At 46.0% G+C, this 72,089-nt stretch overlaps 2 protein-coding genes and 1 pseudogene across 2 annotated transcripts in view; all 3 read right to left on the reverse strand.

The window, feature by feature from the left end:
* Positions 1–14,064: 14,064 nt before the first annotated feature.
* Positions 14,065–14,870, reverse strand: LOC142663092 (uncharacterized; annotated as a pseudogene).
* On the reverse strand, positions 14,626–29,387 carry LOC142663508 (uncharacterized). The gene is made up of 7 exons (XM_075842223.1): positions 29,290–29,387; positions 27,752–27,907; positions 26,616–26,783; positions 24,161–24,266; positions 19,211–19,308; positions 18,058–18,169; positions 14,626–15,999 (listed from the first exon to the last, which is right to left on the reverse strand). The coding sequence occupies exons 2-7, from the start codon at positions 27,857–27,859 to the stop codon at positions 14,990–14,992; spliced, it is 1,602 nt and encodes a 533-aa protein (XP_075698338.1). The 5' UTR covers positions 27,860–27,907; positions 29,290–29,387; the 3' UTR covers positions 14,626–14,989.
* Positions 29,388–68,303: 38,916 nt separating this feature from the next.
* The window catches only part of LOC142663093 (uncharacterized), an 81,950-nt gene continuing 78,164 nt past the window's right edge, over positions 68,304–72,089 (reverse strand). The window contains exons 11-14 of the mRNA XM_075841396.1: positions 71,422–71,539; positions 70,273–70,370; positions 70,009–70,120; positions 68,304–69,383 (exon numbers count right to left, since the gene is read on the reverse strand). Coding sequence (XP_075697511.1) covers positions 68,494–69,383; positions 70,009–70,120; positions 70,273–70,370; positions 71,422–71,539 — 1,218 coding nt within the window. The 3' untranslated portion in view covers positions 68,304–68,493. The remainder of the gene's footprint in view (positions 69,384–70,008; positions 70,121–70,272; positions 70,371–71,421; positions 71,540–72,089) is intronic.

The raw sequence follows: 72,089 nt of genomic DNA on the forward strand, positions 1-72,089 counted from the left end.
TGGTAAAGAAAATAGGTAGGTTGTAATAAAGTATTTAATGAGGTAACGCGTTTCAACGCCGGAATGGCACCTTCATCAGACCTAAAGTCTGATGAAGGTGCCAGTCCGGTGTTGAAACGCGTTACCTCATTAAATATTTTATTATAACCTACTGTAAACTACTATACAGTGTGGAGAAGAACAAATAATAAATGAAAGTGATGGGGGAGGGGGAAATATATGCAATTTAACCCCTTTCCGCCATCCGCCATATATATATATACGGTGCACGACGGGTGGGGGAGTATAGAGCAGGCTCAGGGTAACGAACGCGACCCCGCTTGTTTTACCCGTTAAATGCTGCGGTCAAATAGCGACCGTGGCATTTAAATTACTAGAAACAGTGGGGGCAGACTCCTGTAATGTTCCAACGGCCACCCGTGACACAATTGGGGGGGCGTCATTGGTTGGAATGGGGGCCTGATGAAGGTCCCCAGGTCTGCCATCTTTGTACTCCTATGAAGCGCTGCCTCAGGCAGGGTTTCTTAGGAGACTGTCAGTATCACGATATAGTGCAATACATACATCCAACGTTCGCTGGTTCAAGTCCCCTAGCGGGTCAAGTGAAAAACCGTAAAATAAAGTTGTTGTTTTTTAATAAATTAAAAAAAAGAATAATTACAAGTAAAAAAAAAAAAAAGTTAGTAAAAGTCTGAACTGAATTGCAGGACACATATAGAGCTGGTGCTTTTTTGGCCAAAAAAATAAAAGCGTCCTCGCCACGGTCCCGCATCATGTACCTTCTGGATAGAAAGGGTAATAAAGTTATAGATCCTATGCTGATAGCCGAACAGTTCCAATCTTATTATAGTGCCCTTTACAATATACATATGGACGACAACACTTACCAGCCCTCGCAGTCTGAAATTGCTGATTTTCTGCACTCAGTCCCATTGCCACTGGTTTCCCAGTCCCAACTTGCAGATCTATCAGCCCCCTTTACTGAACCCGAGATACTTAAAGCTATAGCATCGCTTAAACTTTTTAAAGCCCCGGGTCCGGATGGCTACACGAATAACTATTATAAGGACTATGCACAGATTCTAGCCCCTCATTTAGTGCAGATATTTAATCAAGCAGCACAGGATGGTGCTTTTCCTACGGAAATGCTCCTGGCCACGGTAGTCACCCTCCCTAAACCAGATAAGGATCCCACGTCCCCAGCTAATTTTCGTCCTATTTCTCTTTTAAACTCATATTAAAATATATGCAAAAATCCTCTCGACTAGGTTGTATCATATTATTCCTCAACTGGTTAAATCAGATCAAGTTGGGTTTGTGGCGGGATGTCAGGCCCCGGATGGAACTAGGCGGTTTATGGACTTGGTTCATTGTGCAGAGACCTCTCGGACGCCTTCTCTGCTTCTTGCTTTGGACGCAGAGAAGGCGTTCGATAGAGTACATTGGGGCTATCTGTCTCAGCTTCTGGAACATTTTGGATTTAAGGGTCGTATAAAATCCTCCATTCTTGCATTATACGCATTTCCCTCGGCTAGAGTTCTCTCTTCGGGGTTTTTGTCTGACCCTTTTATAATAAAGAACGGTACGCGTCAGGGCTGCCCACTCTCTCACATTGTGTTTCCTTTAGCGATGGAACCCCTTGCAGAATTAATACGACTTAATCCAAGAGTTCAGGGCATTAAAGTAGGATCTAAGGCTCATAAAATTGGTCTTTATGCTGATGATGTGCTCCTGGCAGTCTGTGACCCCTTTAATTCTCTATCCGCCATCCAAGATAACCTTTCTCAGTTTATTATGATTTCTTATTATAAAATTAATCTGACTAAGTCCCAGGTGTTAGGTGTGGGAATAGAACAGGGGATGAAGGCCTCCTTGATGTTACTATTTCCTTTTGAGTGGAGAGAGGAAAGCATTACCTATTTAGGTATCTCCAATACAAGCCCTAGCTCGGCACTATTTGCAAAGAACGACCTCCCGCTTCTATCCAAAGTATCAAAACTAGTGGAAATTTTTTCTAAACCAATGATCTCTTGGGCTGGTAAAATCGCTATTGTAAAGATTATGATCCTGCCAATAATATACGTATTTCGAAAAGTAATCATCCCGGCCTCCAATAATTACCTTTCTAAACTTCAAAAATGACTCACTGACTTTATATGGGCTGGCAGGAAACCAAGGATACGGCTCTCTACCATGGCTCGCCCTTGGGTGTCAGGGGGGATGGGGAGTTCCACTGTACTTTCCCATATTTACCACTGGTGGGGCAGATATACTGAACTTAAATGGGTGGAAATTGAGAGGGTTTCAGTGGGGGCTCCTCTTATTTCTCTTTTATCAATTGATAGCTTTAAACGCCCTCAAAAGAGGCAAGTACATGCTTTCTATTGCTGCCTCTACAGCCTCCTGGCAATACCTAGTTACTCACACTCCAAAGTGTGAATGTCAATCCCTTCAGCAATTACCCCTCCGTTATCTCTCCTCCTTTTTACCGGAGTTAAACGTGTCTAAGTGGGAAGCAGCAGGGATTGAAAGTGTCGGCAATCTTTATGAATTTAAGACAATGTTACCCTTTAATAGTTTGGTACAAAAATATGATATACCTTCCCAGGACATGTATAAATATTTTCAGATGCGTCATATTTTGAGTTCTAGGCATCAAGAGGGGCCGATATTTCCGATTAGCGCATTTGTGACCTTCAACTCTGCAAAGCCTAAGCCAAAGAGCATCTCTGTTTTATACTACTATTTCCAGTCCACAAACTTTAATTAAACCAGGGTATTTACTTAAATGGGAGAAAGAACTAAAGTTGGTTATCACTATATGGAATTGTACTTGGCAATGAATTGGACCTCCAGGATCTCTAAAGGTGACAGTCACAGGGAAATAGCGCATAAAATTCTGCTCAGATCGTACAGAACTCCAGCGTTGATAGCTAAATTGAACTCTTCTTACTTCCCCTTGGAGAAATTGTGGTATGCCAGGTAATTACATGCATGTTTGGTGGAATTGTCCATTGGTATTCAACTTTTGGAAAGCTACTTTTGCATTTCTGCCTCTATTTTAAATTATTTAATATCCCCTTCCCCTGCATTGGCGTTGTGTTTCATTGGTTTTGCTAATGTTCCTAGGGACTTCAGGTGTATAACGGGGCATGTTATTAAAGCTGCCAGATTGCTGATAGCTAGGTCCTGGAAATCTCTAGACCCTCTCACTATTTCCGAGTTAAAGTGGCTCTGTCACCAGATTTTGCAACCCCTATCTCCTATTGCAGCAGATAGGCGCTGCAATGTAGATTACAGTAACGTTTTTATTTTTAAAAAACGAGCATTTTTGGCCAAGTTATGACCATTTTTGTATTTATGCAAATGAGGTTTGCAAAAGTACAACTGGGCGTGTTTAAAAGTAAAAGTACAACTGGGCGTGTATTATGTGCGTACATCGGGGGGTTTTTACTACTTTTACTAGCTGGGCGTTCTGACGAGAAGTATCATCCACTTCTCTTCAGAACGCCCAGCTTCTGGCAGTGCAGACACAGCCGTGTTCTCGAGAGATCACGCTGTGTCGTCACTCACAGGTCCTGCATCGTGTCAGACGAGCGAGGACACATCGGCACCAGAGGCTACAGTTGATTCTGCAGCAGCTTCGGCGTTTGCAGGTAAGTAGCTACATCGACTTACCTGCTAACGCCGATGCTGCTGCAGAATCATCTGTAGCCTCTGGTGCCGATGTGTCCTCGCTCGTCTGACACGATGCAGGACCTGTGAGTGACGTCACAGCGTGATCTCTCGAGAACACGCTGTGTGTCTGCACTGCCAGAAGCTGGGCGTTCTGAAGAGAAGTGGATGATACTTCTCGTCAGAACGCCCAGCTAGTAAAAGTAGTAAACACGCCCCGATGTACGCACATAATACACACCCACTTGGACTTTTACTTTTAAACACGCCCAGTTGGACTTTTGCAAGCCTCATTTGCATAAATACAAAAATGGTCATAACTTGGCCAAAAATGCTCGTTTTTTAAAAATAAAAACGTTACTGTAATCTACATTGCAGCGCCGATCTGCTGCAATAGGAGATAGGGGTTGCAAAATCTGGTGACAGAGCCTCTTTAAGTAATCTTGTTCAATTAGAATTTCTTCCATAATATAGTCAATCGGTACACTCTAACACTTATGGTAAATTCTTAGATAATTGGGTATTATGGTCAGATTATAAAACTTCTAGAACATCTCCTGCCTAGTGCTATAAACATTGGGAGCTATTGTTAATCTGCTAGTGCCCGGGAACTAGGGTATGGTATTAATAATGTCTTAATAGGAGCTAATTGGGGTGTCGATGTTAACGACATTTGATAAACTTTGGACAGCCCTTTCCGTAGTATCATGCAGCCAAATTTAGAATTTTTGTCCTGTTTTTGTATGTTTGTTTGTTTTCTTTTATAATGAATTCTTCGCAACTTGTGTACTATTGCATAAAATATACGTTTGTCATGGCTACTGTGTTGATGTGTCCACTTCTGACTAAATATATGTAATGTCTTGAAAAAATAATAAAAAAATAAATAAAAAAAAAGTCTGAATTATTACAATATATCATTATTTAGTCCGCACGGTGAACGGCATAAATTTTTTTTTAAAACGGAGGGTATGGCCGGATGCCAAGGACAGGGGCGTGTGAGGACGGAGCTCCGGAGCCCATATCTAGTTAGTGATGCTTAAAGCTGCCGTTTGAGACGCTAACACGATTCATCCGTGTTAGTATTGCTATTTGGAACGCTGAACAACCTCCACATCATGACTAGGAGTAGGAAGAAACATCCTAGTCCGCCTAAACTAATGACGTTTTTCACGCCCTCCTCCTCCCAAAATGGCGCCGGAACATGCCGAAGGCCAGATCAGCAGCATACTTTCCCAAAAGGTAAGCACATCTTCATATACTGACCCTGCAAGTCTCATGCCACTTGTGGACCTTCCTAAAACTTCTCAGGCTTCCCCCACTTTATCCTCCCCTATGTGCCTCTCCATCACCCTCTCCTTCACTCTCCCTGCCATGCGGTTCCAATGGCAGCACTGCAGCTTTTTACAAAATTGCATCAGAAACACATATCTTCTGCAGAAATTAAAATAACGTTGCAAGACCTTAGAGAGTTATTTCATAACGACAGACGTTCTACTATTTAATCTTTGAGAGCGGATATAACCAATATGGGTGGCTGCACTGCACATCTAGAGGAAAAAAAATGGAGGAATTTGTGGGGGCACATAATTATTTGGTGGACACGCATGAGATAGAGGATGACTTCTCTATTCTAAAGCTAGCAGACGTAGCGGACCGCTCCAGGGGGAACAACATCAGATTACGTAATATTCTGGAATCCGTCACCGACGCTCAACTTTTTGAATTTCTTACTGATTTGTTTCTGACGCTAATTTCTGGAGCTGCTGAAAGAGTCTAATTAATTGATAGAGCGCACAGGATCCCAAAACCCAAATCTATACCAGCGAGCGCTCCGAGGGAGGTTTTGCCGTGCCTACACTTCTACCGTTTTATAGAAGCACTGATGAAAGCAGCCGTGTGTAGAAAAGATCTTCCTGAATGCTTGGACAATATCTCACTGTTCTCTGATCTATCGCAACGGAGAGAGTCTATACCTTATACTAGATTAAGAGAGAACAACATCTCCTACAAATGGGGTCATCCCGTAAAGCTGATTATAACAAGGAATGGGTTTACACGTGCTATTTCTAACCCTAAAGATGCAGATATTCTTCACAAGAAATTATCCACAAGATGGCCACAGATCTCCAGTCAGAAAAAAACCCTCCAACTATTCCTCAAGAATGGACCACAATCGGTCAGAAAGCTCTTCCATTGGAGGACAGTTGATCTTTCTGGTCTTCTGAGTTCGGGTACTTTATATAACGTAAAAGGTTTAAATAGCCCTCTCAAACGCTCCCTCTTATGCAAAGAAGCCCGGAAGTAAAAGTATGATGCGTTTCCTGGACACCGAATATGAGGGAGATGCGAATAGAGTTTACAATCGTAACTTTCCGAATATATTCTTTTCTCATGCTGTCAATAAGAGGTGTAATGATGGTGTTTAGAAATAATATTGCCTTCCAATTGATTTCGTCAATATCAGACCCTGAAGGCAGATATCTTATTGTGCTTTGTAATATCAACAATATTCCATATACTCTAGTATGTTTGTTTATATGCTCCTAATTCCCACCAAACCAAATTTCTTAATGACAAAATTGAAAATTAAACTTGCCCACTATTGGCAGGGAAACAAAGCATCCAAATTTCTAGCAAATAAAATGAAATATAAAGAGGCGAAGATTCCATATATTCTTGACACAGTGATAAGATCCTTGACCTGCAGAAGATTACTGAGTCTTTTGCAGATTACTACAGTAGTTTGTACAACCCGAGAGATCAAATAGATACCCCAACAACCCAATTCAGATATAATAGATGATTTCCTGAAAGATATCTCCTTACCTAAAATTTAATCGGCCCAAAAAATAAAGAAATATCCTTAGGAGAAATTATTGACACAACATCCTCTTTGAAACCGAATAAATCCCTGGGCCCCGATGGACAAACAAACCAATATTATAAACAATTTTCACATGTTCTATCACCTTTTCTACTCAAAACTTTCAACCAATTCATGTCTTCAGGTAGTTGTCCATGTGAATTCTTCATGCGTTAACAATCACACTTCCTAAACCAAGTAAATCTCCAGATTCCCCTCGAAATTTCTGCCCCATTTCTCTCCTTAATACCGATCTGACGATCTATGCCAAGATCGTAGCAAACCGCCTGGTTAATATTTTTCCCCATCTGGTCAAAATATGACCAAGTGGGTTTTGTAAAAGGACGTCAAACCCCTGATGGTACAAGACACTTCTTAGATCTTGTGGAAATAGCGGACAATAGTGGAGCGCCTTCCCTTCTCCTTTCGTTGGATGCAGAGATGGCGTTCGACAAAGTCAATTGGAAATATTTAGAATCAGTTCTGAGTAAGTTTGGCTTCGAAGGACCCTTCCTCTCAGCTCTTATGGCACTTTATTCTGACCCTAATCTATCTGTTTATTCCTCGGGAATTCATTCTAGGTCCTTTCATATCATAAATGGAACTAGACCGGGTTGCCTGATGTCACCTTTAATTTTTGCATTGTTGATGTAAACCAAAGCAGAACAAATTAGATCAACAAATACTATCACAGGAATAAAGATAAGGGACTGTGAGCATCGAATCGGCCTATTTGCCGATGACGTTCTCATAGCTCTGACAAATCCGATAGTGTCAGATATTATTAAAGAATTCAGTTCTGCCTCCTATTATAAGATTAACGTTTCATTCATCTTTGGTGGAAATGTCCTCTAATTTCCAACATCTGGTCCACATTTTATCAAGATTTTTTAAAGTACAGATTCTTCCCAACCCAGCTATGACTTTGTTGGATTTTGACCCGTCCGACCAGAGAAATATAATGTTACGTACATTTATTGCAACAAGATTTATAATTGCCCAGTTCTGGAAGAAGGACATTGCCCCCGACATTGAAGTTAATTATTCAGGGTATTAATGATAACCGCTGGTTTGAACTAATGTATGAATCTGCTCATAACCGGAAACAAGCGTTCAGTTCTCGCTGGAGTCCTGGGTACGACAGTTAATTTAACAACATCCCGAAGGAGTTGTATGAAGTATAGTCACTACTGTATTTCCAATCACGGAATATTATATCCCGCACTTCTATTGTTCTAGGATTTTGAAATTGTATCGATATATCATTTATATCATCTACTCATATCACGTTGTTAATGTATATTTTTGTAAAATTTTGAATAATAATCAATGTTAAAAAAAAATTGAAACGACAGAATCGCTGTTTTGTGGTCACTTCATTTCCCACAAAAAATGGAATCAATAATTATCAAAAAGTCTCATGTACCCCATAATGGTACCAGTAGAAACTACAGCTCGCCCCACAAAAAAAATAAGCCCTCCAATCGCTCAATCGACAGAAAATTAAAAAAGTTCTTGCTCTCAGAATTTGGCGACGAAACTCAAATTTTATTTTTAACAATCAGTTTTTTCCTTGTAAAAGTAGTAAAACATAATAGAAAAACGGTATAAATTTGGTATCGCTGTAATCGTATTGACCCACAGAATAAAGTTAACGTGCTGTTTTTCCCGCACGGTGAACACCGTAACAACAAAACGCCCCAATAGATTGAGGAATGACAATTTTTTTCCCAATTCCACCCCACAAATATTTTTTTCCTGTTTCCCACTACATTATATGGTAAAATAAATAATGCCGTGAAAATCTACAACTCGTCCCGCAAAAAAAAGCCCTCATATGGCTATATTGATGGAAAAATAAAAAAAGCTATGGCTTTTGAAAGATGGGGAGGAAAGAAACTAAAGTGAAAATCTGAAATATGGATGGGGTGGGAAGGGGTTAAATAAGCTTTATTGCTTGGTGTTGTGCCTAAAATTATCATCTTATGGGGGCAATAAGAATGTCTAGAGATCAACCTGGGCTGGTGGTGTGGTGCTCAAGAAGTGTCTAAACAGTGAGTGTTTTCCATGCAGACCCTGGTTCAAATCCTTGTGTGTGGCCTTGTCCAAAAGAGCACCCTGCTGGGTGGTGGTTATAGTGGTGTGGAGTATAAGTATGTTACCTATGCAGCTGTCTCTTTTTCGATAGTAGATTTCAGCAATATACTCATCACTCAAACAGGTATCATAATCCATCCCTTCATAGGTGACACTTTGGGAAACGGGGAGGCTGCCCAAGGTCACCAGGAGGACAACATGGGGATTAGAACCCACGCTGTACAGAAGTAATCCCTGTGCTCAACTCTGATCACACAAACTGTGAGCCAGCTGCTAGCCACCCCAGCACGTATTTATCACCTTGTTAAAAATAAGGGGGAGGGGGTATTCGAACTTTCAAGAAGAGAAACTTTAGAGCGCTTTGAGGCATGACAGCGTGGTGTCTTGGGGCTTAAGTTCTTAGGCCAGGTTTGTTATGGAGTGAACCTGGGTTCAAAGCATGCCGCTTGTGTGGTAGATTGCATTCTCATTACTTACAATCTTGCTGCCTGTACTTAAAGGTGACAATGTTTTTCCAACAATTTTGTCTAGCAGTTGATGCTATACAGGACAATGCATTTCTCTTTTAAAATAAGTCCTCGCCTTGTGAACCTGCACTGGTGAAAGGCTGGAGACACATGAAGGAGATCCTGGGGATAGAACCCATACACTCCTGACTCCTCTAATTTACCAGCAGAGAACATTACCAGCGCGCTACCTCTGCTTTCGAGAGCTAGCCACAAATTCTTCCTAAGATGACATCTTCTTATTCCTACTGGACGTGACATTTATATTTGGTGTTATGGGGACAATAAGAAAGTCTAGAGATCAAGCTTAAGCAGTGTGTAAAACAGTGAGTATCTTCTGTGCAGACCCTGGTTCAATTCTTGACATGTGACCTTGTCCAAAAGGTACATTGCTTAGTGGAGGCAGAGCAATGAGTACATTGCTGGCTGGTGTTCAAAGTGGTAAGAAAGTTACTTATATGAAGAATGTTAGTGGTACAGCTGTTGCTTTTTTGAGAAAGCTGTACTTAGTGAAAATTTTCCAACATTCTTCTCATCACTCTCACAGGTATCATAACCCAATACTCCTTAGGTGGCACCTTGGGAAAGGGGGGGAAGCACCCCAAGGTCACCAGGAGGACAACATGGGGATTAGAACCCACATTGTATAGCAGTGGTCCCTGCACCCAACTCAGATCACACAAGCTGTGAGCCAGCTGGACAGCAGATACACAATAACACATTTATCAGCTCTTAAAAAAAAAACAAAAAAAAAAACAAAAAAAAAAACAAAAAAAAAAAAAAAAAAAAACGGGCAATCAGACTTTCAACAAGAGAAACTTTAGATCACATTGGGGCATGACAGCACTGTGACTGGAGTGGCTTGGGGCTTAAGTTCTGAGTTCAAGAACACTAGAGTGTTATCCTGTGTGCCTGGGATCAAAGCTTGCTGCTTGCGTGGCAGATGTCATTCTTCTTACTTATACACGCTTGCTGCCTGTGCTTAAAGGTGACAATATTTTGACCATCGGCTGACGCTCAACAGGACAATCCATTACTCTTTTAAAATTATTTCTCGCCTTGTGAACCTGCACTGATGAAACGCTGGAGACACGAGGAGGAGAACCTGGGGATAGAACCCACATGTTTCTGAATCCTCTAATTTATCAGCAGAGAACTTTACCAGTGCGCTACCTCTGATGTCATGAGCCAGCTGCAAATTCTTCCAAAGATGAAATATTCTTATTCCTGGTGAAAGTGACGATTACATTTGGTTTTATGGGGACAATAAGAAAGCTCAGAGATCAGTTAGAACTGGTGTTCTGGTACTTAGGTAATGTCCAAACAATGAGTTGTTGTCTCTGCGGATTGTGGCTCAAGTCCTGATGTGTGTTTATAGTGAGGTGGAGGCAGCGCAATGAGATTGTTGCTGCGTATGAAAGTTACTTATAAGAAGATTGTTACTTATTCAGCTGTCTCTTTTTCTAGACAGCTGTATTTATATAGTAGATTATTGCAGATTTCAGCAATATACTCATCACTTAAACAGGTATCATAATCCATCACTCCATAGGTGGTACTTTGGGCAGCTCCCCTCTTTCCCAAAGTCACCAGAACAGCAAGGGGATTAGAACCCACATTGCCGCTTGCAGCTTGTGTGGAAGATGGCATTCTCCTTACTTATACGAGCTTGCAGCCTGTACTTAAAGGTGACAATGCTTTTGCAACAATTTAGGCAAATAGCTAATGCTATACAGGACAATGCATTTCTCTTTTAAAAGAATCCCTCGCCTTGTGAACCCTCACTGGTGAAAGGGAGGAGACACAAGGAGGAGGAGATCCTGGGGATAGAACCCATATGTTCCAGACTATAATTTATCAGCAGAGAACTTTACCAGTGCGCTACCTCTGCTGTCAAGAGCCAGATGCAAATTCTTCCAAAGATGACCTGTTGTTCCTGCCGGAAATGACGATTACATTTGGTCTTATGGGGGACAATAAGAAAGCTCAGAGGTCAACTAGAGCTGGTGGTCTGGTGCGTAAAGGAACAGTGTCACCAAAAAAAAAAAGTTTACATCAGTTTGATTTTAGTGTTTTATTAAAAACTTTTATATTTATTTGTGTGTTTGTGTTTTACTTTTTTTTATTTTGTAACTTTTTCTTCCCTATGGGGGCTGCCATTTTTTTTTTCCATTTCTGTATGTGTCGATTAACGACACATACAGAAATGGAATATGGCACATACAGTCCCATAGTGAATGCGAACGGGGCCCGTTCCATCCACTATGGTGTACGCCGTCTGTGTGGGAACGGCGCATGCGCCGCTCCCACACAGTCCAAGTTGAACTGTGCGCCGTCCGGCGCCATTTTCCTGTGGACCGGAAGTCGCGGCCGGACAGTAAGATTACTACTTCCGGTCGCGGCTTCCGGACTTGTGCACTTGGAGCAGCGGCAGCAGACGGAGCGGATCAACCGGAGGGAGCGGCGGCGGCAGGAGCAGGTAAGTTATTTCTATGTATGTTCGTGTTTCAGTGTGTGTTTACTACTGTATGTAAACCTACTACACTGTGTGTTAGCTCAAAAAATGGCGACACACAGTGTAGGACGTTTGACCGTTCAATCCCCTCATTTCTCCCGGCACTAGCCAGGATAAAGGAGGGGGGGATTCTGAGAGCTCACTAGAGCGAGTGAGTTTTTTCCAATTTTGCAGCATAAAGCAATGTGGTTGCTTTACCACATGCAATGCTGCAATTTTGGGAATTGCTCCCTCTAGTGACCAGCACTGGGAAATATTATAAATCTAGAATCTAATTTATAATATTTCCTGACTCGTGAAAAAAATAAAAAAAATTAGAACAATGTTTAATCACCTACACACTAATTGTTTAACTAAAAAAAAAAAGTACATTTTTTTCCAGCAACACATTCCCTTTAAGTAGTATCCAAACAGTGAGTTACCATAATATGTTTGCAGACCATTATTTACGGTCAGAGAAGGAGTTTAGGAGAGGGGATAGCGGCAATGAACTTTTGACAGCAGTGGCAGGCGAAGGGTGAGTAGAGTTCTATAGGTGAAATGCTGGCGACAGGTTCCCTTTAACCCCTTAGTGACCACCAATACGCCTTTTCACGTCGGTCACTAAGGGGCCTTAGGCTAGGCTGACGCCTTTTCACGTTCGCCTAGTCTAAGTCCTGCACGGGTCTCCCGTGCAGGCTGGAGTCGGGGCTCTGCTGTCTGATGACAGCTGAGCTCCTGCTCCAATGCCCGCGATCGAAGTTTACTTCGATCGCGGCCGTTTAACCCGTTAAATGCCGCCGTCAATAGCGACCGCGGCATTTAACTTTGTTTACAAAGGGAGTGAGCTCCCTCTGTCACCCATCGGCGGCCCGCAAATGCAATCGCGGGTCTCCGATGGGGTGTCATGGCAGCCGGGGGCTTGATAAAAGCCCCCATGTCTGCCCTGGACATATGCCTGTTAAGACGCGCCGGAGGCACGTCCTAACAGATTGCCTGTCAGATTTACACTGACAGGCAATAATGCTCTGATATACGAAGTATACCAGAGCATTATATCAGCGATCTGAAGATCGCACAGTAAAGTCCCCTAGTGGGACTAGTGAAATAAATAATAAATGTGAAATAAAGATTAATAATAAAAATTACAGTAAAAAAATAAATCCATTTTTTTTCATAAAAAGTGGTTTTATTTAGTAAAAGTGTAAAAAATAAATAAAAGTACACATATATGGTATCGCCGCGACCGTAATGACTCCATTAATAAAGTTAATATGTAATTTAAACCGCAAAGTGAACACCGTAAAAAAAAAACGCAAAAAACTATGGCGAAATTGCTATTTTTTTCCATTGCCCCCCAAAAAAGTCATAATAATAATGAATCAATAAGTCCCATGCACCCCAAAACAGTACCAATCAAAACTACGTCTCGTCCCGCAGAAAACAAGCCCAAAAAATCACTACATTGATGGAAAGATAAGAAAGTTACGGCTCTTGGAAAGCGACGATGCAAAAACAAATAATTTTAGTTCAAAAGTGTTTTTATTGTGCAAAAGTCGTAAAACATAAAAAACCTCTACATATGTGGTATCGCCGTAATCGTACCGACCCATAGAATAAAGGTAACATGTTATTTACGTCGCATAGTGAATGGCGTCAATTTAAAAACGCATAGAACAATGGCGGAATTTCAGTTTTTTTTTATAATCCCCCCCAAAAAGGTTAATAAAAAAATTATATGTACCCAAAAATGGTGCCATTAAAAAGTACAACTAATCCCGCAAAAAACAAGTCCTCATACAGCTGTGTAGACGAAAAAATAAAAAAGTTATAGCTCTTTGAATGCGACTATAGAAAAACGAATAAAATAGCTTGGTCATTAGGGCCTAAAATGGGCTGGTCACTAAGGGGTTAAACAGTGAAATGGTATAGTTATTCCATATCCCATAATTTAGTTGTTCTTCTCAACTTTCTTCAGTTCCTGTAAATTTTTGTAAAGTGAGACGGCATATTCAAGATGTGGCCACATCAGTACTCTTTAAAGATGTAAAACTTGTTAGCTTTAGCTCCAACAGATTGACATTGGGTGTTATAATTTAGATCAGGTCTCTAATGTTTTTAGTGCCAGATCGCACTGAGGACAGAGATCCTAATAAATGAAATATTGCCATTTTGATTTAAAATGATTTTGATGAAATTCAAAAGGATCATAATGTAAGTTAGGAGAAAATAAGTTCTTTATTACATCACTCTTAATAATAAAATATGCAGATAAAGCATTTTACTGACAGCTGTTCCATAAGAGAATTCTCTCCAGAGTAAATTGTGATGTAGAATACAACCAGTTGGTGGTAAAAAAAAAAAAAAAATTACCACATTATCATCATTAAAATGGCCTTTTGTTTTTTTTTTTATTGAGCACATGATTATGTCTTCTCCTTTGTGTGAATCATATAATGGTCAACAAGATCTGATATCTGCGTAAAACATTCCCCACATTCTGAACATGAAAACGACTCCTCCCATGTATGAATTTTATGGTGGTCAACAAGATCTGATATCTGTTTGAAACATTCCCCACATACCGAGCATCCAAATGGCTTCTTAAATCTGTGAGTTCTCTGATGTCTCTCAAGATAATCTTTGGATTGTGGTAAATGTTTTGCACGCAAACATGTATATGGCTTCTCCCCTGTTTGAGTCACTTGATGTTTAACAAGATCTGAATTCTGGGTAAAACTTTTCCCGCATTCCAAACAGGAAAACGGCTTCTGCCCCGTGTGACAACTTTAATGTTTAACGAGAAATCATTTCTGAGTAAAACATTTCCCACAATCCAAACATGAAAACGGCTTCTGCCCCGTGTGAATTCTCTGATGTTCGACAAGGGATGATTTCTGGGTAAAACATTTCCCGCATTCTGAACAGGAGTATGGCTTCTCCTCCGTGTGAATTCTCTGATGTTCAACAAGAAATGATTTGTGGCTGAATCAATTCCCACGTTCTGAACATGAGTATGGCCGCTCATCTTTGTAAATTCTCTTGTGCAGATATAAACTTGAGTGGTGCTTAAAATGTCTTCCGCATTCAGATCATATGTATTTTTTTTTACCTGCGCTGTGACCTGCACTTTCCATAACAATCGGTGATGGGTGAGAAGGCTCAGGTGAGAAGGTTCCAAGAGGTTTAGGGGAGGTTGGTATTGGACTTTGAAGGTTAGGTGGTTTGACATGTAGGCAAATTATTATGGTAACGGGTAGAGGTCAGGTGGAGCCAGCCGTTATCCTCGGAGACGGTGTAGAAAATTCTTGATAAGAAACTGTATTGTTTTTGCTCTATAAGAGCAGGAACTCACAAAAATGCATCCACACCAAGTGTTCTGCCCTCAGAAGTCCCCACAGTGTGAATTTTCTCATGTCGAACGAGATCGGATTTCTGGGTAAAACAATTCCCGCACTCCAAACATGAAAATGGCTTTTCTCTTGTGTGTATTTTTTGATGTCTGACTAGCGCTCTTTTGTGGGTAAAACTTTTTCCGCAATCTGAACATGAAAACGGCCTCTCTCCTGTGTGAATTTTATCATGTAGGAGAAGACATGATTTCCGTGAAAAACATTTCCCACATACGGAGCATAAATATGGCTTCTCCCCCGTGTGAATTCTTCGATGTTTGACAAATACTGATCTCTGGGTAAAACTTTTTCCACATTCCAGACATAAAAACGGTTTCTCCCCTGTGTGAATTTTCTGATGATCATTAAGAATTGATTTCCGGTTAAAACATTTCCCACATTCCAGGCATAAATATGGCCTCTCGTCTGAGTGAGTTTTCTGATGGTCAAAAAGAGCCGATCTATAAATAAAACATTTCCCACATTCCATGCACAAAAATGGCCTCTCCCCCGTGTGAATTCTCTGATGTTCAACAAGAACTGATATGTGGTTAAAACCTTTCCCACATTCAGAACAGGAAAACGGTCTCTCGTCTTGGTGAAGACTCCGATGTCTCTTCAGATGATCTTTACGTGTAAAACATTTTCCACATTCTGAACATGAATATGGCCGCTCATCACTCTCAAATCTCTTGGAAAGATTGAAGCTTTTTTTAGGTTTCCCACATTCAGAACTTGGAAATATGTTCCCTCCACAATGACCCGCACTTTCATTAACAATCCTTGACAGATAAGGAGAAGGTTCCTTGTGAGCGCAAGGATCAGATAATCGCCAACTGCTCTGGAGGACCGGGGATATATAGGAGTTATCCGGAGCTTCTCCACATTTATCTTGAGCAATAATGTTATCTTCTGATCCACAATATGGCGCTAGAAGGAGATTATGTTCTGTGTCTCTTCTGCAGTCATCTGATAAGAGAATAAAATTATGGTGTTTTGCTAAAACACGGATTGTTTTTTTTTCTTAAATGACATTTCTACTAGAAAGCTTAAAATCAATGTGTTTTTAATACATTTTCTAATTGCCACGCATTAAAATTTAGTTTAACTTTTTACGATACAGCTTCTACGTATACAGAGTCTATGTATCGTTTCCTCTCAGCCAATTCCGCTAAACTGACGGCTCAGCTGAGAGCGGGTCCTGCGTGTCTGACACACTGGATCCAGCTACTATCAATCACATCTAAGTTCATAAATTAGATGTGATTGGTATTAGCTACATCCTGTGTGGCAGAGACAAGCAGTCGAGCCGTCAGTTGAGCTGAACTGAACTGACGGAATCGGCTGAGAGAGAACGATACAGCTCCGACTCCTATAAAAATATATTTATAGTCTTTAAAGGCTATGTACGCTATAATAATAAATAAATAATAATTACATTCAAAATAATTCCATTTAAATATATTTATACGAGTCAGAGCTGTATTGTTCTCCCTCAGCCGACTCCGTCAGTTCAGCTGGATTGACGGCTCAGCTGAGAGCGGGTCCTGCCTGTCTGACAAACTGGATCCAGCTACTATCAATCACATCTACATTATGAAGTTAGAGGTGATCGCTGTTAGCTGGATTCAGTGCGTCAGAGACATGCAGGACCCGCTCTCAGCTGAGCCGTAAAAAGCAAAACAAAAATGTTATCATTTTTTTTAATTTTTTTTACAGGGCTCCAAATACTCCACTTTCCTTTCACACCTCTATAGTGTTACAGGGGTACGGCCCATTGTTTAATTCTTTATTTATGCAAAAATAGTTACAATGGTCACTTCAGAGATAATCAACATACAATATGCCTTTATCCTGGAGAATATCCCTTAGACTGGACTAGCCCCATCCCCTCGCTCCTACCCCCTCCATCGTGAGCATTTATGGCATGTCAACAGGATATGCCAGGGATCTGCACCTATCTGGAGAATGGGGTCCGGTGATCCCCATTCACAGATTGCTGGCTGCTGCAGACTCTTAAAAGTTAAATGGAGAGGCCAACCGGCCACCGGCCCACTGTTCTCAAAACTGGTAAGTGTCCTAAAGGTGGGACCATGACCTATCAGGCATTATGGTATATCCTGTGGACAACCCCAAAAAAATAAATCGCTTAACATGGAACTACAGTTACTTACTTGCAGCTACCAAGAGAGGGCGCTAAATGAAGACAAATTCATACAGCTCCCATTGAACCAAATAATCAAACATTGTGCAGAAAACTTCTCACAGTCCTTGAATCCACTGTGAAACTCCCGACGCTCATGGTTTTGGAATGGGATGTCCAGAAAGCTGATATAGGTGTGATGATCAGGTGTCCACATACTTTTGCCCGTATACTGGATTACGGGGCTACCTTCCTCGCATTTTGTATTATGTATAAAGTTAATGACATGGTTTTGTTTTACTTTGTGTTTGAGATTCTTTCACATTATATGTAACTTTTGCATATTTTTTACACCAAAATTAGGAAATTCCTTTAAAAATTACTTAACAGACAGACAACTAAAAGGGGCACACAATCAAGAAACAAAAACGCCTCTCCACGAACTTCAAAATGACGGCAGACGGGCACAGCACAACCTACCTTATACTGCTCATTATTTACCGCTCACCACTCCAATGCCACCCAGTCTCTCCATTGGCTGCCAGTTACACCGTATTGTAATGCGAAGCTTTGCCTCACTAGATTATCCCCGATGCCATCCTTCACTCGACCTCTATTCCGCCCATTACCACCTCCTCTCAGACCCAATACCGGACTTCTCTTCTCTGGAATTCCCTTCCTCATGCCATATTCAAGTCTCCAAATCTTAAAATGCAGCGTTCTTCCATCAAACTTATTAAATCACTTAGAGACGCCCTCCCAACCGCCTCTGGTACCCTACAATGATATGGGGTCACGGTCTCGGATTTTTTTTACTCAATTTGTACTAATGGAGAGGGGCGTCCAATAAAAGATTGTTGTACTACCTAAACATCGAGACTCACCTGGGCCGGTATCTAAAAGAATTTCCTTTTCCTTACAATGCGGAACAAACCCGACATACGTCTCTTCTTTTACCGACGTTGCTTCAACTTTAACTACCGACACATCTTCATTCTGGAATATTGACCAAAAAATATACTGTTCACAAAGCAACTGGAGGCCTTCTTAACCCCTTCCCACATTATCATAACAAGAAGGGTCCCCTGCTTGCCTTCCGATGTGCAAATACGTGCCCACGTCATAAACACGGGTGCCCGACTGTAAGTCAGTCACCAGCCAGGATATGAGAGACCTCTGACCCCGGCCATTTAATCCCTTAAATATCAACAGCGTCATCGGCATTTAAATGGTTTGACAGAGGGAGGGGCAATCGCAGGCTGCCGATGGGTTGCCGTGACAGCCGGAGCCCTTACGAGGGGCCCCTAAGGACTGACATTTTTATCTAGTAAAAGTGTAAAAATATAATATGTGTATATATAAAAATTATGCGAACATAACCACCCGAACAATAGAGTGAACACATTAGTTAAACCACATGGTGAACGCCGTACAAAAGAAACGCAAAAAAAACAACAGGAATTGCTCTTTTATCCATTTCCCTCACAAAAAAACACATTTTATATATATTTAAAAAAAAGTTAAATAATAAGTACCATGCACCCCAAAACTGGTACCAAAGAAAACGACACCTTGTCCCCCGCCCACATGTGGCAACACGGATGGAAAAATACGAAACTTAAAACTTGAAGAGCGGCGATGCAAAAACTTTTTTGTTTAAAGGGGTTTTTATTGTGCAAAAGTAGTAAAACATAAAAAACCTCTACATATTTGGTATTGCCGTAATTGTAGCGACCCACAGAATGAACATATTTTATACGCGTATAATGAATGGCGTAAATGTAAAAAACAATGCTAGAATACAAAAAAAGTTAATAAAAGTTAAACAATATATTATATGCACCCAAAAATGGCGCCATCGAAAAACTCAACTTGTTCCGCAAGAACAAAAAAAAAACCCCCTCAAATTATGACTCTTGAAATGCAACAATAAAAAAATATTTTTGTTTCTTAAAATACTGACCAAAAAATGTATACATTTTAAAAAAAAAAATCATAATTAGTCTCCTCTAAACAAAAGCGTTTTGCTCTATCTACCTGATGATTCTGCAAGATACTGTAATATTCGACCGGCCAATCCTTCGAATACGCAGGACTGGGACATTTCCGGGGGGCATTTTTCTTACTGGGCCCGTCTGTAGGAAAAACACACACACACACACACACAGTGATTGAATACATTGTATATATGATGATCAGACGATGGTTGTGTTGAAGTCACCCTCAAAACTGCTCCTTACTTTACAATCCAGTGATGTGAGATTCCCAGTTGCAGGTCTCATGGGGACTGCAGCAGGTTTTCATTCAGGATTTGCCTGTTTTTTGATGCATTCGATTTCCCCGCCTCATGAGGCTGCTACCATAAACCTGTACGGTGGTTGGGACGTTTTTGGTGGTAAGAAGTGTTTAGCTCATGCCAAACACAGCAATAACTTTTAGGCCGGCCGGTCACCGCAGTGGAGCGCTGCTATCTGCTCTCTTCGCTATAGCCATAACATTTTTTTTTTTTGAGCGGTACGAGGGCTTATGTTTTGCAGGGCGAGCTGTACTTTCTATTGATTCCATTTTGGGCGACATGAAACTTTTTGATCACTTTTGATTTAATTTTTGTGAGATATGAAGTGACCGAAAAAAAAGAGATTGACTTTCTTTTATATTTTACACCATTTACCGTGCGAGTTCAATAATGGTATACTGTAATAGTTTGGACTTTTACCGAAGCGGCGGTTTGAATTTTATTTTTTACATTACTTTCGAAGAAAAATGGGAAAAGCTTTTTCTTTTCTTTTTTTTACAGTTTATTAGTCCCCCTAGGGGGCTTGAACCAGCGATCGTTCGATCACTGGTACAATATACTGCAATACTAAGTCAGGGCTTAACAGGAGATGAAGAAAGGCAGTCCTGGATAAGGCCCCTGGCTGCCATGACAACCATTGACACCCCGCGATCGCGTCGTAAGTGGGCTGATGAGCTGTCGGAGGGGGCGCCCCCTCTTTCTAACGTAAATGCTTTAGCCTTGATTGATCACAGAATTTAAGGGGTTAAATGGCCAGGAACAGTGTGATCGCTGTTCCTGGCTTTTAGTCCCAGGTGTCAGCTGTAATACACAGCTGACACCTGCAGCGTACAGAGCAGGTTCAGCAGATAAGCCCGCTCCATAGATCACCCCCCCCCTGCACCACGACGTGCTATTACGTCGTGGTGCGGGAACAGGTTAAAGAGAACCTGTCAGATTATTTATGCTGCCCTATCAGAGTCTACAAACTCAGTCCCACCACTTGTATCCTCTTGTACCCGGAGCGGGGTAACACTGGTCAGCCAAAATGAATCAATGCAGTAGAGACATTAGGTGGACCTTCTGAGAGGAAGTCAAAGGAACACTAGGGGGCGCAAAAACCAAGTGTGTAATGGCAACGGCCTGGAGTAAGCTGAAGATATGGTCCATGGTGTCATCCTTTCGGAACTATTCACATCGGTAGTATTGAAGTCCCATGAAGCGAAAAATTAAGGTGGGAAGGGAAGAATTTTTTTTTTTTAAAAAGGAGAACAACGAAAGTGAAGCCTGAGGATGCCGTCGAACATAGCTCCAGAGAGAAGTAGGAACAGTTAATCCGGGGTTTTTGTTGGATCCCCCTAATAGATTGTTCTAAATACCACGTCTTATTTTGGAAGCAAGTATCAATACGGTTCTTATTATGTCTTGTCAGTATGTGTATAATAGGCTACCAAGTAGAATTGTAGCATTCTGCGGAATATGTCGGCGCTACGTCAATAAAGATTATTATTGTTGTAAATACGCTGGGATAAAGACAGCGTAAAACATCTAAACTTTATAGAAATGGGTTTGGGTTACTGGTATTTTTTTTTAGACAAATACCCAGTTCTTGGGGATCAGTGGGGGTTGGACTACAACCAATCATAGGGGAGTAAAACTAGGAGTCGCTAGAACAAAAGGATCTGGGTGTAACTGTAGATCATAGACTAAATAATGGTGTGTAATGTCAATCAGCTGCTGATAAAGCCATTAGGATAAGGTCATTTATTAAAAGAGGCATGGACATAAAAAGGTACAAAAAAAGAGCAACAAAACTGATAAGGGGCTTCGAGGACCTCATTATGGAGAAGAGATGTTTTTTGGGGGGGGGGGGGTTACTTTCTACAAATATATAAATGGCCCATACAAATATACTGTAAAAAGTTCAATTTCGAAGGTGACAAATCTTTTTTACTGTAAGGACTGTGAAGCTGTGAAATAATATACCCTCGGAGCAGGTTTTAACAGAAACCGTGTAATATTTTTTTTAAAAAGGCTCGGACAATACACAAAACATTTGTATGAATGTTAATTCAGTCTGTTTGCCAGTGGAATTTTTTGTTCCCAAATCACGCAGATTAGCTCATGCCTTTCGAACACTCTAACATCTCTCCTAAATCTCTTTATAACCAGGAGTAGACTCTCCGTCATTCCCCAGTCCATAGCGCAGTCCACAGGAGACAACTTCTCACATAAAGCTACCGCTACTCCTTCCTTTGAATCGGTATCGGCACCGAGGGTGGGTAGAACAATTTCCGAACTGACGTACTAATTTTCTGGAAGTAGAAACGTTGGCTGTATTTTACAATTTATTAGAAGGGTTTTTAATCCTTTCACATCGCTGATCTGTAGACCTCCTTCGGGTAAGTGTCTTTAAAGATGGCTCCTTCCATAGCCACCGGGTCTCTGCTGTGTTGCACAGAAAGGACCCAATGGCAATAAATGTGATCTGAAAAATTTGTGATCGCAATGATTTAATGATGTGACCACCGGCACCTGAGGGGTTTTTACTGCCCCTTTTGCTTCGGGGCCAGTCACCAGCTCCTGCGCGGCGAGATCGCGGGAGCCGGAGTATTCGAATAGCAGCTGGGAGCCTTGTGAACGCTATAGGAAGATTGATATTGAGTAGCACTGATTTTGCCATATTGTGATATTGCAGTCTATGGCCTAAGCGATCTAATGATTGCAGGTTTAAGCCCCCTAGGGGGCTAAATAAAAGATATTTAAAAAATAAAAAAAAGAATGTAAGTAAAGTTTAAAAAATAAAATAAAACATAAATAAAATATATGATATATATAAAAATCAAATAACCCCCCTTTCTCTAGATCAAATATAAAAAGAAACAATAAACAAACACATTAGGTATCCCTGTGTGTGAAAATGGCCGAACTAAAAAAATATTTATTCAATAAGGTGAACATCGTAGCGGGAAAAAAGTCAGAATCGCAGTTGTTTTGCCACTTCAACACCCCAAAAATGTTTAATAAAAAATGATCGAAATGCCGGACATTCCCCAAAATAGTTTTAATAAAAACGACATCTTTCCACGTACATAAAGACGCCTTACACGGCTCTGTACACAGAAACACATAAAGTTACGGGGGTCACAATATGGGCATGCAAAAAAAATGTTCAAAACTTTTATACATTTTTTAAAGGTACTAAAACATAACAAAAATAATATAAATTTGGTATGACCGAGATCGTACTGACCGGCACAACAACGTGTCATTTTCACCGTACATTGAACATCATAAAAAATAAATCCATAAGAAAATGGCGGAACTGCTGTTTTTTTCCAATTCCACCCCATTCTGATTTTTTTCCAGCTTCTCAGGTCCTTGGACAGAATATTAAATAATACCATCAGAAATTACTTGTCCCGTGAAAATGAAGCCCTCATATGGCCGTGTAAGCGAAAAAATAAAAGCGTTTTGATTTTTCAAAGACAGGGGAGGAAAAAAACAAAAGCGCAAAAACAAAATTGAATGTGGTCCTGAAGGGCGCACAGGCCCAGACTATGACTGGCATTGCATGGAGTAAGATGCGACAAATATAGAACGCCTCCTAATAAACGTGGCACATCTCGGCTGTTTGTGCGCCATAAACTAAAATTTATGCCAGTAGATTTTCGTTCAAATTTACTCAAATTTTTGGCGTAAATTATAATAAATTTGTTGGGTTGCCGGAGGCTGCGGCTCTTCTGCTCAATCCCACCCACCGTGGCAAGAGCAGCGTAAAGGCTACAAAGTGTATACACGTTCCCAACATTTGAAACTATTCACTAAAGTGGCGTAAACCCCTGTATTGCCCCCACAGCGTTTGCTTGGAACGGAGGTTTTGTGTATTTTTTGCGGAGCATGTTGTCGTTTTTCGTGGCACCGTTTATTGTACTGGGAAACTGAAAAAAAATTCTTTATAGGGTGGAATGGGAAAAAAAAAAAAACTGCGATTCCTCCATTTTTTTTAGGAGGTTTTATTTTCACCGTGCGGTAAAAATGGCGTTACCTGTATTCTGCGTGTCACTGCGATTCCAGCGATACCAAACTTATATACATGTTTTATGTTTTTCTACTTTTACAAGAAAAAAAAAACTAAAATTGTTTTTCTGTCGATTGTTTTTTTATTTTTCGGTCAATTCTGGGGCTTGATTTTTGCGGGGCGAGCTGTGGTTTCCGTTGATACCATTTTGGGGTACATTAGATTTTTTAATCACTTTTTATTTCATTTTTTGTGGGTGACCAAAAAAAACGCGATTCTGGGGCTTTTATTTTTTATTTTTTACCACGTTCGCCATGCGGGTTAAATAACGTGATGTTTCGGACATTTTACGGACGCAGCGATCCCAGTTGTGTTAATTTTTTGCTTTTGGGGGGGAAATAGAAAAAGGGGGGGGGGGGTTATGAACTTTTAATGTTTTTTTTTATAAAAAAAAGGTCTGCTAGGTTAATGGTCCCCACTACAGAGAAGTCTGGCTTACAGGTTAAGGTGGGGGGAACTGTAGGAGAACAGATGGGGGGCTAAGGGCTAGTCCTTCCTCCCCGAGGACTGTGGTCCCAACAGCAAAAAAAAAAAAAAGCATATTAAAAATGCAACAAATGGCACAGTGTGAACTCAGCCTAATAGACTATTGTGTTGACGGAACGTGGAGAATTTAGCGGTTCCGACTCACCTGGGCTGAAATCGACAGGAATTTCCTGGTCCTTACTCTGCTGACCGCTGCTCACGCACATTTCTCCGGTTATCACCTCAACTTTCACATTGGTCACATCTTCACCCTAATAAATCGGAGAAGACGACATTAAGAAACCGCAGAAAGATGACCTTAGTAAATACCGAAGCCCTCTCACCACTTGTATGTGGCTGAAGAATTACGCCTTACACCTTAAATGTACAATTACTTAAACCTGCGCATTAAAGGGTTTGTCCAGTCCCATAAAACTGATTGGCCATCAATATGTGATCGGTCGGGGTCCGACTCCCGGCACCCCCGCCGATCAGCTGTTCTGAAGGGGTCGTACGAGCGTGACCTCACTTCATTTCCTTTACTGCTCACACTTCATCGTCTACGGACTTGTAGCGGCGGTTCACAGTAACCTTGTGCCATTGAAGTGAATACTGTGAACGAGTAGAGGAAATGAAGGGGAAGCAGCGCTCAAACGACCCCTTCAAAACAGCCGATCGTAGGAGGTACCTGGAGTCAGATCCCGACCGATCACATGTTGAAGGTCTATCCTGAGGATAGCCTATCAGTTTAAGGGTATGTTCACATGGGCTATTTTCAGCCGTAAACGCCCCGAAAAGCGACTAAAAATGCGGGGGCTGAACGCCTCCAAACATCTGGCCACTGATTTCAATGGAAAAAACTGCGTTACGTTCCCACGGGGCGTTTTTTACGCTGCCTTTTTTTTAAACGGCCAGGTAAAAAAAACGCCTTGTAAAAAGAAGTGTAGGTCAGTTCTTCAGCTGATTTTGGAGCCATTTTTCATTGACTCAATAAACGCAAAAAACGCAATAAAACGCAAAAAACGCAAGTTGCTTAAAAAACGGCTGAAACTCAGGAGCTGTTTTTTTCGGACTATAAGACGGACTATATAGCCTTACGGGACTGGACGCCCCTTCAAAACACATATTGCGAGGCATCAGATATTTGGAGAATACTATAGGTACGAATATATTAACCGCACCAATTCTTACATCTCAATTATAATATATGAAGTTATTCGTTTTCTCCTAATTCTGCAGCTTATCATTCGGAATGATTCACATACTCACAAGCGTTCACTCAACAACCCTACAAATCACAGGGATCATCGCAGCGATGCTCCACGCATTCAACCAAAGCGGCCGCACGTGCTCACTTCATTCACCGCCGTTGTTTCGTACTTTGCCTATTGTGTGTGTGAGATCAGCCGGCGGCATCGCGCTTCCGTAAGAAGCGAGCAGCATATCTGAACTCATTGAAATGGATTTTAGCTCAGCTCCCAATACGGCGGTGGCGTCACGGTTGGGGGCTCAGCTCGAGTAACTCGGGATGTCATCGGAAAGAGGTCGATGGTTGCGGAGATTTTGGACTAATAGAAATTAGGGTTGGCCATTCTTTATCGACAGCGAGGAGGTCATCCTGGAGGTTGCACAGCGGAGTTGTTGGGGTCCGGCTTTCTTTAACATAAAGATACCATTCTAATAAAATATGCCGATGACATGGCGCCGATTGTCCTAAATACAGGTGGGGATGAGATAGGGCTGGGCAATTAGTACAAAAAAAAAAAAACGAAAATGAAATTCAGCGCAATTAACCGACGTGATCTTGTGCATATTGTTTGGTTTTTTTCACCGGTTTAAACTGTATCTGCAGCTTCAGGACAGAGATACAGTTAAATCCAATTGTAGAGCAGGGAGCCGTAAGCTTCCTGCTCTACCATTCACTATGTATCACCAGACGCGAGGTAGTGACGTCACCGCGCCTGTCTGTGCCGTGCCACACAGACCAGAGGAGCAGTTGGGATGGGGTTAGGTGAGTATGTATATTATTTTTGTAGCTGTGTGGGGGCATCTACAAGGGCATTATACTGTGAGTGGGGGCAGTTATGGCGGCATTATACTGTATGGGGACAGATAAAGGGGAATTAAACTGTGTTGGGAGCACTATGAGGTCATTATACTGTGTGGGGGGTACTATGGGGGAATTATACTGTGTGGGGGGTACTATGGGGTCATTATACTGTGTGGGGGGTACTATGGGGTCATTATACTGTGTGGGGGCAGTGTCTGGGTATATTATATACAGCAAGCTCAGGGGATAAATATTAATTCAATGGCGTGGCATGAAAAAAGGGGTGTGGCCTAAATAATCGTTCATTAATCGTAATGTAGAATACACGTTCAATTAATTGTGGTTTTGTTGTAGGTCATAATGGCCGCAGCCCTAGGACGAGACCTCTTACAGTTCAGAGATTGTATTCCTAGGAGACGCTCATAGTGGAAGAGACTTCCGGTCCACACGGCAGACGCTGTAGGAATCGGCCGGTCACGTGACATAACATTCCTTTGAACTAGTTTTAGTGACTCTCCCTCATCATCCCTTGTGTTATTATATAATGTCCCAGCATTCCCGGCAGTGTCACCTCCCCCGTCAGCAGCTCGATGATCTTGTGGGTGAGGTCCAGGATCCGCTCGTTGTTCCTCTCATGTGTCAGTGACTGAGGTGGAGGCTCCGTGATGGGGGTCGGGGTCCTGCTCCATCCTCCGGGGGTTACACTCTCTCCAGATTTCTTCTTCACGACTATACATTCCTGTGTATGGAGAGAGACTGACAAATATCATGATATACATCTCCAGAATCCCACGTATTCCAGTTATTAACCCCTTCCCAACATCCGGGAGGGAAACTATGGAGTAGGTGAACAGGCTGAGCCCGCTCCATAAGATACACGTGTCGGCCGTACGTTACCGCCAACACTTCACTGCAATGGGTGGGATCGTAGATAACTGATGCCACTTGTTTAACCCCTTAGATGCATCTAAGCCATTAGAAAGAGGGGGTGGCCCTCTCCGACAGGCCATTGGTGGTTGTCATGGAAGCCTGAGGGCCTAATGAAGGGTCCCCAGATCTGCCATCCTTGCGCTCCTATTAAGCCGTGCCAGAGGCAGGGCGTGATAGGAGCCGGTAAAAACTATTGGGCAAGCGATCCGACGATCACGGGTTCGGGAACTAATAAAGAAAAAAAACTAAAAAGCAGTTTAATAAAGTTTTTTTTTTTTCATAGAAAAAAAATATATATCAAAAGTAAAAAGAATAAAAAGTGAAAGTCTCATGTACCCCGAAAATGGTACTAAGAAAAACTAACGCTCGCCCCTCAAAAATCAAGCCCTCATATCGCTCCATTGACGGAAAAATAAAAAAGTCACGACTCTCAGAAAATGGCGACATTAATTTTTTTCGTAAAAGTGGTAAACATAAAAATTTTACCGCACGGAGAACGCTGTAAAAACGAAACCCCAAAAACAATGGAGGAATGACTATTTTTCTTCCCATTCCACCCAACAAAGAAATGTTTTCTTCCCGCTACATCATAGGGTACAATAAATGGCGCTGTGAAAAACCTACAAAAAGTAAGCCCTCATAGGGCGATGTCTATGGAAAACAAAAAAAGTTACGGCTTTCGGAAAGTAGGAAGGAAAAAAACAAAAATAAAAAACGGCTGCGCGCTGGAAAAGGTTAATAGAAAGGAGCGATGTCACGTGACACCGAATCCCTCACCTCTCCGGTCAGCAGGTAGATGACCTCCAGGGTCAGGCTTAATATCCTGTCGGTCGTCTCTTTTCGGTCCGCGGCCATCTCTGGTGGATCGGTCAGTAAAAGGACCATCGTCTTCGGGAGGAGACGTCAACTGGACGACTTCTTTACTGAAGAAATCTACGAGGAAGAACATGATATAGGAATTATATTCAGAGATCATATATATATATATATATATATATATATATATATACACATATAGTAATGTGCTCTACATAGGGGATCTGGTTTAAGTTTCGGGGTGATCACGGCATATGCACTGAATGGTCCCTTTATTAGAGACGCTGGCCCTTTAAAGAGTGCAGCTTCCCTGTATGGAAATCAGGCACGTGACCCCGACGTTTTCTGTGGGTCAATTTCAGCGTGAACCCACATTAGAATGGGAAAATCTTAGGTCCCTTTTACAGGGGCCAATGATCGGGCAAACGAGGGATCATACGATCGCTTGTTCCCGATCATCGCTCTGTTTACAGGACAACGATCAGCAGATGGAGGAGCAGAGACTTGTTCACCGGCTGATCGTATCGATTATGCAGTAGAAAATATGATCGTTGCCGGCAGCGCATCTCCCGGCGAAAACAACGATGTGCTGCCGACATGATGGAAATGTATGGGGACGAGCAATTAATGATCGATCGTCAACATCCTAAACCAGCGCCGATCAACGGCGATGTGAAGAATTATTCGGATGAACAGGCTGTGCACATACAGACAAACCGCCGCCGTATACAACGCTGGTGCTTTAACCAATGTGTCCGAATGCACAACTCGCCGTTCCTTAACCGCGGACGAGCAGTTCCAGTGTCATTGCGGACAACGGGAAACCGAATGTAAAAACATCGCCTGGTCAATGGATCCAGATTTCGGTGGCACCGCGCTGATGGGAGGGTCAATATTTGGCGCAAGCGGCATGAATCGGTGAACCCTTCCCGTCAGGTGTATAATAATCATGCAGAACGATTTTATCACCTAAAGGAATCTATGCCGCGACAAATTGCTGCGGTTCTGAAGGCCAAAGGAGGTCCAACGTGCGACTAGATGTGGGAGGGGGGGGGGGGTCTATAATAAAGTGGCCATTTACAATGTATAGTGAACAGCAGGATAGGTCCCTCTATACAGCAGAGGATTTCTATAAATGGCGGTTACAGGAGACGTCCCGTATACAGTTGAGGACTTCTTTACATAGAGAAGACAACAGGAGATTTATCAAAACAGGAGCAAAGGCAAAGTGGAGTAGTTGCCTATAGCAACGAATCAGGGCGCTGCTTTCATTTTTCAAACTGCCTCTGAAAAATGAAAGGTGGCATCTGATTGGTTGCTATAGGAACTGACACGCTGGGGCTATGATAAGCATATAATTCCGGGCATATCCCGTTCTCAGCCTCCGCCATAAAAGCTGCAGCAGATACTGTACAACGCAGGAAGAGACAAGATGTAATGGAGGACTTATAATGACAAATCTCTCTCAGGGGACACAAGTGATATTCACACTGACTCACCCCGGAAGTAACTCGTCCATCCATTCAATTACCTCCGCTCCGCAAGCCAGCTCTCTGCGCTTTAAAACCCATGTGACCTGCTGCGTGCCCGTGATTCGCTGCCTCCTCCGAGCATGCGCATTGTAACACTGCTGAAGAAATGGGTCGCAGCCATGTTCTTGTAGCTCTGTGCTATGCGCGTCAGCGTCCATTTTGCTGGGGCCGAGCTAGCAGTCTCTTCTGTAGGTGCCCAAAGAAGTGACGTCATCAATGTCTTAGGTGACGTTTTACGGACACAATCTGGTGGGTTATTAATGTGTTCCCTTTTCAATTTTCTTAATTCAGTTTTGCTCTACTTATCACAGACAGTAGGGATATAAAATGGCTTTTATAGCCGACCCCCTGGCATACACAATTTTAACCAATACCACCGTACGCTATACATTAAAGAGCCCACAATACAGCACATAAAATAACAGTCGTACCCGGTACCAATACAACTCATAAATTCTACCACCATACAGTGCCCAACTAAAATCACCTTTTGGTACCCAAATAATAGCTCACAACTTTCAAGTATCACAAACAGGGACCATTTTTTGTATTTTAAGCCACGCCTCTAATCCCACCCAATTCCCTCCCATACACACCCGATTCAGCTCACACAGTATCGCTCTCCCATAGTGCCCCCCACACAGTATCACTCTCCCATAGTGCCCCCCACACAGTATCACTCTCCCATAGTGCCCCCCACACAGTATCACTCTCCCATAGTGCCCCCCACACAGTATCACTCTCCCATAGTGCCCCCCACACAGTATCGCTCTCCCATAGTGCCCCCCACACAGTATAATACCAAATAGCTGCCCCTACACAGTATAATACCCCATAGCTGCCACAATACAGTATAATGTCCCCATAGCTGCCCCTACACAGTATAATACCAAATAGCTGCCCCCATACAGTATACTGCCCTCTAGCTGCCCCCATACAGTATACTGCCCTCTAGCTGCCACCATACAGTATACTGCCCTCTAGCTGCCACCACACAGTATAATGCCCCATAGCTGCCACCACAGTATAATGCCCCATAGATTCCCCCATACAGTATAATGCCTCATAGCTGCCCCTACACAGTATAATGCCCCATAGATGCCCCCACACAGTATAATGCCCCATAGCTGCCACCACACAGTATAATGCCCCATAGATTCCCCCATACAGTATAATGCCTCATAGCTGCCCCTACACAGTATAATGCCCCATAGATGCCCCCATACAGTATAATGCCCCATAGCTGCCACCATACAGTATAATGCCCCCATAACTGCCCTCCACACAGTATAATGCCCCCATAGATGCCCCCATACAGTATAATGCCCCATAGCTGCCACCATACAGTATAATGCCCCCATAACTGCCCTCCACACAGTATAATGCCCCCATAACTGCCTCCACACAGTATAATGCCCCCATAACTGCCCCCACACAGTATAATGCCCCATAACTGTCCTCCACACAGTATAATGCCCCATAACTGCCTCCACACAGTATAATGCCCCATAACTGCCCTCCACACAGTATAATGCCCCATAACTGTCCTCCACACAGTATAATGCCCCATAACTGCCTCCACACAGTATAATGCCCCATAACTGCCCTCCACACAGTATAATGCCCCATAACTGCCTCCACACAGTATAATGCCCCCATAACTGCCCTCCACACAGTATAATGCCCCATAACTGTCCTCCACACAGTATAATGCCCCCATAACTGCCCTCCACACAGTATAATGCCCCCATAACTGCCCTCCACACAGTATTATGCCCCCATAACTGCCCCCACACAGTATAATCCCCCCATAACTGCCCTCCACACAGTATAATGCCCCCATAACTGCCCCCACACAGTATAATGCCCCCATAACTGCCCCTACACAGTATAATCCCCCCATAACTGCCCTCCACACAGTATAATGCCCCCATAACTGCCTCCACACAGTATAATCCCCCCATAACTGCCACCACACAGTATAATGTCCTCATAACTGCCCCCACACTGCATAATGACCCCATAACTGCCTCCACACAGTATAATGCCCCCATAACTGTCCCCACACAGTATAATGCCCCCATAACTGCCTCCACACAGTATAATGTCCCCATAACTGCCTCCACACAGTATAATGCCCCCATAACTGCCCTCCACACAGTATAATGTCCCCATAACTGCCCCTACACAGTATAATGCCCCCATAACTGCCCCTCACACAGTATAATGCCCCCATAACTGCCCCTACACAGTATAATGCCCCCATAACTGCCCCCACACAGTATAGTGCCCCATAATACCCCCCACACAGTATAATGTCCCCATAACTGCCTCCACACAGTATAGTGCCCCCATAACTGTCCCCACACAGTATAATGCCCCCATAACTGCCCTCCACACAGTATAATGCCCGCTAGCTGCCTCCATACAGTATAATGCCCCCATAACTGCCCTCCACACAGTATAATGCCCCCATAACTGCCCTCCACACAGTATAATGCCCCCATAACTGCCCTCCACACAGTATAATGCCCTCTAGCTGCCTCCATACAGTATAATGCCCCCATAACTGCCCTCCACACAGTATAATGCCCCCATAACTGCCCTCCACACAGTATAATGCCCCCATAGCTGCCTCCACACAGTATAATGCCCCCATAACTGCCTCCACACAGTATAATGTCCCCATAACTGTCCCCACACAGTATAATGCCCCCATAACTGCCTCCACACAGTATAATGCCCTCATAACTGCCTCCACACAGTATAATGCCCCCATATCTGCCTCCACACAGTATAATGCCCCATAACTGCCCTCCACACAGTATAATGCTCCCATAACTGCCCTCCACACAGTATAATGACCCCATAACTGCCCTCCACACAGTATAATGCCCCCATAACTGCCCTCCACACAGTATAATGCCCCCATAACTGCCCTCCACACAGTATAATGCCTTCTAGCTGCCTCCACACAGTATAATGCCCCCATAACTGCCTCCACACAGTATAATGTCCCCATAACTGTCCCCACACAGTATAATGCCCCCATAACTGCCTCCACACAGTATAATGCCCTCATAACTGCCTCCACACAGTATAATGCCCCCATAACTGCCCCCACACAGTATAATGCCCCCATATCTGCCTCCACACAGTATAATGCCACATAACTGCCTCCACACAGTATAATGCCCCATAACTGCCTCCACACAGTATAATGCCCCCATAACTGCCCCCACACAGTATAATACCCCATAGCTGCCACCATAAAGTATAATACCAAATAGCTGCCCCTACACAGTATAATACCAAATAGCTGCCCCCATACAGTATACTGCCCTCTAGCTGCCACCATACAGTATACTGCCCTCTAGCTGCCACCATACAGTATACTGCCCTCTAGCTGCCACCATACAGTATGCCTCATAGCTGCCCCCATACAGTATAATGCCCCCATAACTGCCCTCCACACAGTATAATGCCCTCTAGCTGCCACCATACAGTATAATGCCTCATAGCTGCCCCTACACTGTATAATGCCCCATAGATGCCCCCATACAGTATAATGCCCCCATAACTGCCCTCCACACAGTATAATGCCCTCTAGCTGCCACCATACAGTATAATGCCTCATAGCTGCCCCTACACAGTATAATGCCCCATAGATGCCCCCATACAGTATAATGCCCCCATAACTGCCCTCCACACAGTATAATGCCCTCTAGCTGCCACCATACAGTATAATAGCCCATAGCTGCCTCCACACAGTATAATGCCCCCATAACTGCCTCCACACAGTAGAATGCCCCCATAACTGCCTCCACACAGTATAATGTCCCCATAACTATCCCCACACAGTATAATGCCCCCATAACTGCCCCCACACACAGTATAATACCAAATAGCTGTCCCTACACAGTATAATACCCCATAGCTGCCACCATAAAGTATAATACCAAATAGCTGCCCCTACACAGTATAATACCAAATAGCTGCCCCCATACAGTATACTGCCCTCTAGCTGCCACCACACAGTATAATGCCTCATAGCTGCCCCCATACAGTATAATGCCCCCATAACTGCCCTCCACACAGTATAATGCCCTCTAGCTGCCACCATACAGTATAATGCCTCATAGCTGCCCCTACACTGTATAATGCCCCATAGATGCCCCCATAGAGTATAATGCCCCCATAAGTGCCCTCCACACAGTATAATGCCATCTAGCTGCCACCATACAGTATAATGCCCCATAGCTGCCTCCACACAGTATAATGCCCCTATAACAGCCTCCACACAGTATAATGCCCCATAACTGCCTCCACACAGTATAATGCCCCCATAACTGCCCCCACACAGTATAATACCCCCATAACTGCCCCCACACAGTATAATGCCCCCATAACTGCCTCCACACAGTATAATGCCCTCATAACTGTCCCCACACAGTATAATGCCCCCATAACTGTCCCCACACAGTATAATGCCCCCATAACTGCCTCCACACAGTATAATGCCCCCATAACTGCCTCCACACAGTATAATGCCCTCATAACTGCCTCCACACAGTATAATGCACCCATAACTGTCCCCACACAGTATAATGCCTCCATAACTGCCCTCCACACAGTATAATGCCCCCATAACTGCCTCCACACAGTATAATGCCCCCATAACTGCCTCCACACAGTATAATGCCCCCATAACTGCCTCCACACAGTATAATGCCCTCATAACTGCCTCCACACAGTATAATGCACCCATAACTGTCCCCACACAGTATAATGCCCCCATAACTGCCCTCCACACAGTATAATGCCTCCATAACTGCCTCCACACAGTATAATGCCCTCTAGCTGCCACCATACAGTATAATGCCCCCATAACTGCCTCCACACAGTATAATGTCCCCATAACTGTCCCCACACAGTATAATCCCCCCATAACTGCCTCCACACAGTATAATGCCCCCATAACTGCCTCCACACAGTATAATGCCCTCTAGCTGCCACCATACAGTATAATGCCCCCATAACTACCCACCACACAGTATAATCCCCCCATAACTGCCTCCACAGTATAATGCCCCCATAACTGCCCTCCACACAGTATAATGCCCCATAGCTGCCTCCACACAGTATCACTCTCCCATAGTGCCCCCCACACAGTATCACTCTCCCATAGTGCCCCCCACACAGTATCACTCTCCCATAGTGCCCCCCACACAGTATCACTCTCCCATAGTGCCCCCCACACAGTATCACTCTCCCATAGTGCCCCCCACACAGTATAATACCAAATAGCTGCCCCTACACAGTATAATACCCCATAGCTGCCACAATACAGTATAATGTCCCCATAGCTGCCCCTACACAGTATAATACCAAATAGCTGCCCCCATACAGTATACTGCCCTCTAGCTGCCCCCATACAGTATACTGCCCTCTAGCTGCCACCATACAGTATACTGCCCTCTAGCTGCCACCACACAGTATAATGCCCCATAGATTCCCCCATACAGTATAATGCCTCATAGCTGCCCCTACACAGTATAATGCCCCATAGATGCCCCCACACAGTATAATGCCCCATAGATGACCCCATACAGTATAATGCCCCATAGCTGCCACCATACAGTATAATGCCCCCATAACTGCCCTCCACACAGTATAATGCCCCCATAACTGCCTCCACACAGTATAATGCCCCCATAACTGCCCTCCACACAGTATAATGCCCCCATAACTGCCTCCACACAGTATAATGCCTCCATAACTGCCCCCACACAGTATAATGCCCCCATAACTGCCCTCCACACAGTATAATGCCCCATAACTGCCTCCACACAGTATAATGCCCCCATAACTGCCCTCCACACAGTATAATGCCCCATAACTGTCCTCCACACAGTATAATGCCCCCATAACTGCCCTCCACACAGTATAATGCCCCCATAACTGCCCTCCACACAGTATTATGCCCCCATAACTGCCCCCACACAGTATAATCCCCCCATAACTGCCCTCCACACAGTATAATGCCCCCATAACTGCCCCCACACAGTATAATGCCCCCATAACTGCCCCTACACAGTATAATCCCCCCATAACTGCCCTCCACACAGTATAATGCCCCCATAACTGCCTCCACACAGTATAATCCCCCCATAACTGCCACCACACAGTATAATGTCCTCATAACTGCCCCCACACTGCATAATGACCCCATAACTGCCTCCACACAGTATAATGCCCCCATAACTGTCCCCACACAGTATAATGCCCCCATAACTGCCTCCACACAGTATAATGCCCCCATAACTGCCCTCCACACAGTATAATGTCCCCATAACTGCCCCTACACAGTATAATGCCCCCATAACTGCCCCTACACAGTATAATGCCCCCATAACTGCCCTCCACACAGTATAATGCCCCCATAACTGCCCCTACACAGTATAATGCCCCCATAACTGCCCCCACACAGTATAGTGCCCCATAATACCCCCCACACAGTATAATGTCCCCATAACTGCCTCCACACAGTATAGTGCCCCCATAACTGTCCCCACACAGTATAATGCCCCCATAACTGCCCTCCACACAGTATAATGCCCGCTAGCTGCCTCCATACAGTATAATGCCCCCATAACTGCCCTCCACACAGTATAATGCCCCCATAACTGCCCTCCACACAGTATAATGCCCCCATAACTGCCCTCCACACAGTATAATGCCCTCTAGCTGCCTCCATACAGTATAATGCCCCCATAACTGCCCTCCACACAGTATAATGCCCCCATAACTGCCCTCCACACAGTATAATGCCCCCATAGCTGCCTCCACACAGTATAATGCCCCCATAACTGCCTCCACACAGTATAATGTCCCCATAACTGTCCCCACACAGTATAATGCCCCCATAACTGCCTCCACACAGTATAATGCCCTCATAACTGCCTCCACACAGTATAATGCCCCCATAACTGCCCCCACACAGTATAATGCCCCCATATCTGCCTCCACACAGTATAATGCCCCATAACTGCCCTCCACACAGTATAATGCTCCCATAACTGCCCTCCACACAGTATAATGCCCTCATAACTGCCCTCCACACAGTATAATGCCCCCATAACTGCCTCCACACAGTATAATGACCCCATAACTGCCCTCCACACAGTATAATGCCCCCATAACTGCCCTCCACACAGTATAATGCCCCCATAACTGCCCTCCACACAGTATAATGCCTTCTAGCTGCCTCCACACAGTATAATGCCCCCATAACTGCCTCCACACAGTATAATGTCCCCATAACTGTCCCCACACAGTATAATGCCCCCATAACTGCCTCCACACAGTATAATGCCCTCATAACTGCCTCCACACAGTATAATGCCCCCATAACTGCCCCCACACAGTATAATGCCCCCATATCTGCCTCCACACAGTATAATGCCACATAACTGCCTCCACACAGTATAATGCCCCATAACTGCCTCCACACAGTATAATGCCCCCATAACTGCCCCCACACAGTATAATACCCCATAGCTGCCACCATAAAGTATAATACCAAATAGCTGCCCCTACACAGTATAATACCAAATAGCTGCCCCCATACAGTATACTGCCCTCTAGCTGCCACCATACAGTATACTGCCCTCTAGCTGCCACCATACAGTATACTGCCCTCTAGCTGCCACCATACAGTATGCCTCATAGCTGCCCCCATACAGTATAATGCCCCCATAACTGCCCTCCACACAGTATAATGCCGTCTAGCTGCCACCATACAGTATAATGCCTCATAGCTGCCCCTACACTGTATAATGCCCCATAGATGCCCCCATACAGTATAATGCCCCCATAACTGCCCTCCACACAGTATAATGCCCTCTAGCTGCCACCATACAGTATAATGCCTCATAGCTGCCCCTACACAGTATAATGCCCCATAGATGCCCCCATACAGTATAATGCCCCCATAACTGCCCTCCACACAGTATAATGCCCTCTAGCTGCCACCATACAGTATAATAGCCCATAGCTGCCTCCACACAGTATAATGCCCCCATAACTGCCTCCACACAGTAGAATGCCCCCATAACTGCCTCCACACAGTATAATGTCCCCATAACTATCCCCACACAGTATAATGCCCCCATAACTGCCCCCACACACAGTATAATACCAAATAGCTGTCCCTACACAGTATAATACCCCATAGCTGCCACCATAAAGTATAATACCAAATAGCTGCCCCTACACAGTATAATACCAAATAGCTGCCCCCATACAGTATACTGCCCTCTAGCTGCCACCACACAGTATAATGCCTCATAGCTGCCCCCATACAGTATAATGCCCCCATAACTGCCCTCCACACAGTATAATGCCCTCTAGCTGCCACCATACAGTATAATGCCTCATAGCTGCCCCTACACTGTATAATGCCCCATAGATGCCCCCATAGAGTATAATGCCCCCATAAGTGCCCTCCACACAGTATAATGCCATCTAGCTGCCACCATACAGTATAATGCCCCATAGCTGCCTCCACACAGTATAATGCCCCTATAACAGCCTCCACACAGTATAATGCCCCATAACTGCCTCCACACAGTATAATGCCCCCATAACTGCCCCCACACAGTATAATACCCCCATAACTGCCCCCACACAGTATAATTCCCCCATAACTGCCTCCACACAGTATAATGCCCTCATAACTGTCCCCACACAGTATAATGCCCCCATAACTGTCCCCACACAGTATAATGCCCCCATAACTGCCTCCACACAGTATAATGCCCCCATAACTGCCTCCACACAGTATAATGCCCTCATAACTGCCTCCACACAGTATAATGCACCCATAACTGTCCCCACACAGTATAATGCCTCCATAACTGCCCTCCACACAGTATAATGCCCCCATAACTGCCTCCACACAGTATAATGCCCCCATAACTGCCTCCACACAGTATAATGCCCCCATAACTGCCTCCACACAGTATAATGCCCTCATAACTGCCTCCACACAGTATAATGCACCCATAACTGTCCCCACACAGTATAATGCCCCCATAACTGCCCTCCACACAGTATAATGCCTCCATAACTGCCTCCACACAGTATAATGCCCTCTAGCTGCCACCATACAGTATAATGCCCCCATAACTGCCTCCACACAGTATAATGTCCCCATAACTGTCCCCACACAGTATAATCCCCCCATAACTGCCTCCACACAGTATAATGCCCCCATAACTGCCTCCACACAGTATAATGCCCTCTAGCTGCCACCATACAGTATAATGCCCCCATAACTACCCACCACACAGTATAATCCCCCCATAACTGCCTCCACAGTATAATGCCCCCATAACTGCCCTCCACACAGTATAATGCCCCATAGCTGCCTCCACACAGTATAATGCCCCATAACTGTCTCCACACAGTATAATCCCCCCATAACTGCCCTCCACACAGTATAATGCCCCCATAACTGCCCCCACAGTATCACTCTCCCATAGTGCCCCCCACACAGTATCACTCTCCCATAGTGCCCCACACACAGTATCACTCTCCCATAGTGCCCCCCACACAGTATCACTCTCCCATAGTGCCCCCCACACAGTATCACTCTCCCATAGTGCCCCCCACACAGTATCACTCTCCCATAGTGCCCCCCACACAGTATCACTCTCCCATAGTGCCCCCCACACAGTATAATACCAAATAGCTGCCCCTACACAGTATAATACCCCATAGCTGCCACAATACAGTATAATGTCCCCATAGCTGCCCCTACACAGTATAATACCAAATAGCTGCCCCCATACAGTATACTGCCCTCTAGCTGCCCCCATACAGTATACTGCCCTCTAGCTGCCACCATACAGTATACTGCCCTCTAGCTGCCACCACACAGTATAATGCCCCATAGATTCCCCCATACAGTATAATGCCTCATAGCTGCCCCTACACAGTATAATGCCCCATAGATGCCCCCACACAGTATAGTGCCCCATAATACCCCCCACACAGTATAATGTCCCCATAACTGCCTCCACACAGTATAGTGCCCCCATAACTGTCCCCACACAGTATAATGCCCCCATAACTGCCCTCCACACAGTATAATGCCCGCTAGCTGCCTCCATACAGTATAATGCCCCCATAACTGCCCTCCACACAGTATAATGCCCCCATAACTGCCCTCCACACAGTATAATGCCCCCATAACTGCCCTCCACACAGTATAATGCCCCCATAACTGCCTCCACACAGTATAATGCCCCCATAACTGCCCTCCACACAGTATAATGCCCCCATAACTGCCTCCACACAGTATAATGCCTCCATAACTGCCCCCACACAGTATAATGCCCCCATAACTGCCCTCCACACAGTATAATGCCCCATAACTGCCTCCACACAGTATAATGCCCCCATAACTGCCCTCCACACAGTATAATGCCCCATAACTGTCCTCCACACAGTATAATGCCCCCATAACTGCCCTCCACACAGTATAATGCCCCCATAACTGCCCTCCACACAGTATTATGCCCCCATAACTGCCCCCACACAGTATAATCCCCCCATAACTGCCCTCCACACAGTATAATGCCCCCATAACTGCCCCCACACAGTATAATGCCCCCATAACTGCCCCTACACAGTATAATCCCCCCATAACTGCCCTCCACACAGTATAATGCCCCCATAACTGCCTCCACACAGTATAATCCCCCCATAACTGCCACCACACAGTATAATGTCCTCATAACTGCCCCCACACTGCATAATGACCCCATAACTGCCTCCACACAGTATAATGCCCCCATAACTGTCCCCACACAGTATAATGCCCCCATAACTGCCTCCACACAGTATAATGTCCCCATAACTGCCTCCACACAGTATAGTGCCCCCATAACTGCCCCTACACAGTATAATGCCCCCATAACTGCCCCCACACAGTATAGTGCCCCATAATACCCCCCACACAGTATAATGTCCCCATAACTGCCTCCACACAGTATAGTGCCCCCATAACTGTCCCCACACAGTATAATGCCCCCATAACTGCCCTCCACACAGTATAATGCCCGCTAGCTGCCTCCATACAGTATAATGCCCCCATAACTGCCCTCCACACAGTATAATGCCCCCATAACTGCCCTCCACACAGTATAATGCCCCCATAACTGCCCTCCACACAGTATAATGCCCTCTAGCTGCCTCCATACAGTATAATGCCCCCATAACTGCCCTCCACACAGTATAATGCCCCCATAACTGCACTCCACACAGTATAATGCCCCCATAACTGCCCTCCACACAGTATAATGCCCCCATAACTGCCTCCACACAGTATAATGCCTCCATAACTGCCCCCACACAGTATAATGCCCCCATAACTGCCCTCCACACAGTATAATGCCCCATAACTGCCTCCACACAGTATAATGCCCCCATAACTGCCCTCCACACAGTATAATGCCCCATAACTGTCCTCCACACAGTATAATGCCCCCATAACTGCCCTCCACACAGTATAATGCCCCCATAACTGCCCCCACACAGTATAATCCCCCCATAACTGCCCTCCACACAGTATAATGCCCCCATAACTGCCCTCCACACAGTATAATGCCCCATAACTGTCCTCCACACAGTATAATGCCCCCATAACTGCCCTCCACACAGTATAATGCCCCCATAACTGCCCCCACACAGTATAATCCCCCCATAACTGCCCTCCACACAGTATAATGCCCCCATAACTGCCCTCCACACAGTATAATGCCCCCATAACTGCCCTCCACACAGTATAATGCCCCCATAACTGCCTCCACACAGTATAATGCCCCCATAACTGCCCTCCACACAGTATAATGCCCCCATAACTGCCTCCACACAGTATAATGCCCCCATAACTGCCCTCCACACAGTATAATGCCCCATAACTGTCCTCCACACAGTATAATGCCCCCATAACTGCCCTCCACAGTATAATACCCCCATAACTGCCCTCCACACAGTATAATGCCCCCATAACTGCCCTCCACACAGTATAATGCACCCATAACTGCCCTCCACACAGTATAATGCCCCCATAACTGCCTCCACACAGTATAATGCCCCCATAACTGCCCTCCACACAGTATAATGCCCCCCATAACTGCCCTCCACACAGTATAATGCCCCATAACTGCCCTCCACACAGTATAATGCTCCCATAACTGCCCTCCACACAGTATAATGCCCTCATAACTGCCCTCCACACAGTATAATGCCCCCATAACTGCCTCCACACAGTATAATGACCCCATAACTGCCCTCCACACAGTATAATGCCCCCATAACTGCCCTCCACACAGTATAATGCCCCCATAACTGCCCTCCACACAGTATAATGCCCCCATAACTGCCCTCCACACAGTATAATGCCTTCTAGCTGCCTCCACACAGTATAATGCCCCCATAACTGCCTCCACACAGTATAATGTCCCCATAACTGTCCCCACACAGTATAATGCCCCCATAACTGCCTCCACACAGTATAATGCCCTCATAACTGCCTCCACACAGTATAATGCCCCCATAACTGCCCCCACACAGTATAATGCCCCCATATCTGCCTCCACACAGTATAATGCCCCATAACTGCCTCCACACAGTATAATGCCCCCATAACTGCCCCCACACAGTATAATACCCCATAGCTGCCACCATAAAGTATAATACCAAATAGCTGCCCCTACACAGTATAATACCAAATAGCTGCCCCCATACAGTATACTGCCCTCTAGCTGCCACCATACAGTATACTGCCCTCTAGCTGCCACCATACAGTATACTGCCCTCTAGCTGCCACCATACAGTATGCCTCATAGCTGCCCCCATATAGTATAATGCCCCCATAACTGCCCTCCACACAGTATAATGCCCTCTAGCTGCCACCATACAGTATAATGCCTCATAGCTGCCCCTACACTGTATAATGCCCCATAGATGCCCCCATACAGTATAATGCCCCCATAACTGCCCTCCACACAGTATAATGCCCTCTAGCTGCCACCATACAGTATAATGCCTCATAGCTGCCCCTACACAGTATAATGCCCCATAGATGCCCCCATACAGTATAATGCCCCCATAACTGCCCTCCACACAGTATAATGCCCTCTAGCTGCCACCATACAGTATAATAGCCCATAGCTGCCTCCACACAGTATAATGCCCCCATAACTGCCTCCACACAGTAGAATGCCCCCATAACTGCCTCCACACAGTATAATGTCCCCATAACTATCCCCACACAGTATAATGCCCCCATAACTGCCCCCACACACAGTATAATACCAAATAGCTGTCCCTACACAGTATAATACCCCATAGCTGCCACCATAAAGTATAATACCAAATAGCTGCCCCTACACAGTATAATACCAAATAGCTGCCCCCATACAGTATACTGCCCTCTAGCTGCCACCACACAGTATAATGCCTCATAGATGCCCCCATAGAGTATAATGCCCCCATAAGTGCCCTCCACACAGTATAATGCCATCTAGCTGCCACCATACAGTATAATGCCCCATAGCTGCCTCCACACAGTATAATGCCCCTATAACAGCCTCCACACAGTATAATGCCCCATAACTGCCTCCACACAGTATAAAGCCCCCATAACTGCCCCCACACAGTATAATACCCCCATAACTGCCCCCACAGTATAATGCCCCCATAACTGCCTCCACACAGTATAATGCCCTCATAACTGTCCCCACACAGTATAATGCCCCCATAACTGTCCCCACACACAGTATAATGCCCCCATAACTGCCTCCACACAGTATAATGCCCCCATAACTGCCTCCACACAGTATAATGCCCTCATAACTGCCTCCACACAGTATAATGCACCCATAACTGTCCCCACACAGTATAATGCCCCCATAACTGCCCTCCACACAGTATAATGCCTCCATAACTGCCTCCACACAGTATAATGCCCTCTAGCTGCCACCATACAGTATAATGCCCCCATAACTGCCTCCACACAGTATAATGTCCCCATAACTGTCCCCACAGTATAATCCCCCCATAACTGCCTCCACACAGTATAATGCCCCCATAACTGCCTCCACACAGTATAATGCCCTCTAGCTGCCACCATACAGTATAATGCCCCCATAACTACCCACCACACAGTATAATCCCCCCATAACTGCCTCCACAGTATAATGCCCCCATAACTGCCCTCCACACAGTATAATGCCCCATAGCTGCCTCCACACAGTATAATGCCCCATAACTGTCTCCACACAGTATAATCCCCCCATAACTGCCCTCCACACAGTATAATGCCCCCATAACTGCCTCCACACAGTATAATGCCCCATAGCTGCCTCCACACAGTATAATGCCCCTATAACTGCCTCCACACAGTATAATGCCCCCATGACTGCCCCCACACAGTATAATGCCCCCATAGCTGCCCCCATAGAGTATAATGCCCCCATAAGTGCCCTCCACACAGTATAATGCCATCTAGCTGCCACCATACAGTATAATGCCCCATAGCTGCCTCCACACAGTATAATGCCCCCATAACTGTCCCCACACAGTATAATCCCCCCATAACTGCCTCCACACAGTATAATGCCCCATAACTGCCTCCACACAGTATAATGCCCCTATAACTGCCTCCACACAGTATAATGCCCCTATAACTGCCTCCACACAGTATAATGCCCCCATGACTGCCCCCACACAGTATAATGCCCCATAGATGCCCCCATAGAGTATAATGCCCCCATAAGTGCCCTCCACACAGTATAATGCCATCTAGCTGCCACCATACAGTATAATGCCCCATAGCTGCCTCCACACAGTATAATGCCCCTATAACAGCCTCCACACAGTATAATGCCCCATAACTGCCTCCACACAGTATAATGCCCCCATAACTGCCCCCACACAGTATAATACCCCCATAACTGCCCCCACACAGTATAATGCCCCCATAACTGCCTCCACACAGTATAATGCCCTCATAACTGTCCCCACACAGTATAATGCCCCCATAACTGTCCCCACACAGTATAATGCCCCCATAACTGCCTCCACACAGTATAATGCCCCCATAACTGCCTCCACACAGTATAATGCCCTCATAACTGCCTCCACACAGTATAATGCACCCATAACTGTCCCCACACAGTATAATGCCCCCATAACTGCCCTCCACACAGTATAATGCCTCCATAACTGCCTCCACACAGTATAATGCCCTCTAGCTGCCACCATACAGTATAATGCCCCCATAACTGCCTCCACACAGTATAATGTCCCCATAACTGTCCCCACACAGTATAATCCCCCCATAACTGCCTCCACACAGTATAATGCCCCCATAACTGCCTCCACACAGTATAATGCCCTCTAGCTGCCACCATACAGTATAATGCCCCCATAACTACCCACCACACAGTATAATCCCCCCATAACTGCCTCCACAGTATAATGCCCCCATAACTGCCCTCCACACAGTATAATGCCCCATAGCTGCCTCCACACAGTATAATGCCCCATAACTGTCTCCACACAGTATAATCCCCCCATAACTGCCCTCCACACAGTATAATGCCCCCATAACTGCCTCCACACAGTATAATGCCCCATAGCTGCCTCCACACAGTATAATGCCCCTATAACTGCCTCCACACAGTATAATGCCCCCATGACTGCCCCCACACAGTATAATGCCCCCATAGCTGCCCCCCATACAGCATAACGCCCCCATAGCTGCCCCCCATACAGCATAACGCCTCCATAGCTGCCCCCCATACAGCATAACGCCCCCATAGCTGCCCTCCATACAGCATAACGCCCCCATAGCTGCCGCCCATACAGCATAACGCCCCCATACAGTATAACGTCCCCATAGCTGCCCCCCATACAGCGTAATGCCTCCATAGCTGCCCCCCATACAGCATAATGCCCCCATAGCTGCCCCCCATACAGTATAATGCCCCCATAACTGCCTCCACACAGTATAATGCCCCCATAACTGCCCTCCACACAGTATAATGCCCCATAACTGCCTCCACACAGTATAATGCCCCCATAACTGCCCTCCACACAGTATAATGCCCCATAACTGTCCTCCACACAGTATAATGCCCCCATAACTGCCCTCCACACAGTATAATCCCCCCATAACTGCCCTCCACACAGTATAATGCACCCATAACTGCCCTCCACACAGTATAATGCCCCCATAACTGCCTCCACACAGTATAATGCCCCCATAACTGCCCTCCACACAGTATAATGCCCCCCATAACTGCCCTCCACACAGTATAATGCCCCATAACTGCCCTCCACACAGTATAATGCTCCCATAACTGCCCCACACAGTATAATGCCCTCATAACTGCCCTCCACACAGTATAATGCCCCCATAACTGCCTCCACACAGTATAATGACCCCATAACTGCCCTCCACACAGTATAATGCCCCCATAACTGCCCTCCACACAGTATAATGCCCCCATAACTGCCCTCCACACAGTATAATGCCTTCTAGCTGCCACCATACAGTATAATGCCCCCATAGCTGCCTCCACACAGTATAATGCCCCCATAACTGCCTCCACACAGTATAATGCCCCCATAACTGCCTCCACACAGTATAATGTCCCCATAACTGTCCCCACACAGTATAATGCCCCCATAACCGCCCCCACACAGTATAATACCCCATAGCTGCCACCATAAAGTATAATACCAAATAGCTGCCCCTACACAGTATAATACCAAATAGCTGCCCCCATACAGTATACTGCCCTCTAGCTGCCACCATACAGTATACTGCCCTCTAGCTGCCACCATACAGTATACTGCCCTCTAGCTGCCACCATACAGTATAATGCCTCATAGCTGCCCCCATACAGTATAATGCCCCCATAACTGCCCTCCACACAGTATAATGCCCTCTAGCTGCCACAATACAGTATAATGCCTCATAGCTGCCCCTACACTGTATAATGCCCCATAGATGCCCCCATACAGTATAATGCCCCCATAACTGCCCTCCACACAGTATAATGCCCTCTAGCTGCCACCATACAGTATAATGCCTCATAGCTGCCCCTACACAGTATAATGCCCCATAGATGCCCCCATACAGTATAATGCCCCCATAACTGCCCTCACAGTATAATGCCCCCATAACTGCGCTCCACACAGTATAATGCCCTCTAGCTGCCACCATACAGTATAATGCCTCATAGCTGCCCCTACACTGTATAATGCCCCATAGATGCCCCCATAGAGTATAATGCCCCCATAAGTGCCCTCCACACAGTATAATGCCATCTAGCTGCCACCATACAGTATAATGCCCCATAGCTGCCTCCACACAGTATAATGCCCCTATAACAGCCTCCACACAGTATAATGCCCCATAACTGCCTCCACACAGTATAATGCCCCCATAACTGCCCCCACACAGTATAATACCCCCATAACTGCCCCCACACAGTATAATGTCCCCATAACTGCCTCCACACAGTATAATGCCCTCATAACTGTCCCCACACAGTATAATGCCCCCATAACTGTCCCCACACAGTATAATGCCCCCATAACTGCCTCCACACAGTATAATGCCCCCATAACTGCCTCCACACAGTATAATGCCCTCATAACTGCCTCCACACAGTATAATGCACCCATAACTGTCCCCACACAGTATAATGCCTCCATAACTGCCCTCCACACAGTATAATGCCCCCATAACTGCCTCCACACAGTATAATGCCCCCATAACTGCCTCCACACAGTATAATGCCCCCATAACTGCCTCCACACAGTATAATGCCCTCATAACTGCCTCCACACAGTATAATGCACCCATAACTGTCCCCACACAGTATAATGCCCCCATAACTGCCCTCCACACAGTATAATGCCTCCATAACTGCCTCCACACAGTATAATGCCCTCTAGCTGCCACCATACAGTATAATGCCCCCATAACTGCCTCCACACAGTATAATGTCCCCATAACTGTCCCCACACAGTATAATCCCCTCATAACTGCCTCCACACAGTATAATGCCCCCATAACTGCCTCCACACAGTATAATGCCCTCTAGCTGCCACCATACAGTATAATGCCCCCATAACTACCCACCACACAGTATAATCCCCCCATAACTGCCTCCACAGTATAATGCCCCCATAACTGCCCTCCACACAGTATAATGCCCCATAGCTGCCTCCACACAGTATAATGCCCCATAACTGTCTCCACACAGTATAATCCCCCCATAACTGCCCTCCACACAGTATAATGCCCCCATAACTGCCCCCACACAGTATCACTCTCCCATAGTGCCCCCCACACAGTATCACTCTCCCATAGTGCCCCCCACACAGTATCACTCTCCCATAGTGCCCCCCACACAGTATCACTCTCCAATAGTGCCCCCCACACAGTATCACTCTCCCATAGTGCCCCCCACACAGTATCACTCTCCCATAGTGCCCCCCACACAGTATCACTCTCCCATAGTGCCCCCCACACAGTATCGCTCTCCCATAGTGCCCCCCACACAGTATAATACCAAATAGCTGCCCCTACACAGTATAATACCCCATAGCTGCCACAATACAGTATAATGTCCCCATAGCTGCCCCTACACAGTATAATACCAAATAGCTGCCCCCATACAGTATACTGCCCTCTAGCTGCCCCCATACAGTATACTGCCCTCTAGCTGCCCCCATACAGTATACTGCCCTCTAGCTGCCACCATACAGTATACTGCCCTCTAGCTGCCACCACACAGTATAATGCCCCATAGATTCCCCCATACAGTATAATGCCTCATAGCTGCCCCTACACAGTATAATGCCCCATAGATGCCCCCACACAGTATAATGCCCCATAGATGACCCCATACAGTATAATGCCCCATAGCTGCCACCATACAGTATAATGCCCCCATAACTGCCCTCCACACAGTATAATGCCCCCATAACTGCCTCCACACAGTATAATGCCCCCATAACTGCCCTCCACACAGTATAATGCCCCCATAACTGCCTCCACACAGTATAATGCCTCCATAACTGCCCCCACACAGTATAATGCCCCCATAACTGCCCTCCACACAGTATAATGCCCCATAACTGCCTCCACACAGTATAATGCCCCCATAACTGCCCTCCACACAGTATAATGCCCCATAACTGTCCTCCACACAGTATAATGCCCCCATAACTGCCCTCCACACAGTATAATGCCCCCATAACTGCCCTCCACACAGTATTATGCCCCCATAACTGCCCCCACACAGTATAATCCCCCCATAACTGCCCTCCACACAGCATAATGCCCCCATAACTGCCCCCACACAGTATAATGCCCCCATAACTGCCCCTACACAGTATAATCCCCCCATAACTGCCCTCCACACAGTATAATGCCCCCTTAACTGCCTCCACACAGTATAATCCCCCCATAACTGCCACCACACAGTATAATGTCCTCATAACTGCCCCCACACTGCATAATGACCCCATAACTGCCTCCACACAGTATAATGCCCCCATAACTGTCCCCACACAGTATAATGCCCCCATAACTGCCTCCACACAGTATAATGTCCCCATAACTGCCTCCACACAGTATAGTGCCCCCATAACTGCCCCTACACAGTATAATGCCCCCATAACTGCCCCCACACAGTATAGTGCCCCATAATACCCCCCACACAGTATAATGTCCCCATAACTGCCTCCACACAGTATAGTGCCCCCATAACTGTCCCCACACAGTATAATGCCCCCATAACTGCCCTCCACACAGTATAATGCCCGCTAGCTGCCTCCATACAGTATAATGCCCCCATAACTGCCCTCCACACAGTATAATGCCCCCATAACTGCCCTCCACACAGTATAATGCCCCCATAACTGCCCTCCACAGTATAATGCCCCCATAACTGCCCTCCACACAGTATAATGCCCTCTAGCTGCCTCCATACAGTATAATGCCCCCATAACTGCCCTCCACACAGTATAATGCCCCCATAACTGCCCTCCACACAGTATAATGCCCCCATAACTGCCCTCCACACAGTATAATGCCCCCATAACTGCCTCCACACAGTATAATGCCTCCATAACTGCCCCCACACAGTATAATGCCCCCATAACTGCCCTCCACAGTATAATGCCCCATAACTGCCTCCACACAGTATAATGCCCCCATAACTGCCCTCCACACAGTATAATGCCCCATAACTGTCCTCCACACAGTATAATGCCCCCATAACTGCCCTCCACACAGTATAATGCCCCCATAACTGCCCCCACACAGTATAATCCCCCCATAACTGCCCTCCACACAGTATAATGCCCCCATAACTGCCCTCCACACAGTATAATGCCCCCATAACTGCCCTCCACACAGTATAATGCCCCCATAACTGCCTCCACACAGTATAATGCCCCCATAACTGCCCTCCACACAGTATAATGCCCCCATAACTGCCTCCACACAGTATAATTCCCCCATAACTGCCCTCCACACAGTATAATGCCCCATAACTGTCCTCCACACAGTATAATGCCCCCATAACTGCCCTCCACAGTATAATACCCCCATAACTGCCCTCCACACAGTATAATGCCCCCATAACTGCCCTCCACACAGTATAATGCACCCATAACTGCCCTCCACACAGTATAATGCCCCCATAACTGCCTCCACACAGTATAATGCCCCCATAACTGCCCTCCACACAGTATAATGCCCCCCATAACTGCCCTCCACACAGTATAATGCCCCATAACTGCCCTCCACACAGTATAATGCTCCCATAACTGCCCTCCACACAGTATAATGCCCTCATAACTGCCCTCCACACAGTATAATGCCCCCATAACTGCCTCCACACAGTATAATGACCCCATAACTGCCCTCCACACAGTATAATGCCCCCATAACTGCCCTCCACACAGTATAATGCCCCCATAACTGCCCTCCACACAGTATAATGCCCCCATAACTGCCCTCCACACAGTATAATGCCTTCTAGCTGCCTCCACACAGTATAATGCCCCCATAACTGCCTCCACACAGTATAATGTCCCCATAACTGTCCCCACACAGTATAATGCCCCCATAACTGCCTCCACACAGTATAATGCCCTCATAACTGCCTCCACACAGTATAATGCCCCCATAACTGCCCCCACACAGTATAATGCCCCCATATCTGCCTCCACACAGTATAAAGCCCCATAACTGCCTCCACACAGTATAATGCCCCCATAACTGCCCCCACACAGTATAATACCCCATAGCTGCCACCATAAAGTATAATACCAAATAGCTGCCCCTACACAGTATAATACCAAATAGCTGCCCCCATACAGTATACTGCCCTCTAGCTGCCACCATACAGTATACTGCCCTCTAGCTGCCACCATACAGTATACTGCCCTCTAGCTGCCACCATACAGTATGCCTCATAGCTGCCCCCATACAGTATAATGCCCCCATAACTGCCCTCCACACAGTATAATGCCCTCTAGCTGCCACCAAACAGTATAATGCCTCATAGCTGCCCCTACACTGTATAATGCCCCATAGATGCCCCCATACAGTATAATGCCCCCATAACTGCCCTCCACACAGTATAATGCCCTCTAGCTGCCACCATACAGTATAATGCCTCATAGCTGCCCCTACACAGTATAATGCCCCATAGATGCCCCCATACAGTATAATGCCCCCATAACTGCCCTCCACACAGTATAATGCCCTCTAGCTGCCACCATACAGTATAATAGCCCATAGCTGCCTCCACACAGTATAATGCCCCCATAACTGCCTCCACACAGTAGAATGCCCCCATAACTGCCTCCACACAGTATAATGTCCCCATAACTATCCCCACACAGTATAATGCCCCCATAACTGCCCCCACACACAGTATAATACCAAATAGCTGTCCCTACACAGTATAATACCCCATAGCTGCCACCATAAAGTATAATACCAAATAGCTGCCCCTACACAGTATAATACCAAATAGCTGCCCCCATACAGTATACTGCCCTCTAGCTGCCACCACACAGTATAATGCCTCATAGCTGCCCCCATACAGTATAATGCCCCCATAACTGCCCTCCACACAGTATAATGCCCTCTAGCTGCCACCATACAGTATAATGCCTCATAGCTGCCCCTACACTGTATAATGCCCCATAGATGCCCCCATAGAGTATAATGCCCCCATAAGTGCCCTCCACACAGTATAATGCCATCTAGCTGCCACCATACAGTATAATGCCCCATAGCTGCCTCCACACAGTATAATGCCCCTATAACAGCCTCCACACAGTATAATGCCCCATAACTGCCTCCACACAGTATAATGCCCCCATAACTGCCCCCACACAGTATAATACCCCCATAACTGCCCCCACACAGTATAATGCCCCCATAACTGCCTCCACACAGTATAATGCCCTCATAACTGTCCCCACACAGTATAATGCCCCCATAACTGTCCCCACACAGTATAATGCCCCCATAACTGCCTCCACAGTATAATGCCCCCATAACTGCCTCCACACAGTATAATGCCCTCATAACTGCCTCCACACAGTATAATGCACCCATAACTGTCCCCACACAGTATAATGCCCCCATAACTGCCCTCCACACAGTATAATGCCTCCATAACTGCCTCCACACAGTATAATGCCCTCTAGCTGCCACCATACAGTATAATGCCCCCATAACTGCCTCCACACAGTATAATGTCCCCATAACTGTCCCCACACAGTATAATCCCCCCATAACTGCCTCCACACAGTATAATGCCCCCATAACTGCCTCCACACAGTATAATGCCCTCTAGCTGCCACCATACAGTATAATGCCCCCATAACTACCCACCACACAGTATAATCCCCCCATAACTGCCTCCACAGTATAATGCCCCCATAACTGCCCTCCACACAGTATAATGCCCCATAGCTGCCTCCACACAGTATAATGCCCCATAACTGTCTCCACACAGTATAATCCCCCCATAACTGCCCTCCACACAGTATAATGCCCCCATAACTGCCTCCACACAGTATAATGCCCCATAGCTGCCTCCACACAGTATAATGCCCCTATAACTGCCTCCACACAGTATAATGCCCCCATGACTGCCCCCACACAGTATAATGCCCCCATAGCTGCCCCCATAGAGTATAATGCCCCCATAAGTGCCCTCCACACAGTATAATGCCATCTAGCTGCCACCATACAGTATAATGCCCCATAGCTGCCTCCACACAGTATAATGCCCCTATAACAGCCTCCACACAGTATAATGCCCCATAACTGCCTCCACATAGTATAATGCCCCTATAACTGCCTCCACACAGTATAATGCCCCCATGACTGCCCCCACACAGTATAATGCCCCATAGATGCCCCCATAGAGTATAATGCCCCCATAAGTGCCCTCCACACAGTATAATGCCATCTAGCTGCCACCATACAGTATAATGCCCCATAGCTGCCTCCACACAGTATAATGCCCCTATAACAGCCTCCACACAGTATAATGCCCCATAACTGCCTCCACACAGTATAATGCCCCCACACAGTATAATACCCCCATAACTGCCCCCACACAGTATAATGCCCCCATAACTGCCTCCACACAGTATAATGCCCTCATAACTGTCCCCACACAGTATAATGCCCCCATAACTGTCCCCACACAGTATAATGCCCCCATAACTGCCTCCACACAGTATAATGCCCCCATAACTGCCTCCACACAGTATAATGCCCTCATAACTGCCTCCACACAGTATAATGCACCCATAACTGTCCCCACACAGTATAATGCCCCCATAACTGCCCTCCACACAGTATAATGCCTCCATAACTGCCTCCACACAGTATAATGCCCTCTAGCTGCCACCATACAGTATAATGCCCCCATAACTGCCTCCACACAGTATAATGTCCCCATAACTGTCCCCACACAGTATAATCCCCCCATAACTGCCTCCACACAGTATAATGCCCCCATAACTGCCTCCACACAGTATAATGCCCTCTAGCTGCCACCATACAGTATAATGCCCCCATAACTACCCACCACACAGTATAATCCCCCCATAACTGCCTCCACAGTATAATGCCCCCATAACTGCCCTCCACACAGTATAATGCCCCATAGCTGCCTCCACACAGTATAATGCCCCATAACTGTCTCCACACAGTATAATCCCCCCATAACTGCCCTCCACACAGTATAATGCCCCCATAACTGCCTCCACACAGTATAATGCCCCATAGCTGCCTCCACACAGTATAATGCCCCTATAACTGCCTCCACACAGTATAATGCCCCCATGACTGCCCCCACACAGTATAATGCCCCCATAGCTGCCCCCCATACAGCATAACGCCCCCATAGCTGCCCCCCATACAGCATAACGCCTCCATAGCTGCCCCCCATACAGCATAACGCCCCCATAGCTGCCCTCCATACAGCATAACGCCCCCATAGCTGCCGCCCATACAGCATAACGCCCCCATAGCTGCCCCCATACAGTATAACGTCCCCATAGCTGCCCCCCATACAGCGTAATGCCTCCATAGCTGCCCCCCATACAGCATAATGCCCCCATAGCTGCCCCCCATACAGTATAATGCCCCCATAACTGCCTCCACACAGTATAATGCCCCCATAACTGCCCTCCACACAGTATAATGCCCCATAACTGCCTCCACACAGTATAATGCCCCCATAACTGCCCTCCACACAGTATAATGCCCCATAACTGTCCTCCACACAGTATAATGCCCCCATAACTGCCCTCCACACAGTATAATCCCCCCATAACTGCCCTCCACACAGTATAATGCACCCATAACTGCCCTCCACACAGTATAATGCCCCCATAACTGCCTCCACACAGTATAATGCCCCCATAACTGCCCTCCACACAGTATAATGCCCCCCATAACTGCCCTCCACACAGTATAATGCCCCATAACTGCCCTCCACACAGTATAATGCTCCCATAACTGCCCTCCACACAGTATAATGCCCTCATAACTGCCCTCCACACAGTATAATGCCCCCATAACTGCCTCCACACAGTATAATGACCCCATAACTGCCCTCCACACAGTATAATGCCCCCATAACTGCCCTCCACACAGTATAATGCCCCCATAACTGCCCTCCACACAGTATAATGCCTTCTAGCTGCCACCATACAGTATAATGCCCCCATAGCTGCCTCCACACAGTATAATGCCCCCATAACTGCCTCCACACAGTATAATGCCCCCATAACTGCCTCCACACAGTATAATGTCCCCATAACTGTCCCCACACAGTATAATGCCCCCATAACCGCCCCCACACAGTATAATACCCCATAGCTGCCACCATAAAGTATAATACCAAATAGCTGCCCCTACACAGTATAATACCAAATAGCTGCCCCCATACAGTATAATGCCCCATAGCTGCCTCCACACAGTATAATGCCCCTATAACAGCCTCCACACAGTATAATGCCCCATAACTGCCTCCACACAGTATAATGCCCCCACACAGTAAAATACCCCCATAACTGCCCCCACACAGTATAATGCCCCCATAACTGCCTCCACACAGTATAATGCCCTCATAACTGTCCCCACACAGTATAATGCCCCCATAACTGTCCCCACACAGTATAATGCCCCCATAACTGCCTCCACACAGTATAATGCCCCCATAACTGCCTCCACACAGTATAATGCCCTCATAACTGCCTCCACACAGTATAATGCACCCATAACTGTCCCCACACAGTATAATGCCCCCATAACTGCCCTCCACACAGTATAATGCCTCCATAACTGCCTCCACACAGTATAATGCCCTCTAGCTGCCACCATACAGTATAATGCCCCCATAACTGCCTCCACACAGTATAATGTCCCCATAACTGTCCCCACACAGTATAATCCCCCCATAACTGCCTCCACACAGTATAATGCCCCCATAACTGCCTCCACACAGTATAATGCCCTCTAGCTGCCACCATACAGTATAATGCCCCCATAACTACCCACCACACAGTATAATCCCCCCATAACTGCCTCCACAGTATAATGCCCCCATAACTGCCCTCCACACAGTATAATGCCCCATAGCTGCCTCCACACAGTATAATGCCCCATAACTGTCTCCACACAGTATAATCCCCCCATAACTGCCCTCCACACAGTATAATGCCCCCATAACTGCCTCCACACAGTATAATGCCCCATAGCTGCCTCCACACAGTATAATGCCCCTATAACTGCCTCCACACAGTATAATGCCCCCATGACTGCCCCCACACAGTATAATGCCCCCATAGCTGCCCCCCATACAGCATAACGCCCCCATAGCTGCCCCCCATACAGCATAACGCCTCCATAGCTGCCCCCCATACAGCATAACGCCCCCATAGCTGCCCTCCATACAGCATAACGCCCCCATAGCTGCCGCCCATACAGCATAACGCCCCCATAGCTGCCCCCATACAGTATAACGTCCCCATAGCTGCCCCCCATACAGCGTAATGCCTCCATAGCTGCCCCCCATACAGCATAATGCCCCCATAGCTGCCCCCCATACAGTATAATGCCCCCATAACTGCCTCCACACAGTATAATGCCCCCATAACTGCCCTCCACACAGTATAATGCCCCATAACTGCCTCCACACAGTATAATGCCCCCATAACTGCCCTCCACACAGTATAATGCCCCATAACTGTCCTCCACACAGTATAATGCCCCCATAACTGCCCTCCACACAGTATAATCCCCCCATAACTGCCCTCCACACAGTATAATGCACCCATAACTGCCCTCCACACAGTATAATGCCCCCATAACTGCCTCCACACAGTATAATGCCCCCATAACTGCCCTCCACACAGTATAATGCCCCCCATAACTGCCCTCCACACAGTATAATGCCCCATAACTGCCCTCCACACAGTATAATGCTCCCATAACTGCCCTCCACACAGTATAATGCCCTCATAACTGCCCTCCACACAGTATAATGCCCCCATAACTGCCTCCACACAGTATAATGACCCCATAACTGCCCTCCACACAGTATAATGCCCCCATAACTGCCCTCCACACAGTATAATGCCCCCATAACTGCCCTCCACACAGTATAATGCCTTCTAGCTGCCACCATACAGTATAATGCCCCCATAGCTGCCTCCACACAGTATAATGCCCCCATAACTGCCTCCACACAGTATAATGCCCCCATAACTGCCTCCACACAGTATAATGTCCCCATAACTGTCCCCACACAGTATAATGCCCCCATAACCGCCCCCACACAGTATAATACCCCATAGCTGCCACCATAAAGTATAATACCAAATAGCTGCCCCTACACAGTATAATACCAAATAGCTGCCCCCATACAGTATACTGCCCTCTAGCTGCCACCATACAGTATACTGCCCTCTAGCTGCCACCATACAGTATACTGCCCTCTAGCTGCCACCATACAGTATAATGCCTCATAGCTGCCCCCATACAGTATAATGCCCCCATAACTGCCCTCCACACAGTATAATGCCCTCTAGCTGCCACCATACAGTATAATGCCTCATAGCTGCCCCTACACTGTATAATGCCCCATAGATGCCCCCATACAGTATAATGCCCCCATAACTGCCCTCCACACAGTATAATGCCCTCTAGCGGCCACCATACAGTATAATGCCTCATAGCTGCCCCTACACAGTATAATGCCCCATAGATGCCCCCATACAGTATAATGCCCCCATAACTGCCCTCCACACAGTATAATGCCCTCTAGCTGCCACCATACAGTATAATAGCCCATAGCTGCCTCCACACAGTATAATGCCCCCATAACTGCCTCCACACAGTAGAATGCCCCCATAACTGCCTCCACACAGTATAATGTCCCCATAACTATCCCCACACAGTATAATGCCCCCATAACTGCCCCCACACACAGTATAATACCAAATAGCTGTCCCTACACAGTATAATACCCCATAGCTGCCACCATAAAGTATAATACCAAATAGCTGCCCCTACACAGTATACTGCCCTCTAGCTGCCACCACACAGTATAATGCCTCATAGCTGCCCCCATACAGTATAATGCCCCCATAACTGCCCTCCACACAGTATAATGCCCTCTAGCTGCCACCATACAGTATAATGCCTCATAGCTGCCCCTACACTGTATAATGCCCCATAGATGCCCCCATAGAGTATAATGCCCCCATAAGTGCCCTCCACACAGAATAATGCCATCTAGCTGCCACCATACAGTATAATGCCCCATAGCTGCCTCCACACAGTATAATGCCCCATAACTGCCTCCACACAGTATAATGCCCCCATAACTGCCCCCACACAGTATAATACCCCCATAACTGCCCCCACACAGTATAATGCCCCCATAACTGCCTCCACACAGTATAATGCCCCCATAACTGTCCCCACACAGTATAATGCCCCCATAACTGCCTCCACACAGTATAATGCCCCCATAACTGCCTCCACACAGTATAATGCCCTCATAACTGCCTCCACACAGTATAATGCACCCATAACTGTCCCCACACAGTATAATGCCCCCATAACTGCCCTCCACACAGTATAATGCCTCCATAACTGCCTCCACACAGTATAATGCCCTCTAGCTGCCACCATACAGTATAATGCCCCCATAACTGCCTCCACACAGTATAATGTCCCCATAACTGTCCCCACACAGTATAATCCCCCCATAACTGCCTCCACACAGTATAATGCCCCCATAACTGCCTCCACACAGTATAATGCCCTCTAGCTGCCACCATACAGTATAATGCCCCCATAACTACCCTCCACAGTATAATCCCCCCATAACTGCCTCCACAGTATAATGCCCCCATAACTGCCCTCCACACAGTATAATGCCCCATAGCTGCCTCCACACAGTATAATGCCCCATAACTTTCTCCACACAGTATAATCCCCCCATAACTGCCCTCCACACAGTATAATGCCCCCATAACTGCCTCCACACAGTATAATGCCCCATAGCTGCCTCCACACAGTATAATGCCCCTATAACTGCCCCCACACAGTATAATGCCCCCATAGCTGCCCCCCATACAGCATAACGCCCCCATAGCTGCCCCCCATACAGCATAACGCCTCCATAGCTGCCCCCCATACAGCATAACGCCCCCATAGCTGCCCTCCATACAGCATAACGCCCCCATAGCTGCCGCCCATACAGCATAACGCCCCCATAGCTGCCCCCATACAGTATAACGTCCTTATAGCTGCCCCCCCATACAGCGTAATGCCTCCATAGCTGCCCCCCATACAGCATAATGCCCCCATAGCTGCCCCCCATACAGTATAATGCCCCCATAACTGCCTCCACACAGTATAATGCCCCCATAACTGCCCTCCACACAGTATAATGCCCCATAACTGCCTCCACACAGTATAATGCCCCCATAACTGCCCTCCACACAGTATAATGCCCCATAACTGTCCTCCACACAGTATAATGCCCCCATAACTGCCCTCCACACAGTATAATCCCCCCATAACTGCCCTCCACACAGTATAATGCACCCATAACTGCCCTCCACACAGTATAATGCCCCCATAACTGCCTCCACACAGTATAATGCCCCCATAACTGCCCTCCACACAGTATAATGCCCCCCATAACTGCCCTCCACACAGTATAATGCCCCATAACTGCCCTCCACACAGTATAATGCTCCCATAACTGCCCTCCACACAGTATAATGCCCTCATAACTGCCCTCCACACAGTATAATGCCCCCATAACTGCCTCCACACAGTATAATGACCCCATAACTGCCCTCCACACAGTATAATGCCCCATAACTGCCTCCACACAGTATAATGCCCCCATAACTGCCCCCACACAGTATAATACCCCCATAACTGCCCCCACACAGTATAATGCCCCCATAACTGCCTCCACACAGTATAATGCCCCCATAACTGTCCCCACACAGTATAATGCCCCCATAACTGCCTCCACACAGTATAATGTCCCCATAACTGCCTCCACACAGTATAATGCCCTCATAACTGCCTCCACACAGTATAATGCACCCATAACTGTCCCCACACAGTATAATGCCCCCATAACTGCCCTCCACACAGTATAATGCCTCCATAACTGCCTCCACACAGTATAATGCCCTCTAGCTGCCACCATACAGTATAATGCCCCCATAACTGCCTCCACACAGTATAATGCCCCCATAACTGCCCTCCACACAGTATAATGCCTCCATAACTGCCTCCACACAGTATAATGCCCTCTAGCTGCCACCATACAGTATAATGTCCCCATAACTGTCCCCACACAGTATAATCCCCCCATAACTGCCTCCACACAGTATAATGCCCCCATAACTGCCTCCACACAGTATAATGCCCTCTAGCTGCCACCATACAGTATAATGCCCCCATAACTACCCTCCACAGTATAATCCCCCCATAACTGCCTCCACAGTATAATGCCCCCATAACTGCCCTCCACACAGTATAATGCCCCATAGCTGCCTCCACACAGTATAATGCCCCATAACTTTCTCCACACAGTATAATCCCCCCATAACTGCCCTCCACACAGTATAATGCCCCCATAACTGCCTCCACACAGTATAATGCCCCATAGCTGCCTCCACACAGTATAATGCCCCTATAACTGCCCCCACACAGTATAATGCCCCCATAGCTGCCCCCCATACAGCATAACGCCCCCATAGCTGCCCCCCATACAGCATAACGCCTCCATAGCTGCCCCCCATACAGCATAACGCCCCCATAGCTGCCCTCCATACAGCATAACGCCCCCATAGCTGCCGCCCATACAGCATAACGCCCCCATAGCTGCCCCCATACAGTATAACGTCCTTATAGTTGCCCCCCATACAGCGTAATGCCTCCATAGCTGCCCCCCATACAGCATAATGCCCCCATAGCTGCCCCCCATACAGTATAATGCCCCCATAACTGCCTCCACACAGTATAATGCCCCCATAACTGCCCTCCACACAGTATAATGCCCCATAACTGCCTCCACACAGTATAATGCCCCCATAACTGCCCTCCACACAGTATAATGCCCCATAACTGTCCTCCACACAGTATAATGCCCCCATAACTGCCCTCCACACAGTATAATCCCCCCATAACTGCCCTCCACACAGTATAATGCACCCATAACTGCCCTCCACACAGTATAATGCCCCCATAACTGCCTCCACACAGTATAATGCCCCCATAACTGCCCTCCACACAGTATAATGCCCCCCATAACTGCCCTCCACACAGTATAATGCCCCATAACTGCCCTCCATACAGTATAATGCTCCCATAACTGCCCTCCACACAGTATAATGCCCTCATAACTGCCCTCCACACAGTATAATGCCCCCATAACTGCCTCCACACAGTATAATGACCCCATAACTGCCCTCCACACAGTATAATGCCCCCATAACTGCCCTCCACACAGTATAATGCCCCCATAACTGCCCTCCACACAGTATAATGCCTTCTAGCTGCCACCATACAGTATAATGCCCCCATAGCTGCCTCCACACAGTATAATGCCCCCATAACTGCCTCCACACAGTATAATGCCCCCATAACTGCCTCCACACAGTATAATGTCCCCATAACTGTCCCCACACAGTATAATGCCCCCATAACTGCCCCCACACAGTATAATACCCCATAGCTGCCACCATAAAGTATAATACCAAATAGCTGCCCCTACACAGTATAATACCAAATAGCTGCCCCCATACAGTATACTGCCCTCTAGCTGCCACCATACAGTATACTGTTCTCTAGCTGCCACCATACAGTATACTGCCCTCTAGCTGCCACCATACAGTATAATGCCTCATAGCTGCCCCCATACAGTATAATGCCCCCATAACTGCCCTCCACACAGTATAATGCCCTCTAGCTGCCACCATACAGTATAATGCCTCATAGCTGCCCCTACACTGTATAATGCCCCATAGATGCCCCCATACAGTATAATGCCCCCATAACTGCCCTCCACACAGTATAATGCCCTCTAGCTGCCACCATACAGTATAATGCCTCATAGCTGCCCCTACACAGTATAATGCCCCATAGATGCCCCCATACAGTATAATGCCCCCATAACTGCCCTCCACACAGTATAATACCCTCTAGCTGCCACCATACAGTATAATAGCCCATAGCTGCCTCCACACAGTATAATGCCCCCATAACTGCCTCCACACAGTAGAATGCCCCCATAACTGCCTCCACACAGTATAATGTCCCCATAACTATCCCCACACAGTATAATGCCCCCATAACTGCCCCCACACACTGTATAATACCAAATAGCTGTCCCTACACAGTATAATACCCCATAGCTGCCACCATAAAGTATAATACCAAATAGCTGCCCCTACACAGTATAATACCAAATAGCTGCCCCCATACAGTATACTGCCCTCTAGCTGCCACCACACAGTATAATGCCTCATAGCTGCCCCCATACAGTATAATGCCCCCATAACTGCCCTCCACACAGTATAATGCCCTCTAGCTGCCACCATACAGTATAATGCCTCATAGCTGCCCCTACACTGTATAATGCCCCATAGATGCCCCCATAGAGTATAATGCCCCCATAAGTGCCTTCCACACAGTATAATGCCATCTAGCTGCCACCATACAGTATAATGCCCCATAGCTGCCTCCACACAGTATAATGCCCCTATAACAGCCTCCACACAGTATAATGCCCCATAACTGCCTCCACAGTATAATGCCCCCATAACTGCCCCCACACAGTATAATACCCCCATAACTGCCCCCACACAGTATAATGCCCCCATAACTGTCCCCACACAGTATAATGCCCCCATAACTGCCTCCACACAGTATAATGCCCCCATAACTGCCTCCACACAGTATAATGCCCCCATAACTGCCTCCACACAGTATAATGCCCTCATAACTGCCTCCACACAGTATAATGCCCTCATAACTGCCTCCACACAGTATAATGCCATCTAGCTGCCACCATACAGTATAATGCCCCATAGCTGCCTCCACACAGTATAATGCCCCTATAACAGCCTCCACACAGTATAATGCCCCATAACTGCCTCCACAGTATAATGCCCCCATAACTGCCTCCACACAGTATAATGCCCTCATAACTGTCCCCACACAGTATAATGCCCCCATAACTGTCCCCACACAGTATAATGCCCCCATAACTGCCTCCACACAGTATAATGCCCCCATAACTGCCTCCACACAGTATAATGCCCCCATAACTGCCTCCACACAGTATAATGCCCTCATAACTGCCTCCACACAGTATAATGCACCCATAACTGTCCCCACACAGTATAATGCCCCCATAACTGCCCTCCACACAGTATAATGCCTCCATAACTGCCTCCACGCAGTATAATGCCCTCTAGCTGCCACCATACAGTATAATGCCCCCATAACTGCCTCCACACAGTATAATGTCCCCATAACTGTCCCCACACAGTATAATCCCCCCATAACTGCCTCCACACAGTATAATGCCCCCATAACTGCCTCCACACAGTATAATCCCCTCTAGCTGCCACCATACAGTATAATGCCCCCATAACTACCCTCCACACAGTATAATCCCCCCATAACTGCCTCCACAGTATAATGCCCCCATAACTGCCCTCCACACAGTATAATGCCCCATAGCTGCCTCCACACAGTATAATGCCCCATAACTGTCTCCACACAGTATAATCCCCCCATAACTGCCCTCCACACAGTATAATGCCCCCATAACTGCCTCCACACAGTATAATGCCCCATAGCTGCCTCCACACAGTATAATGCCCCTATAACTGCCTCCACACAGTATAATGCCCCCATGACTGCCCCCACACAGTATAATGCCCCCATAGCTTCCCCCCATACAGCATAACGCCCCCATAGCTGCCCCCCATACAGCATAACGCCTCCATAGCTGCCCTCCATACAGCATAACGCCCCCATAGCTGCCGCCCATACAGCATAACGCCCCCATAGCTGCCCCCATACAGTATAACGTCCCCATAGCTGCCCCCCATACAGCGTAATGCCTCCATAGCTGCCCCCCATACAGCATAATGCCCCCATAGCTGCCCCCCATACAGCATAATGCCCCCATAGCTGCCCCCCATACAGCATAATGCCCCCATAGCTGCCCCCCATACAGCATAACGCCCCCATAGCTGCCCCCCATACAGCATAACGCCTCCATAGCTGCCCCCCATACAGCATAACGCCCCCATAGCTGCCGCCCATACAGCATAACGCCTCCATAGCTGCCCCCCATACAGCATAACGCCCCCATAGCTGCCGCCCATACAGCATAACGCCCCATACAGCATAACGCCCCCATACAGCGTAACGCCCGCATAGCTGCCCCCCATACAGCGTAATGCCCCCATAGCTGCCCCCCATACAGCATAATGCCCCCATAGCTGGCCCCCATAGCTGCCCCCCATACAGCATAATGCCCCCATAGCTGCCCCCTATACAGTATAATGCCCCCTTAGCTGCCCCTAGTTCCAGTGCCCTTGTAGATAGTGACACAGTGCCCATCTAGGTAGCGCCACAGTATATTGCCCTCTTGCTGCCACCATTCAGTATAATGCCCACATAGATTCTCACATGCTGTATAATGCCCACACAGAGGCCCCCATACAACATAATGCCCCATACAGTAAAATACCCATACAGATGCCCCCATACAGTATAATGCCCCCATAGCTGCCCCATACAGTATAATGCCCTACAGTATAATGCCCCCTAGTGCCAGTGCCCATATATAAAGTGCCAGTGCCCTCAATAGTGCCACAGTGCCCATGTAGATAGTGCCCCTATATAGTGCCACAGTTCCCATGTTGATAGTGCCACCCTGTAGCCAGCGCCATTGAGACTCCCTCTAGAAGCGGAATCCCCAGACAGAGCATAGGCCGGGGATTCCGCTCCTAGAGGGAAGCCCTGATGTTACTGTCCATATATGCAGACTCTGGCCGTGGATTCCGCTCATAAATGGACAGTACCGGCAAGGGCTTCCCCGAGCACAGCGCTTAAAGTAGCACTGTGCCCGGGTAGACCTCGGCAAGCGGAGGAGCTGCCTCTGCTCCTCCGCTCTGAACCAATTCTCAAGCAGGGAGCTGATGATTCCCTGCTTCAGAATTATTTTGACAGCGGGACATAACCCGGCCGCCCGGAATCCGGGACTGTCCCGCTGAATCAGGGACGATTGAGAGGTATGCCCGAATAGCTTGCCATATAATGCTGAAATAACTAAGGCCATATTCACACGAACGTGGGGAAACTCGGACGTGAGAAACATGACGCATTTCACGACCGAGGTGCCCCCGTGCAGTTTCCGTTTTCACAGATCCCCATAGACTTGAGTCTATGGAGGGATCCGTGAAAACGGAAGAAAAATTATTATAATCTATTTTTCAACAGACCCTTCGCACGGTCCATTGAAACAAGAGTCCGTATGACGGCCGTTGTTTTAACAGCCTTACTCTACGTTTTGAATTCGCCCTAAGGGTGTAGGACAACCACTGTCCATATGACCATAGGGGGGGCCATAAAATAGGACCTTGTGCATCCACCTGGAGAGTGGCCCTGTTCACGTCTGCTGCGTTAGGGTATGTTCATACGGCCTATTTACGGACGTAATTCGGGCGTTTTTGCCCCGAATTACGTCCGAAAATAGCGCCTCAATAGCGCTGACAAACATCTGCCCATTGAAAGCAATGGGCAGACGTTTGTCTGTTCACACGAGGCGTATATTTACGCGCCGCTGTCAAAAGACGGCCCGTGAATTGACGCCCGTGTCAAAGAAGTGACCTGTCACTTCTTTGGGCGTAATTGGAGCCGTTATTTATTGACTCCAATGAATAGCAGCGCCAATTACGTCCGTAATTGACGCGGCGTTCAAGCGCCTGCACGTGCCGTTACGGCTGAAATTATGGGGATGTTTTCAGGCTGAAACATCCCCGTAATTTCAGCCGTAACGGACGCCCTCGTGTGAACATACCCACAGAGGCCTCCAATGCAGATTCCGTCAATTTTGCAAGAGAAAATAGCTGGTTTTGGTCATGCGACGGATTCGCCACTTATGGCATTCTCGTTGTTCTTCTCCTATGATGGAGCAGAACGTGGGACGCAGATGTGAACACAGCCTTAGGAGCCGCACACACGAGCGTGTTCGGTCCGTGATTTACGGTCCGTACGTCAGCCGCATTTCCCGGACCAAACAAACTGCAGGGAGCCGGGCTCCTAGCATCATGATTACAGTACGGGACAGTTGTCCCACAGCGAGGCAGTGACACCTGGCGACATATAGAAGGGTATGTTCACACGCACTGTTTTCAGACGTAATTCAGCCGTTTTACGGCTCCATTACGCCTACAAACATCTGCCCATGGCTTTCAATGGGAATTACGATGTTCTGTTCCCACAAGCCTTTATTTTACGCGTCGCTGTCAAAATACGGCGCGTAAAATGACGGCTAGTCAAAAGAAGTGCAGGACACTTCTTGGGAAGTTTTTGGAGGCGTTTTTTACTGACTCCATCGAAAAACAGCTCCAAAAACGGCCGTAAAAAACGCAGTGAAAATCGCGAGTTGCTACAAGAACGTCTGAAAATCAGGAGCTGTTTTCGCCTGAAAACAGCTCCGTATTTTCAGACATTTTTGGTCACTGCGTGTGAACATACCCTTACTATGATGCTAGGAGCCCGGCTCCCTGCACTGTTTGGTCTGGGAAATGCGGCTGACGTACGGCCCGTATATCTCGGACCAAACACGCTCATGTGTGGGAGGCCTTACATCTAGCGTTGGATAACCCATATGATAGAGCGTCACGCACTTTTGGCTATTAGCGCAGTGACCTGGATATTTGTAAAAATCTCTAATGCACACACTGACGTTTGTGAGTAGCATGCACATTACTTCAGCTCAGGCACCATCAACATTAGACGAGGAGCGGGGCACACCTTTCATAAATATAATTAACTTATATAGCTCATGTGTAAAAAATGCCCCCTCACACACTCATACGACCTCACGTACTCAAACATACAGTGCCATGAAAAAGTATTTTCCTGATTCCTACACTTCATTATTTCTCTGATGAAGCAGGTGTACTTACTTTGAAAATCGGTGTAAGAATGGCTGTATTAATAGCATTTTAGGAGTCCAGCCTCTGGCTGTATTCATAAAATGCTCATTTTAATAACAGGTAGGAAAAACTTTCAAAAAGATTTATACAGCCATTCTTACATGGATTTACAAAGTCAGTACACCAGATCCATCAGGTCTGACCATAAACATGGATGTATATCGGCCGAACTTATGCATACTTGGACTGTGGCTAACATATATCTTCCTAACATAGGTCAAGTAGAATATGGGCTGCGGGTCCTGCAAAACATAGCGGCTTTTGTTGAAGGTTTCAAAATTCCTGTAGGGGACCTCAATCTGGTCTTTGACATGAGCACTGACTCCGGTAAATACTCTGTTGCTTCCTCAGCAATCCAGAGGCTCAAGTCTCTCTTAACTAGACTACACTTGGTTGATGTTTGGCGCATCTTTCATCCTGGAACTAAAAACTTTTCAATTCGTTGCTTATTACAGCTTTAGCCGGAGTGATTATTTGTCAGTCTACCATCGGCTCTCATACACAGGAGGCTCCAATGGTCCATGGATTCGAGATTTTGGTCAGATCATGCACTTGTTCGGAGAACTTTACAGGAATCTAGTCCTATGGCCAGAGGTTTCCCGTGGTACTTTAATGATAATCTTCTCTCTGACGTGGCCCGTCTAGCCGGGTTTAAGGAGTTGTTTACCTCTTTTGTCGATGCCCATGACCGGCCTCTTTCCATGGGAGACATTGACATTTGTGCTACACCGGGTTCTTATATCTCATGGTGCTAAACTCAAGAAGACGAGGTCAATTGCTAATTGATTTTTACTTCAAACAAATAGGACAGAGGCAAAGATCTCCAACACCGGCCGGCAAATTCTCTACATCCTTGACCAGAAGACTCTTTGTACCAGAGACCGGCTCCGTAGGGTCACCATTACATGGATGATAGGGATAGTTTGATAGAATAGTTATTCTACGGTACAATAGAAACAAATTGTTTTCTGGCACATAAACATATGTCCAGGTTCATGTTGTAAAACGACTGAATAAACACCAATTTATTTGAAGACCATCTAAAAAAAACAACGATTAGATATGTTTCCAATAATGTCCCACCATATGTAAGCCCATATATATATATTAGTTATATTATAAGACTGTTGTAAGTAATGTTCTATCATTCATGTAGTAACATTGTTCAACTTGGTACCAGTGCACTGTATCGAAGGACGGTCCAGCTGGATTTATGTCCTCACGGCTTCTTGATGTAATGCGCAAGTCACGTTTCCACCAGTCGCCGTATTCTACGGCAACATCTATCTTTTGCTTACGGATCTGTCTACAAGAAGGGGGTGTGACATCCGACAAGGAATCAATACAAAGAAGTCCGATCACAGACAGGGTGACGCCCGACCTTGCGAGCTACCAAACAGCGCCTGTATACCGGCCCAGGAAGACTGCGCCACGTGGTTTAGAAACACATATGACATTTAAGGTTCACAGTGTAAATTCTAAGAAAACAAAGCATCTTATTTACATTGTTACGCAATAATTTAGGCAAAAACATGAATTTCTACGGACATCTCTCCAGTGTAAAATCATCTAGTTTTATAGTAACATTTCTCCACACATTCTGAACATGAAAATGGCCTCTTCCTATAGGGGTTTTCTGATTTATATATATTGATTTAACATTTCCATATTCCGAAAATGACTTCTCTTCCGTGGGAATTTTCCTTCGAGATGATTTTTTAAATTTTTTTATTGAGCACATGATTATGTCTTCTCCTTTGTGTGAATCCTATAATGGTCAACAAGATCTGATATCTGCGTAAAACATTCCCCACATTCTGAACATGAAAACGACTCCTCCCATGTATGAATTTTATGGTGGTCAACAAGATCTGATATCTGTGTGAAACATTCCCCACATACCGAGCATCCAAATGGCTTCTTAAATCTGTGAGTTTTCTGATGTCTCTCAAGATAATCTTTGCGTGCAAAACATTTACCACAATCCAAACATGTATATGGCTTCTCCCCTGTGTGAATCACTTGATGTTTAACAAGATCTGAATTCTGGGTAAAACTTTTCCCGCATTCCAAACAGGAAAACGGCTTCTGCCCCGTGTGACTTCTTTGATGTTTAACAAGAACTGATTTCTGAGTAAAACATTTCCCACAATCCAAACATGAAAACGGCTTCTGCCCCGTGTGAATTCTCTGATGTTCGACAAGGGATGATTTCTGGGTAAAACATTTCCCGCATTCTGAGCAGGAGTATGGCTTCTCCCCCGTGTGAATTCTCTGATGTTCCACAAGAACCGATTTCTTGGTAAAGGATTTCCCGCATTCTGAACATGAATATGGCCGCTCATCGTTGTGAATTCTCTTGTGCATAGAAAGACTCAAGTTCTTTTTAAAATGTTTCCCACATTCACTACATGTAAATATTTTACCTACGCTGTGACATGAATTTTCAGTAACAAACTGTGGCAGATCAGGACAATGTTCCTTGTGATTAAAAGGATCCGATGATGGTTCTCTGGGGTGAAGGATTGGCATTATATTGGCAACGATGGGTTGTTTTTCACATTTATTTTGTGTGATATCTTCATCTCTATTCTCTGGAGATAAAGGGAGTTGTCCGTCTATATTCCCATCATCTGTGGGATGAATTTTTTGTATTTATTTTTTTTACAAAACATAGTGAGGATATATTAACTTTCCCAATCAGGAGCGGGGCAATGGATGCAATACACAGCCACAGCCGCAGCCCCGCTTTGATTGCAGAGATCAGAGATACTTCTGATCTCCGCTATTATTCCCTTGAATGCCGGGATCAAAGCTGACCGCAGCATTCAAAGGGAAAATAAGAAGGGGGAACCCACTTTTAGATCGTGTCACAGGGAACCCCTGTGACGCGATCCAGAGACATACCATATATGGCCAGACACCCCAGGGTCAATTGAAGGACCCAAGGACTGTCTGACCATATTCTCTGGTGTTAGGGCAGACTTTGGTATCAACTGCCTGCACACTATCAGTATATAGATATATGCCAGTAGATTTCTGTTAAAAATAAAAGTCAAATTTATATTAAAAAAAAGTAATGACAAACAAATCTGTAAAAAAAAAAAAAAAAATACTCCTTAAAAAAATAATACTTCCTCGGCGCTGGTGTGCGCCAAAACCTGAGACTTTTTTACGCCAGAGAACTGGTGTAAACCTTTTGATATGTTCCCTCCCAGAGTCTTGGATACTCATCTATATTTAGTGGTTATTACTCACCTGGGCTGATGACTACAGGAATTTCCTCTTCCTTACACTGAAGATCATCCCTCGTATACGTCTCGTCTTCACTTTCTATAACCTCAAATTTAAATTCAGCCGGATCTTCACCCTGATTTCATTATTGACAAAGTAACAAACAATTCAGAAGTCAGCTAGAGAAGCGCAACCTTTAAGAACAAATTTTTTTTAAATTAAAACCAAATCATCTATTGGCCAAGAACATGAGATCGGCAGCCAGTATTTCATGAGATCTCCGTCTACCTGATGATCCTGTGCGACACTGGGATTTTCCTCTTGACAACACTGGGAATACTCAGGACGGGGACATCTTTCTAGTGGATTGCTATCACTTGGTCCATCTGGAAGAAACAGAACAACACTAACACCAATCAACTAGTCTCTGCTTCCTGGCCGGCGCCGCTCCTCTCCTTCAGTCCATGCGGCTAGCGTCCTCGAATTCCGCTGACTCTCACCTCCTGGTTTTCCTTCCATTGCTCCTAGTGTAGCCGGCTGTCCTGGTCTAAAAATGTCCGTCCTTATTGCTCAATGCCTGAGCAATACGTTTCTTAGGCTGCATTCAGATCTGCGCTAGGGCTCCGTTCCGTCAAAACGGAGCCGTCACAAACCAGACTTTTCTATTTCCATCACCATTGATTTCAATGGTGACGGATCCGGTGCAAATGGTTTCCATTGTGCAGGGGTTCCGCCGTTTTGACGGAATAAGTACCGTAGTCGACTGCGCTATTGATTCCATCAAAATGACTGAACCCTTACACAACGGGGACAAGCGGAAACCATTTGCATCGGATCCGTCACCAAGTCAATGGTGATGGAAACGGAAACCTCTGGTTTCTCTTTGTGTCAGTCAGGGCTCCGTTCCGACAGAAAGCAGCCGTGACGCAGATGTGAACGCAGCCTTATTCTAGCTTGCTCGCAGTCATTCTTTCGATATCTATTTGGACATTCTGTTATTGACCCTGCCTATACTTGACCATCTCTCTGCCGCCTGCCCTGACCCACTTGTTACAGCTGTCAATTGAAAGTCATACAACCGAGCACAGACAAAAGTGCCGCCCTCTATGTTTAAAGACCGGTCTTTACTGTCCGCAAATACACATCCATAGCCCCCCGCAATCGAGGAAGCGCCCATAGACTTCTAGGGGCGAGTCTGTGCCGCAATTGCAGACAGGAATAGGACATGTTCTATATCTTGCAGATCATTTCTACGGCCCAGACACACATCTGTAAATATATGGAAAGTCCGTGGCCAATAGAAACGACCGGGTCCACGATGTCATCCGTAATTACAGATGAAACCTACGGTCGAGTGCACGGCGCCTAAAGCTGCTGATTTCTAGGAATAATGGCGTTGTTTCGATTGAACATGGAGAAGATGAGACCACGACCTACCTCGGACGATATCTTCAGGAATTTCCTCCTCCTTACATTGCGGACTGCTGCTGGCAAACGTCCCCTCCTCCTCTTCTTCTTCTATTGCCTCAACTTTAACATTGGTCACATCTTCATCCTAACAAATAATGTTGGATAAGCCTTTTAACCCTTGATTGACCAGGCCATTTTTCGTTCTTCCTTCCATGAGCCATAACTTTTTTTTTTTTTACTATGGATATAGCCGCAGGAGTTGTTTTGTTTTTGTTGCGGGACGAGTTGTCGCTTTTTACTGCACCATTTATTGGACCGTATACTTTCACAAATTATTTTGTGGGGTGGAATGTAAAAAAAAAGCCCAAAAACAGCAATTTCACCATTGTCGTTTGGGTTTCGTTCTTTTACAGCGTTGCGAACACGTATTCTGCAGGTCAATACGATTACGGCGATACCAAATTTATATTGTTTTTTTTTTTATATTTTACAGGATAAAAACAAATGGCTAAAAAGACAAAAAGTCGTGTGTCGACATAACTTTTTTATCTTTCCGTCGTTTGAGCAGTGTGAGGGCTTATTTTTTGCAGGGCGAGCCGTAGTTTCTGCTGATATTGATACGTAAGACTTTTGATCAGATGAGGCGACCAAAAAACAGCAATTCTGGCGTTATTTCTTTTCAGGGCGTTCTTCAA

The sequence above is a fragment of the Rhinoderma darwinii genome, chromosome 11 (assembly GCF_050947455.1).
Source record: "Rhinoderma darwinii isolate aRhiDar2 chromosome 11, aRhiDar2.hap1, whole genome shotgun sequence".
NCBI lineage: Eukaryota > Metazoa > Chordata > Amphibia > Anura > Rhinodermatidae > Rhinoderma > Rhinoderma darwinii.

Bases quoted from the DNA above. Each gene is read 5' to 3' on its own strand.
- LOC142663508 (XM_075842223.1), bottom strand. From the start codon at position 27,859: ATGGTCCTTTTACTGACCGATCCACCAGAGATGGCCGCGGACCGAAAA. The intron at 26,784-27,751 runs GTGAGGGATTCG...CTCCATACACAG, and splicing joins TCTACCTGCTGACCGGAGAG to GAATGTATAGTCGTGAAGAA. The intron at 18,170-19,210 runs GTAGATAGAGCA...TCAATATTCCAG, and splicing joins GTATCTTGCAGAATCATCAG to AATGAAGATGTGTCGGTAGT.